The sequence below is a fragment of the Convolutriloba macropyga genome, chromosome 15 (assembly GCF_964194025.1).
Source record: "Convolutriloba macropyga chromosome 15, txConMacr16.3, whole genome shotgun sequence".
Taxonomy (NCBI): domain Eukaryota; kingdom Metazoa; phylum Xenacoelomorpha; order Acoela; family Convolutidae; genus Convolutriloba; species Convolutriloba macropyga.
The window spans coordinates 46992354-47053301 of record NC_134482.1 but is presented as its reverse complement, the minus strand read 5'-3'; the positions used below and the strand labels follow the sequence as shown (position 1 = coordinate 47053301).

Genomic DNA, 60948 nt, shown 5'->3' with positions numbered 1-60948 from the left:
GAGATTAAAGTTAAATGGGAAAAACGGCAGCAATTGACGCCATCTGAAACATCAATTATGATCTTACAACACTTCAATTTCTCGAATTCACAGAAAACAACCCATAATAAATGTCAGCTGATGTGATGCACAGTAATATCGAGGAAAAATACAAATTATCTTTGCAAAAAAAATGTTAAAAATGTAAATTGAATGAAATTAATGGCCTCTAGAACGGAAAAAGCAGAAACTTGGAGCCTTTCAGAGCATCCAATTAACGGTCAAGAGGAAAAAGAGACACAATGATGGAGAAGTTAAGCAGTCCAAGTAAATAAACAAAAAAACAAGATGTTTTCAGTCTCAATGTTTTCAGTCCTGAGTCACTTCAGCCTAATTTAAAAGCAACTAAAATAGAATAGACATCAAGATTCCAACTGACAAGGCGAATGGGTGGTGCGCGCAATTGGAGGAAATTGCAATTGAATTGATTGATTGATGACATTCTTCAATCAAATATGGCAGGCTCGAAACAATTTTTCCATTCAAGCAGAAATTAATACCGACATGGCAACACTCAATAGTTGCATTAATTGTTTTTGGTATTATAAAGCAGGAAAACACACTCCACACACGATAAAACTGAAAATGACAGAAGCATGCACACTTAAAGACTGAAAAACTCAGTATGGCTCAGATAATTTCCAACCGCTGAGGTAAAACTCTGAAAAAATCGAATCTCTTGTTCCTTCATGACTTGCATTGCTGTTGCGGCTTAAAAACTTATTCCTAGTCTTTATTTAAAAAAATAGCTGACTCAAAGCTTTGAAGAGAACCCGGAGAAGGAAGGCATATTTGAATTTTAAATACTAATGCCATAATTCTATTGTATAAACCCCCTCAATTTTGTATTTCTCCTGATTGAATTCTATTGAGAGAATTGGAGAGAGTAAAAAACAGTTGGATGAATACAAGGCTTTGAACCCGCATTTTACTCCAAAGGTACTAGGGGTAAAACAAAATAATAATATAGAAAGCACCACTTTGTAATAGTAAAGATCGCACAAATTGAAATAGTTCTCTCAAAAACACTTTTCATTCAAAGTCGAAAAGTCATCCACTGAACGCAAAGCATGATTAAAATACTACTATCGCTCAGAAAAGTTAGTTCACATAGCAATTTTACTCACTTTCACTATTGGGTCAAACGCCGCCTGAACAAATAGTACTTCGGATTAAAAAAAACCTCAAGAAAACCAATACTCCTCTTGGAGTCATAAAAAACCAAGAGCACCGCAATATGTCTCCGCTCAGCTCACAGCTTCGCAGCTACACAAAATCTGTTCGGCCAAAGTTCGTTCCATTTTTCCAGCCAGTTGGCAAAACTTCATAGATTTTAATAGTACAGAACCTTCTGTCAGTTACTTGATTAATCACTAAAGGAATGAAAAACAAACATATGTACACGTCGCTTTAAAATTTCATCAAATTGTCTTCAAATATTTAGTTGTTTCTATTGTATCCTCGACAAAACCATTATTTCGGACAAACTTCAGGGGAAAACGAATCATCGTCACGGTTGAATAAGGATAACACAGTTGTTCTCTTTATAAAGGAGAAATCCAGTCAAGGTCAGAAGTGATTCCCGGTCTCAAGGTTCACATTCCTCCATGTCCCGGAGGCCACCGTCCTGAAATAATAACAACACAATACATAAATTGTACCCACAAGTAATCCACAATGATGCGGCACTAGGATGTAAAATCCAGTCAGACATGAAAAGAAAGCACAATTGTAACGGTTTCTCTCTTTTCAAGCGCCTGGTAACTTACAACACTCATGTTTCTATTTATTCCAAAATATATTTTGGATACTTCGATTCCTGGTGCCAAATTCAAACACAACCGACTAGCGTCGGAGGAATTGCTCTATAACGACCGGCGAGAAGATTGTTTTTTGGTTGTTGCTAGTTAAAAGTTAGTGATCGGCAAGAATAGTTACCACTAACGGGGACTTAGAACACTCACGTTCACATTTTAAAATGCCGAAAGTCTGCAGTGCCAGAAGTTGCTATATACATAGCCAGGAGTTGACTTCCGCCATTTTAAAACGTTCGCATATCGTGTTTTAAGCATGGTTACATGACTCTACAGAAGTCACATCGAAATTCTGACTTAATATCTCGAACCACTTCGCGGTTCTCGATAAACGCCAGAAGTTCTCAGTGACTTCAAGCAGAGTCACGTAACCAATACTCAACCACCTCGAGGACTTTAGACCCCCCACGAGGACTAACATAAATACTACGAACTTCGTTTGCCAACAAATAAGCAATTAAGAATAGCGCTAAAAGACTAATAAAAAACTCACTAGAAATATTCCAAGTTCAGCAGCACATAACTACTTCAGCACAGAGAAGAGTTAAGCAAGTTTAATAAGTTTATTAACCTTTGATCTGAGGATGTGTCGATACGCTTCCTGGTGGAGCAGATCCGATTGTATGAACATTAGCGTGTTCTCGGTTAGGAAGGGAACTAAACACAAGTTACACAATCAAAACCTCCTTTCTACGGTCAAAATGTGTGAAAACATCTCAGTGATCTCATTAATAGTCCTTTCCATCTGCAAAATGAAACTTCATTCAATACTGCATAAAATTTAACAGAATGCATAAAAGTTCTTTCTTCCATTTCAGCTGTCTGTTATTTTTATTCAAATTAAAACTCTCTGAAAGTTTATTGAACTCTCAATCTCTGACTAGTAGAATTAAGCGTTAAGCAAAAGATAAACGAGTATACCATTATATATAAAACAGAAAAGTGGGCATAGAGCGTATAACTCCCCATTTCGCTTAATATATCACAATGGCGATATAATTTCCGGAGTGAGGGGTGTAAAGGCGGAAAAGTCCACATACAGCGCGAGAACACTACAATAGCTATAAATATTAACATAGCCGGCAGATTACCGGAATAGCTGCGAAAGAATAGACCTGCGTGTCATATATTAGAGATAGAAACAGAGACAGGTCTAAATTGAAAAAAAAATCGACGCCGCTCAAAAAGCTAAGTAAAAAACATTCAGCGATAAATTAATAAAACTTGTTAAAATTCATCTCACAGAAGCCTCTTATTAAGGACATTTACGGAACATATGAGTTCCTTTGACCTTAAAGAAATTCAAACTAAACTTAAGTTTTAAAGTGCAAACGTCATTTTATTGAGTGAGGTAAGTCACTTGTGATCAAAATCTAATCACGAAAAATACTTTTGCTAAAAGAGAGTGAGAATTGACGTCACGCGCGCAAACACGGTTAGTAAGAGGAAGAAGTCATTCAGAACATTTGACTTCAGCTTTGCTGTGTGAACAAATGTAAAATGAAAAAGAGCGCCAGAAGACGAAACAAAAACATAGAACACATCCTGACGTAAAATTCAAAGAATTTTCATTGACTAAACAAAAACTAGACCTAGAACGGACTAAAAGTGAACTTGGAAAACCATCTCTAAAAAATCAGATGAAAAAAACAGACAATCAATGTCAAAATGCGCATGTGAACAAAAAAAACTAGCGAGAAATAGATATTTGTTTAAAACAAAAAAACTAGGACTAGAATGAACTATCAATGGATATGGAAAACCATTTAGAAAAAAAAATCCGATCCAAAAAATCAAAAAACAGTAAAAATCAAAGTGAAATTGCCGCATGTGAACAAAAAACCACTAGCGAGAAAGCAAATTTTTGTTCAAACACCGTTCTCTCACTCTATTTTAAAGTTGGAGCAAAAAAATTTGACGCCGCAAAACCACTCGCTTTTTCGCTCCACTTCATTTTTCGGTGTGACCAAAATCACTACTCCAATTTGACTTCAAAAATCATGAAAATGTGTGAACAGATCTTAAAAAAAGACAGAGCCCCAATACAATTCTAATTCTGTGAATTGTAAAAAAACCAAGAGCACCGCAATATAGCTCCGCTCAGCTTACAGCTTCGCAGCTATAAAAAATGTCGGCTCTTCAGCGTTTTCGCCCTTAGTTTCAGAAGAGTGACTCCCAAGCAATTTTTTATTAATAAAGCAGGTCGGCTTCAACCGGTAAAGGAGGTGGGGTCGGTGAATAAAATGCTCCATCAACGGCGTTCACTCTACCATCCTTAAATAAATTCAAGTAGTTAAATAAAATGCAAGAATCTTTTCTCTACAACTTTTCAGAACATTTCACTTACTATTGAGCTGACAATGACTGTCTTGCGGACGAATGCTGGTGAAAAACTGCTGCTGCTGCAGCTGCGGTCGGATTCCCAACAACTCCGCCCGAATGATGTCTGGTTGCGAAGGGCGAGTTTGCAACAGCCGCGGCCAGTTGCTGTTCAACAGTTCCCTGTGAAGGTCCATGAAGGGCTGTTGGGTTACCTATAAAACTTGCTCCCTCTCATTGGATCAAAAATTTCGGAGAATAAAACTGTTGACTAAATCCTTTAGGATCTTTTCTGGTTGTGGCACTCGCTGTACTTTATGCGTCCGCACTCATAGAACAAGTGCCTCCGTTTTCCAGTACTTTGGTAGCCCTCAGTTACAGAACACGTGCCATTACATAATAACATCATTTTGTGATAACATAATGCGTGCGTGTTGTGTTTCCTTGACTTTAAACGAATTCAAATTAAATGTCAGTTTTAATGTGTAGAAGTCATTTTGATGATTTATGTATGATCAAAATCTGATCAAGCAAATGATCTAAAAGCTCTACCCAATTAAAGTAAGAAAAATTGTCCAGCTCTCAAATGCCGTTATGGGGGAAATAATCCATAAAATTTGACATTCAGGTTTGCTGTGTGAACAAATCTAAAACAATAAAAGAGCGTCAGACGAAACGTTATCTTTTCTCAAAAAAAACATAAACCGACTAATGTCGGGAGAATTGCTATTAAACGACAAGCCGGTTGAAAAACATTTTACCCCGCCGGTGTTCTAACCACTGACCCTCCGATCCATAACTAGATGCACTTCCAACTCGGCTATAAGTCCCTACTTTTTTATGCTGCAACCGCTTTTATATTAGCAACAAGCTTTAATTCGGAGTGAGAGCAATAGAGATCACTCAAAAATAAAAAACGAAAGCGTGAAAAAGTCACCTGAGAAGTCAAAGAACGTTCTAGAAGAGAAGCGCAAAAACGGTCAAGCGAAAAGTTTGCATAAAAAAAGACCAATACGTTAACAATAATTGATATGAACTTCGTTCAAGAGCAATTAATAATCACCATATTAGAGGAATATAGGACCATTGGTGTATCCCACAGAGAACAAACGTAGCCAGCAGATTGCCGGCACAGCTGCGAAAGAATAGACTTGCCTGTCGTATAATAGAGATAGAAACAGATACAGATCTAATTTTAAAAAAAAATGACACCGCTCAAAAAAGCTAGGTAAAAAACAATCAACGATAAATTTAAAAAGCTAACTATTACTGCTAATTTATTACGCAGAACTAATCTGCTAATTTATTACGCAGAAGCTTTTTATTAAGGACCTTTACTGCACATTTGAGTTCCTTTGACCTTAAACTAATTCAAATTGAACTTAAGTTTTAAAGTGCAAAAGTCATTTTTATTTAGAGTGAGGTAAGTCACGTATGATCAAAATCTAATCACGCAAATGACTTTCAAACCTATGCTAGAGAATGAGAAACGACGTCACGCGCGCAAACACGGTTAGTAAGAGGAAGAAGTCAATCAGAAAATTTGACTTCAGCTTTGCTGTGTGAACAAATGTAAAATGAAAAAGAGCGCCAGACGACAAAACAAAAACATAGCACAACACATCCTGACGTAAAATTCAAAGAATTTTCCTTGACTAAACAAAAACTACCTAGAACGGACTATGAGTGAACTTGGAAAACCATTTCTAAAAAAATCAAATTAAAAAAAACAGACAATCAATGTCAAAAGGCCGCATGTGAACAAAAACCACTAGCGAGAAATAGATATTTAGTTCAAACAAAAAACTAGGACCAGAATGAACTTTGAATGGATTTGGAAAACAATTCAGAAAAAAAATTCAATCCAAAAAATCAAAAAACAGTAAAAATCAAAGTGAAATTGCCGCATGTGAACAAAAACCAATAGCGAGAAAAGCGAATTTTTGTTCAAACACCGTTCTCTCATTCTACTTTAAAGATAGAGCAAAAAATTTCACGCCGCAAACCCACTCGATTTTTCACTCCACTTCCTCTTTCGGCGTGACCAAAATCACTACTCCAATTTGACTTCAAAAATCATGAAAATGTGTGAACAGATCTTAAAAACATAGCAGGACAATTCCTGAAATACAATTCAAAGAATTGAATGAAAAACTTAGAAGTACCTGACCAGCAGATCAATTAAACAATGCCAGCAAAAACACAAACAAAATCATCTCAAAAGATTAAGAAACTAAAACAATCAAACTAAACACACATATACTCCTTGCTAAAACTTTTACCCCAAAGGCAAATTTTGACCACTTTAAATATACCAATTTGAAAAAATGTATTCAACGCCAATTTTTGATTCTGAAATCGGTCCAGTTTTATATCTGCAAGATCTGAAAAAAATCATTGGCCCTTGAAGATCGATTAACTCGAATATGACCCAAAAATTTAAAATGAAATCACTCAAATTTTAAGGAAAAGTTGCTGAAAATAGTAATATTAATACCTTCAGAATCATTTCTGTATCTCTAGAGGCCATCCAGTTATCCAATTGCAAGCGTTACAAAAATCATTGGCTCAAAAATCGGCCAGCAAAAATTTTTAGAAAAAAGTAAAAATTTTAAAAAAAAGAAGTTCGTTCTTTTAAAATGTAAAACCATTCAACTGCCACTAGCAACTATTTAATAACATACTATCAAACCCTGAATGGGGTTACCTGGCTACTGAGCCTAGAAAAATTGAATGAGAGACAAATAATTTGAAAACTTCAAAAATTACAAAATTTATCAGAAAATTTCTGAAATTCGAAAGATTAAATTGTAAAAGAACAAATTCATTGAAACTAACAACCATGTAATAACGTTTTATAAGACCGTGAATTAAGTTTTCTGGCACGTGAGAATGCACAAATATCAAAAATTGACAAAAACTTTAGGAAACCTTAAAAAAATTGCAGATTTCATTTAAAAAATGCTAACATTCGGGACACTAAAATGTTGAAAACCAATCCACTGTTACAAGAAACTATGAAGTTACCTATTATCAACCCTTAAATTAGATTTCCTGGCCCCTGAAGCTGGAAAACTTTGAAAAAACTGCAAAAATTATTAAAATTTTGCGTGTTTGTGTTTGTAGTACCAAAACATATAGCTCATAAAAAGGTCATATCAAGTAATTTTGTCTCACAAAAGTCCTTCATCCACTTTCAAAAACTTCTACCTAAGGCTAATCAAACAAACAACTAAAAAAACAGAAAAAAACATGAAAAATTGCACCATTTTGAGCCCAAAACTCCTAAAAATGACTTTTTAACCTTAAATTAAGGCCATGCCAGCAGCTGCACCACCCTAAGCACTTGATGGACTACTAAAACTCACATTGGGCCTCTAACGGAACTTAATGCCGGCTGGGCTTACAGCTTCCCAGCTATAAAAACTTTATCGCAATCGGCCAATTTTCATAGTCGAAGGAAAACGCAACTGGGACTGACCTTAGCGAAGAGCATACCGGACAACTGACATTAACGAATATACATGATTGAATAACGAACAAAAAATTGACCTTGAAGGACAAGCGAGGGCTTGACTTGTTTGCAGCTAGCTGACGTAAAGAAGCTAGCCTCAGATCGGGAGGATAAAATCGCGGATGGACGCCGCTAAAATGGGGGCTATCAAATTCGTTCTACAAACCAAGAACTTTTGACTTCTGCAGCGGTCCACGGCAGCTGTGGCAAACCGAACATATTAAGATTATCAAACCTATATTAAGGAAGCCAAGACATTCGACGCCCCCAGCGAATTTCGCCAAAATATTTCCTTCGACGAAAACTCAAATCACTCCAGCGAGCAAAAAATTTAGAAGAGCAGGGTTTAGCAAAAACATGGCATACTGTAATGCAATCATTACAGACACAAAAATTCGTATTACTTCTTCAAACACCCTTCAAAAGCAGTCATACTAAAACCAATCAAGCAACTCACGTTCAAACGGAGAAAAAGCATATGTTAACTCAAAACATGAAACTGACGAAACTGATCTAGAAGATCTGACAGACAGCTCATTCTTTAGAGCACTGTTCTTTGATGGACTAGTAGCTGAAACAAACAAAAATTCTTCCAACAATCATTGATTTTGTCAACACCCATATTTTGAAGAACTGAATCAAGAACTTAGGCAACAAAAAACGTAGCTCCTAAATGATTTTCAAATTTCACATATTCCAGACGACTACCTATGATAACTGAATCAAACTATCTAAATTACAAAAAGTGGGCAAATAAAAATTAATATAGCCCCGGCAGATTGCCGGAATAGCTGCGAAAGAATAGACCTGCGTGCCATATAATAGAGATAGAAACAGATACAGATCTAAATTGAAAAAAAAATCGACGCCGCTCAAAAAACTAGGTAAAAAACATTCAGCAATAAATTAATGAAGCTTGTTAAAATCATTCCACAGAAGCCTCTTATTAGTGACCTTCACTGCACATATGAGTTCCTTTGACCTTAAACAAATTCAAATTAAACTAAGTTTTAAAAAGGAAAAGTCATTTTATTGAGTGAGGTAAGTCACGTATGATCAAAATCTAATCATGCAAATAACCTAAAAACTTTTGCAAAAGCGAGTGAGAAATGACGTCACGCGTGCAAATGCCGTTAGTGAGAGGAAGAAGTCATTCAGAAAATTTGCTGAAGATTTGCTCAGAAGATTTTTTTTAGCTTTGCTGTGCGAACAAATGTAAAACGAAAAAAGAGCGTCAGACGACGAAACAAAAAAAAACCAAGAGCACCGCAATATAGCTCCACTCAGCTTACAGCTTCGCAGCTATATAAAACACCATGCTGTCAACAAACAACAGGCGTTGAAAAACGGCAAAAATCTTTTGGCTCTTTAAAAAACTTCAAAACTATTCAGACGCAAACAAAAAGTTACCTATATTGTTATGTCGTTAAAACTTATCAGACTGTTACGGCAGACATATTGCACAAAAACAATGGAAAAATTCAACAGAGCTAAAAACTAAAACAACATACTTTTTTGAAAACAACAATAACCTCAAAACAGTTAAGAAGACAAACATAATTTTACGAGTATAGGTAAATGACTTCTTTTATTCAAAGAAGTTAAACGCCAATGAAAAAACTAAAAACTGTAGCCGTAATCACACACATGCAAAAAAAATGTCATTAGAAAAAACCATTCAATGACCTTTCTAATAAATATTTCATCTTTCCAATTTATCACATCAACTTTGTATTGTAGAACTTGTGAAAAAATTGACATTTCAAGAAAACTATTCACTACTCAAGAAAACTAAACACTAAATCGAAATATTCAAAAATGCGAAAAACATTGTAGAAAACATAAAAATTGAGCAAAAAATTCAAGATTTATAGACAATACTTCCGTTAATTCGCAAGTTTATTGTTAAAAGACATTAATGGGCACTAAAAATCATTCATGGTCACTCAATGATCAACTGTTTACAGTTGGACTAATTACTGTTGGTCTAACCACTTAATCAGATAATAGTTTCTCTTTAAACACTCAAACAAAAGAAAAGAGGCCGAATGCGCAAAAAAACTGAAATCGGTCAACTAGACATTGAAAGGTAATTGATAAATTTTACTGAAGTTGAAAACACCTTTTCTTAACGAGAAACATTTCAGCATTGACATCATTGAAAACAAGGAATCAATTACAAACTTATTCAGAAAACAAACAAAAATTCAGTACGGGTTTAAATCGTATCACAAAAGTTTGAGAAAGAATACTCACAATGACATCTTGACACCGCTAAACTTTGAATGATTCGAAATAACCGTCAAGACAAAAAAAAGGTCAAAATTTTAAAGACTGACAGGAACTCATCACCTTAAAAAACTGACCGATCTAGTAATTGTCACCTAAAATCAGTCTCAACAGTTCAAAACTATTCAATTAGCTCTGCCACCCAAAAAAAAAACACGTTGAAAAAGCATAATTTAATGATGTTCGTAAAATATGAACCAAATTATATTAAAAAAAATTGAACTAAACTTCAGTTCAGTCATTTCAGTTATTAATATCAGTCAACGCCCTTCTTAAGAATTCATGTCTCTTAAACTGTTTTGATGAATCTCATACTTTAAAACCGATGAGTAGTAAGGCCCTAGGAATAATACCCTCTGGGTTTTGCCGGTTTATCTCGTTTTTAAGGAAGAGGTCAAAATGGTCAGATGAAAAAAATCGGTCAAGCAAAAGGTCATTTGCGCAGAGGACCTCATTACTACTATAACTGGTACAAACTTTGTTTGAGAGCCACTAAAGACAACAACAGTCAACGAAATATAACAACAACTCTTATAAACTTAATAACAACTCATAAAAGTGGAGTAAAACATAGCCGGCAGATTGCCGCAAAATAGCCGCCGTTGACGAGCTTGATGTACATCGGGATTCTAGTGTTCTAATTTGGCGCGGATGGACTTGTGAAGCGATGGGGGAAGGGACGGGGGTTGAGGTGGGGTTGGGATGTGACCGAGAGAGGTCAAACTTTTAAGACTAAGACTCGGCCCTTCACACCCTGAAATTGTCTGCAAGTTTTGGTGAATCGCATACTTAGAGACTAGTAAAGCGTAAGACTGTAACAGACCTGATCGGCCACTTAATACCCTCCGAGCGCTACCTGTTATCCCGTTTTTGAGGACAAAAAGTCAAATGGGTCAGACGATAAATAGGCATAAAAATGACCACAGAACAAATACAATTGCCATATACGTCGTTTGAGAGCAATTAAAAAGCAGATTCTGACAACAACTCATTTCAGAAATTTGCGAGAAACGGAAAAGTGTCAAACATTCGAATGTGGAGCTAACCGAAAATTTGCAAAGCAATAACAAAAGGGCATCTTCATAATTTTGAAAGTTGAAAACGAAATGGAAAGTTGAAAAGAAATTAGAAAAGTAAGTCAACTCCACTATCTAGCATTGGAAGTTCAAATACAGCGGGCAAGTTGCCGGAAAATAGCCACCGTTGCCCCGCTTGACGCACATTGGGATTTAAACACTAAGAGAAAAATAAGAGATAGAAACTAACAGAATTTTTCTATGCGTCAAAGTGATCTTAATTGGTGTGTAAATTCTGCATATTCTGTTAGAATCTAATATTACACTTAAGCCAGCTTCTAAACTGAAGGCTATTAAGGATAATACTAATGCCAGCTACCAATCGCTTTAATGAACTTTGGTAACCTAACGCATAATGACTTAAAGACCAGGCTTTGTTTATCCCGCTACTTTTGATTTTGCTCTTTTGACCTTGACCGTATTCACTACATTACGTAGTCCAATACGTGAAACAATTTAAAATCCATTCAAATGAAACAGTGAGTGCAGTAAGTCAGAAGTCAAGCGTGAAAATCGTGACTAATGTAAAACGAAAAACGTGATCAAAAGGTAAAGCGAATTTAAAAGGAGAGCGCCTAAATAATAGCCGTTGAGAGGCTGACGGCGGCTATTAACAAAATACATAGTCTTCCTACTGTGAAAAATAATCAGTGAAGACAACTCGAAATATTGAAAGATTGTTAAAATCTAAACATTACAATTGCAAAGTGAAAAAATTTTCAATGAATTTCGAACACTTAACACTAAAAAATAAGTAAATTATTAATAGTACAAAAAAAGATCGTTGACAGTGCACAAACCTTAATCTAGTAAATCGAATCAAAATACAACAATTGAGAAAAATGGAAAGAACAAAATTTGATTAGAATGTGTACAATTTTTGCGAAACAAATGAGCCACATGGATGAAAAACCACTAAAATCGCTGAAGTACATGCTTGGATTTATCAAGAACACTTTTCGAAGGGGCGTAGGATAATAGGTGTAAATTTTTGTAGCCATTAGGCGAAAATTCTGAACAAAGGATTAGTGGAAGTTAGGCGAACACCAATTAAAACACTTAAAAAAGGTACTGCAATATTCGATTGGTAATATAAGGTAAAAATAGCTTAAAAACAATCAAAACATGACAAGTTTTCGAATTTTAAGAATTTTTACAATGTGATTTAACCTCCCAACTCCCCCAATGTTCTGTACGTTCTTTAAACAATCATTTCTAAACATTAAAGCTATTGATACGTAACTTTAACAATTCTCTATCTCTTCCTTGTTAGTTTCTTTGAACCAAAAAATTATGGCTGTTACGAAACCGAGTAAAGCTATGCAAAAACGTTCAAAAAATGATACAGTTGGCATGCACTTTTAAAGACTCTCTTGCATGTAAAGACGACTGTCAGGGACACCTGACAATTTAACAATGTCGAAAGGATTATGAAGTACCTCTTTTAAGTGTTTTAATTGCTACTGGCCTAATTTCCACAAAACTAATTCAGGATTTTCGCTACAAAAAATTTTGATCCCCGAATTGAGTTTTCACCTTATATCCAATTCCCCCTTTTCGAAGTCGAGAAGTCATTCATTCAACGCATCGCATGAACGAAAACTTCTCTCGCTCAGCAGAAATAAGTTCACATGGTAATTTTACCTACTTTCACTTTTACGTCAAACTAATAGTACTTCGCCGACGGAACAAATCGTTTTTCTGGCATACAAAAAACCTCAAGAAAACCAATACTCCTCTTCGAGTCGTAAAACACACCGTGATCACCGCAATTTAGCTACAATCAGCTAACAGGTTCGCAGCTATAATTAATACATACACTCAATAAGGTGTTAATGTTATCAATTATAGAGGGTCACAATCTGTAAGGCGCACGGGGGTGTTGCAATCAAAAGTAGTCATCAAAATACCTGCAGTGAATCTAGGCGCTCCTGACCCCTGAGGTGTGGTGTTGTGGAAGCCGTGTGGCAGTGCTGGGTTGTTAGGGGTCCCATAAGGTGCAGTGGGGTTGTGGTCGGAGTAGAGGTGGTTCCTCCCACTTGCACTGTGATTGACTCCCGGAAGGTTGAGTGATGCTACTGCATGTGCTACCGGTGACATACTAGCTCCTTTGAAAATAAACTGATCCAAAAAATGAAGCTATTAGTTTAGAAAAGCCTCAAAATAGAAAACAGGAGGTTCGGGTTAAGAGTTGACAGGTGCAAAAACCAGGGAGCTATGATTATAAAACACCAATAAACCCATTTGTTCACATAGAGCAAAAAACAGTACTTTTACTTATTAATATTTGCCAGTGCTACCGTGGTAAAGCGTAAAAAACCGGTTTTGTAGGCTTATTACCAGCCCGAAAAAAACTTGTACCGAAACTCCCTACTTAAGCTCCTTTTTCTTGACATACAGTTTGAAAACCTATTTCTACGACAAGGTTAAACACAAAATGGCACTGCTCTTAATTAATGTCGGCGAATCTATTTCACGTCCGCAAATCGTAGAGTCAAAACATATAAGATCCATATTTATATATTACCTCGCGGAGTTGTAGGTCGTGTAGCTGGACTGTACATTTTAACCAGTTGCGGAGACGGACTTCGACTTCTGGCTCGTTTTCTAATAGCCGCTGAACCCACATCCAAATGATGTCCACCCGAAACATGGTTGGGACCCTGTTGCATGTTGGCAGAATGGTGTATTGAGTGGGCATTGTTGTTGAGTTGGGGGAGGGATTGATGGTGGTGATGATGAAGGGTTGCACCTCCCGGGTAGCTCACACCTCCTCCACTGCCAGCTGTAGTTGCCCCCCGGTGGGTTCCGTTTGTAAGTCTGGTGGGTACATTGCCGTGAGACGATCCTGAAATAAGAGTCTTCCTCTCTCGTGTTGCTTTCAGTGACTTGTTTTGACCTTCAGATGATTAAGTGTTCCATCCCTCAGATTTATTTGCGGGTAAGGAACCTTATGCTAGACTGCCTGTTTTTGTTAAGTCAATTTTGGCCCTCTATATTTTGCGGAGATAAAAATGTCGTACCGTGGAACAACTCTTTGAAAATGAATCGATGGCTGAATAGAATTAAAATTTTTCATTTTTGAAGAAAAGTTGAGGCATAAAGCTTTCAAAAGTTTTCACAATTCCGACCGTTTCACACTTTAAGCAAAGATAAAGCGCGAAACGGTCTAAAACGTGACAAATTTTCAAAACTTCATCTTCGCTTATGTGCTTAAATAACCTTTAAAAAAGAATATAAAGAAACAAGTATCCCGTGAAATCCTTTATCTGAAAATCAAACTCTTAGAGTAAAACTAAATAGTCTGAAACAGAAGAAATGCATGAACAATTGCCTTTGATTTTGATACCATTTATCAAAAAATATTAGTAGACTTCTGTTCAAATCGGAATTGTTGTTTATTGTTTTCAATGTTCTCTGCACTAGTCTGACTAATTGTAGCTCTTATCCATTTCCAAAGAAGCATTAGCAAACGTTTTTAAGTGTTCAGCTACTAGGTTATGCATGTTATGACCCTGACGCAACTTTTTTCAAAAATCAATATTTGAGTTTTTCCCTTTATTGTTACCATTTTTGATTTCCTGATTCTTAGAACTATTTTGAAAGGTCTAAACGTGTTTCCAATGAGCCGGAATTGAATTTATTTAGGTATTTCAGTTCATAATAAGAGATTTATTATAACTCCGATACTAATTGTTCTTAGTTAAAGATGATTTTGGGCGGTAATTAGAGTTTTTGTTTTTTCATTGTTACATGATATTATTAACGAAACATCTGATCGACCTCCAACCAAAACAATAGTAAATTTATTTCAGGATTTTAGTTCATATTTAATACTTTTGGAGCTTCGACAACCTCTGCTTCAATAGAATTTTTCAGTTTTACCCAAATCTTAGTCAATGGAGCTATTTGTTTACGCATAATTGAAAAAAAAACGATTCAGTTCAGATCTAACGGTTTAAATCACTGACATAACTTCTCTCAGAAAAAAAAAACAACCGACTAACGTCGGAAGAATTTCTCTCGAACGACTAGTGGGAGCTCGAATCTATTGAAGCCTGCTTCAGTCGGGGGTGGGGGCGAGGGAGTAACTTAAATCACTAAGGGGGCTTCAAATAACAATGACATCATTAGAGGTTATGATATACCACTATAATCAATACAAAATTTAAATTTAAAAAACAAATACTCCAATTTCAGCGCACTTTTCATTTGACTTAGTAGTAAACTGCAGCCACTTGAATTCAGCTATTGACATTAAATTACGCAAAACGAAAAAATCAAGGGCTTAAAAGCCACTCGAAAAGTAAAAATTGTCAAGCAAAAATTTTGTATAAAAAAGACCAACGTTTACAATAAATGCTTCGAACTTCGTTCGAGAGCAATTATTAATTTTTGAATTTTGCCTGTGTTTACTGTTCCTTTTTGTCTTTTCATTATTTCTCAGAAATGACAGGTCTCATTGTACCTATATGCTCTCTTTTGATCAATAGCTTGACGTGGTTCCAGGCAAAATTATGTTGGTGTGTGCTATTTTTCCGTCCTGATTTTCAAAGACAATTAGAATTCCATTTTCGACATTTTTCTATTTACTGTTATCGGATTTAATGAATTTGATAATACCCATTTTCCTGAAAGAAGAGTAAAAAGTTATTTCTTTTTAGATTTCTTCTTCTGTCTGGTTCATTTTGAAATGTATTGAAATTCACGTTTTAACTACCAAGTATCGTTTCAATAATGAGCTTGGTAGCGTGGTCTTGGCTGGTTTCAATTCTTTGGACTGTAATTTACGACTTGTCCTGTTTGTTTTTTCTTCGTCCAAGAAAATTTTGATTCTATCTACTTTTGCCCACTTTCCTCAACATTTTGCGTGAAATCTTTGACATCTCTGCCTCTACCTCAATTTTTTCACTCGTAGCTCAACCTACTCAGTATGTAAAGAGCATAAGTACCAAAATGAATGGAGTCAATGTCCATAAAGGAAGCAAAAAAAAAATAGATGCACATTTTTTCCAGATAAAGTTGAACAATTTTGCCAGATAAAGTTACTATCTTCCTCTATACTCCTTATGCGACTTGTAAATTGAAGAATGCGAGTTGCAAAACTATCTGAATAATTAAAACAGAAAGCAAAATTAATGATAGAAGTATATAAGAATGACTAACCAGAATTGGCAGGCGATCGTGTTCGGTGATTCAGCGCGTGTCTAAAACAGTAGAACTTATTAGCCCTCTACGCTTCCAATATGAGCAGTGAACAAACTCCAAGGCTTTGGCGATCCTTCCGACATACTTCAATCACAGCATAAATGAAGATGATTAAGTAAAATTTCAAGATATTGAATGATGGAATACGACTTCTCTACTTCATTTTGTAATCATTTCATTAATTCATTACCTCAACTATACTTCATTTTGAGATCTCCATAATGGCAAATTTTTGAGATTGCCATAATGGCAAGATTGCCGGAAAATAGCCGCCGTTGATTCCCATAACTCTATTGGGATTGAAAGAAAAGAAAATATCAACAAAAATTGAATTTTGTATAAAAACATTTTTAAGTGCGATTTATTTTGACGTCATTTCGTAATTGAACATACTCCTGTCTCTCAGTGAGACGCTACAGGGTCTAGTATCAATACCAATAAGCATTATAAATAGTAACTAAAACTTATGAGAACAAAGTTCAAGTACCGGGCATCTAAAAATGGGCTTTATGGGTTTATCCCGTTTCTATTTCTGACTTTGATTTTTTATACTGACTCTATTTATTTTGAATTGCTTTGCTGAGCAGCTGCTGTTTAAAAGGACTTTGAGCAGAATGACAGAAGAATGAAACTCGCCTAGAGACGTCAGTCAAAAAGATTTCAGGCAAAATGTCGAAAAAGCAGCAAAATGGGTAAAGCGAAAAAGTTGGACGAAGTACAAAAACATAGCAGGACAAGTCCTGACGTACAATTCAATGAATTTTCACTGACTAAACAATAAACGACTTATAACAGACTATGAGTGAAATGGGAAAACCATTTAAAAAAAAATCAGATAAAAATTTAGAAAAAAAAACGGTGTCAAAATGCCGCATGTAAACAAAAAACAAATAGCGAGAAATGGAATTTTGGTTCAAACAAAAAATTAGGCCTAGAATGAGCTATTAATGAATTGGCAAAACCATTTAGAAAAAAATCCGATCCAAAAAATCGAAAAAACAGTAAAAATCAACGTGAAATCGCCGCATGTGAACAAAAAACCACTTGCGAGAAAGCGAAATTTTCTTCTCACTCTACTTTAAAATTAGAGCGAAAAATATCACGCCGCAAAACCACTCGCTTTTTCGCTCCATTTCCTGTTTCGGCGTGAACAAAATCACTACTCCAATTTGACTTCAAAAATTATGAAAATGTGTGAAAAACATAGCCGGAAGAATTCCGGAAACGACTCGAAGGATAAAATTGCCCATACTTTTGACTACACAACTAGAACCACTGTTGTGAACCCTGAACCTCTACAAACGCCACAAAAAAAATTAAGGAAGAATAGAAACGGCATTCAAAAACAAGTTGAATAAAAAACTAGAAAAACTGAGTTTTTTTAATAGTACAAGGAAACATAAAGCCGAGTAAAATTCCTTTCCAGTTAAGGCAAAGGAAAGCTCGAAAAACAATGGGCGAGTCATTATAGGCTAAGAAACTTGTCTAAGACTGAGAAAAAAGAAAAACAGCAAAAAAAAAGAAAAAAATGGTTTAAAAAATCTCTATTTTTCTGTCAATTTTCCGAAGAAAAGAATGATTTACACCAATAAAGTTTTGTCAACTGGTAGCTGAAAATTCCTTAAGTAATAAGCTTCCATTCAAATCCCACTTAAAGCATTAATACAAAAAAAACTGGCAAAAAATCATTAAATTTTGTCTAAAAATCAGCAAACTGATCAAAACCCTCCAAATTAGCATTAAACTCAGAATTAACTACCTGAAACCTTGAATTCCTATCAAAACAAGCCTAAAAATAATACAATATCATAATCAAACCTCATAACCATCAAAAGTTGCAAAAAACTTGCTTTTAAAAGCCGCAAGTGAACAAAAAATTTCGCTCGCTTAGAGAAATTTTTTTCACAAATCAATTTCTCGCTCTCTCAAAAACAGCGGTATGAACAAAAACCACTCTCTTTTTGCTCCGCTCTTAACTTTTGTTCAGACCCAAAATCACTCCAAATTTTTTCACGCGTTTCATTTCCCGCTTCAAAAATCACTCCAAAAAATTGATTAAAAAAAGGACTTCTCCGATAGTCCTCTTCGAGTCGTAAAAAAGACAGCGCCCCAATACAATTCAAATTCTTTGAATTGTAAAAAAATAGGAGCGCTATAATAGCCGGCTGAGAATATGAGGGCGGCTATTAAACAAACCGACAAATGTTGGAAGAATTGCTCTTGAACAACAGGCGAGGCAATTTAATTCCGGGTCTGTAGCCTAAATCAAATTTTCTTTATGGGTGCAAAAAACCTTGCATCCAACGGAATTTGATCCGGATCCATAGCCACCCGCACTTACCACTGCGCTATGAGTCACTAATTTTTGATATGCTGCAACAAATTTATATTATCAACAAGCTTATATTAGCAAGAAGCACAAAATGGTCAAGCGAAAAATTTACACAGAAAAAGACCTAAACGTTTACAATAAATGCCATGAACTTCGTTCAAGAGCAATTAAAAAGCCACTACCATAGATACTAAACATTTGATCACGAGAGGAAAACGAAAGCATCCAAAAATCTGGTTCAACTTACATTTGGTTATGGTGATCAATACCCCCACTGTTCCTATGCGAGGCCCCACCATGAATTTGGGTGGTGTTGTGATGGTGTTGATTACGGTGTGTTTGTTGATGGTTATAGTGGTGATGGTCCTGCCTCACAAGACCAGAATTCGAACCAGAGGAAGTCAATCGTCGCTGGAGTTCAGTGAACTCTTTCACTTTGCGTCTTTCTAGCTCAGCTTTCTGTTGTTGTAACTGGGCAATCTTAAACACATTTTTCAAATAATAATAATAAATTCCAGATTAAAGCATCTCTTTTAAAGCATCATATTTAACCAGGAAATTCTCATCAGTTCAAATCATGAACAAATCAAATTTCAATTTGGGTCACTTAAAAATGGAAACAGCGGTTGATATCATGGCAGAAAAACTTTGAAATTTCTCCAAAGGTCATGAATTGTTTCAGCTTGAGGAGCGGCAGGTCCACAAAATACTTATCGTTTGTAAACAAAAATGTTAGAGACGTCGGTAAAACTAAGAACGCTCAAAAAATTCAAATCAAAAAGCGAACTTTAGCAACACCAAAGTTCAAGTAATCTACAATTAAAATTATTTCGGACGTTTGAAACGATCAAAAATGAACATGTGCATTATATAGTGTGAAAATGAATGTTTTGAAAATTAAAACACTTACAATGACCAATTTTGTTCTTACACCACAAACTTTGGGACTGCAAAACAGTTGTAGAAGTGCTTTAAATGCACTCAAAAAAGTTCACGAATCTCGAATTTCTACTTTACAGAAAAATAAGGACAATGCAGAGCCCCCAAGTAAACTGTCTTCGTATAGGCTAGCTATCAGCCTTAATTAGAAGTGTTTTCTTCACCCCGTGAACAAAATTTTGTTCTCATTAGCAAAATGGAACAAAAAACTAACGCGTTGCCTAATATCAGGCGACAATAGCCATCACAGCATAAATTAAATACCATCATGAAGATGCGAAAAAGGGACAGTTCTTATATTTTTATTGGAGACTAAGTTGCTTTTCAATTCAGATCAATGAAACAAACCTCATCTGTCACGTTCTGTATATACTGTTTGTCCTCCTGTTGTTGTCTTTTGATCGCCTCTTCACGTCTCGCTTTTTCTTGGGCTTGTTCAGTTAGTATTTTCTCTGCTTCTGAAATACAAATCTTTCGGATTTAACCAGTTAACTACTGTCCGATCAACGTGATACATATTTCGGTTTTTCTCTTCTAAAATGTTTTGTGAGAAACCAGATACTCATTTCAGAAACCAAATAAGTGCTCCAAAAAAATCTCAAATCAGAACACTTTAAAGATTAAACTCTTGAGAACCTGACAGCATTAGGTCAAATTTGGTTCTTTTCCAAATAAAAATTCACCACAATTTTTGGAGCAAAATAATTGAGTTTTAGTTTTATAAAAAGAGAATTGAGTTTTAGTGGAAAACGACCTATTAGGACGTTCGCGCTGCAGTTCTCGTTATCTGTCAAAGCATTCAGCTCCAAATTTATTTATCCACCTTTTATGCTACTTTAAACGGGAGGACGTGGAGTTGGATCTGATTAGCAAGAAACGTCATATCAGACCCATACAACACACCGGTGAGATCCAACCTTCCCACTGCCCCCTCCCCGATCGCCTTTTTTGGGTGTTTCAAGTAGATGCCTGTTGTCCTTCTTTATCTGGCGCTGTGGAAGGATAACTAAAAAAAATAACAGAAACTTTTCTTTTATTTAACTATGACAAGGATCAGATACTACGGAAAGAAAAATTCCCCTTGTGATTTGAGCCAAGCTATGACTGCACCTTGCCACTCGTCAAGATCATCAATTTCAGACTCCATTGAGAGCACAGATATTTGCAACCGAACTACTGGTCTCACAGAGCAATTGGCACTCTTAAATACGGAAGATAACTTTTGATATTTCACTAGAGTCTTTGCTGTTCTTACGGATATTGCTAATAAATTTTGCAAAATTCAAGTGTTGGAGACTAGTGGCGATGAAACAAAGATCAGATACATAGGTTGGGCCCCTGAACAAGACTCTTGGATCAATTCCACGTACATTTCGGCTCACTATTACTTCCTGAACATATGAGCAGACTTAAAAGGATTTCTAAAGAGTTATCGGACTAAATTGACTACCTCTTAATCAACGCAGACAAATCAAATTGTGTCAACAGAACTCTCTTGATTCTGAACTCAACAAGCGCCTGTTTAATTGCTCAGCTACCAGAATTTAAAACATTGATCACAAGAGTTTCAATGTTCACCACGTTCAACTTGAAGTAAGACAAGAATGGTCTAAGGTACTCACAGATACAATCAATGATTGCCTCGATGATCCGGAAGCCGAAATGAACTGGAGCAAACTCTTTGCTATCTCCAAACGTATTCTAAGAATTAACAACAGAGGCGCGAAAAAACACAGAAGCTATAAGGACCACAAATTTTTAGATAGAAAAAAGCGCCGGTCCAACGGAGACTTTGAGGGGACTTTTATGTTGTGGCCGTGCAGCAAAACTTTTTCCATCAGAGGGTCTAGCACCAGCTGGGAAGGCAGCTTTCCATGCTTTAGAAAGTTACATCCAAAACAAAGCACAACTGAAACACACGGAAAACTTTTCCGAGGCTCATCAGTTTTCTGAGGAAAAATTCTACAGTAGAAGTCTTTTCCCAAGTACACAGCGGCAGGTCCATCAAAAAATTCGCCGAAAAAATGTTACAGGCAGTGCAATGCACGGCAACACATCAATCTGAAACTGTGGTGAAAGTACCTACAAAGTTGGTGAACATAGTCTGCAGAGGAGGTTTCGTGAGTTCATTGAGGGGACTTTCCAACGGAGACTTTGAGGGGAGTTTTATGTTGTGGCCGTGCAGCAAAACTTTTTGCATCAGAGGGTCTAGCATCAGCTGGGAAGGCAGCTTTCCATGCTTTAGAAAGTTACATCCAAAACAAAGCACAACTGAAACACACGGAAAACTTTTCCGAGGCTCATCAGTTTTCTGAGGAAAAGTTCTACAGTAGAAGTCTTTTCCCAAGTACACAGCGGCAGGTCCATCAAAAAATTCGCCGAAAAAATGTTACAGGCAGTGCAATGCACGGCAACACATCAATCTGAAACTGTGGTGAAAGTACCTATTAAGTTGGTGAACATAGTCTGCAGAGGAGGTTTCGTGAGTTCATTTCTCAAGCGCTCTGCTGTGCCTCACTAGCTTTGCTAAAGAAAGAAGTGGGCATCCATCCAATTGCAGTAGAGGAAGTGCTAAGAAGACTTACGGGTATATGCTTGGTCCCGGAAGCCAGCAAGGAAGCAGTAGATATCTTCCAAAAATTAAAACTCGGAGTCAGCGTTGGTGGCGGTGCAGAAGCAAATATTCACTCACAAAAGATTTGTATGAAAAATATTGAAAACGTCAATACCTCAGGCATTCTGCAGGAAGACTTCCCAAATGCTTTTCACTACGTACAACGCAGTCTTCTGAAACCGGTTAAGGAATACTTACCAGGAATAGCTTCGTCTACCAATTTTTGCTACTCACATCACAGTCCACACTTCTAAGACAAATATATTGCGCCTCGCGAATCAGGTAACTAGCAAGTAGACCCACTAGGCCCTTTGCTGTTTTCGTTTATGCTTTGGCCAGTAGTGGAAAAGATTCATTGATGGGCACCTAATTTGCATCAGCATACAAGGTATCTTGATGATGGGCTCATCGCAGGTTCTGAAGAAAAACTTAATGAAAAATTTTAAGCAATTATACACCAGAACGTGAACTTTTCGTCCGATCCGGCAAATGCAAACTTTGGTGCACCAGTAGAATTAAATAACATTGATGAAAGAGTAAAAAAAAACCGTCGCAGGATTAGAGGTGCTAGGAGCTGCCATCGATGAGCCCACAATATATTGCAAGTACTCTCATGAAACGGATAGACATGATTTTCGTTAATTTGGATAAACTTGACTACCTCAACCAAAGTTCTTTAGGTTCTCTTGTGACATTGTCTGGGGGCACCAAAAATGGTGCATTCGCTTCCTTGTAGCACACCGACAGAAAGTGTCCAAAAAACCTCCTAGAAGTTTGATGACAAGAAGTTCCCGAAAACATTATGGGTACCATTCTAAGTGATGACACATGGCTACCTCCGACAGACAGTGCCTACAAATTTATCAGGGTATGGCGTTCAGCAAAGTCTGTACAAGTTTAAATCTGCTTTTGGTAGCTCCTTAGTGTCACTTTACGAGCTCCTGTCATGTGTAACTACTCAGAGTCCCAACGACGACGATTTACGGGAAAACTAACCTAGCCTCAACTCCTTGGACTTGCCTGCCTTCTCACAGAAAAAAAATTATGAAGTGCTCGACAATAGAAAAACTTGAAGCACTAATTGAAAAGCAGACCTTATGGCATTTATGGTTGGACATTTATGGCAACCATACTGTTTCATGTCACGGGCGGGGCGCTGCACTAGCCAGGCATGAAAGAATTTGCGATAGAGTTGTAACAGCTTGATCGGTGGCAAACTTGGCCCCAATAGTAGAAAAGAAGAACCTTATACCAGCCAGCTAACGACCAGGCGAGATCTACGTTTCATCGTGGCAAGCAGGTAGGCCGACTTCCTTCGACCTTACTGTGACCTCATCACTGCAAACCACCTCAATTACAAATGTGGCTTTGAGCAGTTCCCTTATCTTGTGGTTTCACTCAAGGAGCGGGAAGACCGAAATCAACTATCAAACTTCAAGATCAGAATGGTCATGAGGCACATAGCTTAACATTGAAAACCGGATTGCGTGGGTTACAACTTCAAGTTGTTTCCAAAAGACAAAGTCATCTTTTGAAGATTTGAACTGATGACGACTTAACGATAAACATGATTCCACAAAGAGATGTTTAACTAAGGAGTTGATTGAGATTCGCACAAAATAAGCAAACTTCTTTCAGGAGTAAAAGTCTTATTCTCCTGGGAAAACGATTACCTTATCTTTTGCTATTCGAACAACTCAAATGCTAAAAACAACTACTATCAGTCTTCAATATAAATTGTTTTCAAACATGTTGGACAGATTTGATTTTTAGATGCAAAAATCCTAAAAAGTTTTCAGTATAAAACATAGTCGACTAGCGTCGGAAGAATTGCTCTCGAACAACTAGTGGGAGTTCTAATGAACTGCAGCCTGATTTAGTCGGGGTGGGTTAGTGTAGCCTGATTGGGACTAAGAAATTCACTAAGGGGCTTCAAATAACCTCATTAGAGGTTAATACATACCACTATTCCCATTTAAAGTGAAAAAAACGGCACCACTTTTGGCGCACTTTTCATTTGACTTTTAGTATTAAATTGCCGCCAATTGAGTTCAGCCGCTTGAAATAGTGATTGAGAGAGAATTTTAGATACGCAAAACGCAAAAAGTTAAGGGCAAAAAGTCACTCGAGAAGTCAAAAACGGCCAAGTAAACATTTTGCATAAAAAAGACACACATGTTTACAATAATTGCTTCTCTTTGAGAGAAAATAACCACTAACAAACAAATGTGAATCTACTTAAACAACTTAAACAATTTGAGTCGATAACAAATGATTCAACGAAACTTGCATCCATCTGAATCTTATTAACAATCCGTTAACTACATCAGAACCTGTAAGAGCTATGCGAATTTTCGCTGTCTTATGATAGCTTTGTAGTAATACAGTCTTTCCGTTCAAGACGAACAGATATTAAGTGTTGAATTGGTGTAAGTTTCTCCTAAAAAACGAGAAAAGGTCAGACGGTGTATCAAAGCGTGACTGCAATATTTTGCGTTGAGAGATTATTGGGGACGCGTTATAACAGGAGACACTCATAATACAGCGCATAACATGTTCGGTCCTGGTATTTTTCGGCTGTGATCACATGGGCCGCTAAGGCATGGCTAGATGCGGTTATTTTATGCTAGCTTGCAAAATCGCTTAATTTCGGCCAATGAGAATCCCGATTAATTTTCGGTCTATTGTCCCAATTTTTCTGTTTTTGATATATTGTCCGTTCACCTCCAGGTGTATACACCAGTATCGCAGCTCGGAAAGTTCGAAAGAACAACCCGGCAATATCAAATCACCATCAAATGATGACCATCAAATAGTGGGCTTCAAATAACCACATCAGAGGTTAACATATACCACTAATAAGATTTAAAGTAAAAAATGGCACCAGTTTCGGCGCACTTTCGATTTGACTATTAGTATTAAATTGCCGCCAATTGAGTTCAGCTGCTTGAAATTGTGACTGAGAGAGAATTTAAGATCACGCGAAACGCAAAAAGTTAAGGGCAAAAAGTCACCCGAGAAGTCAAAAACGGCCAAGTAAAAGTCACTCGTAAAGTCAAAAATTTTGCATAAAAAAGACACACACGTTTACAATAATTGCTATGAACTTCGTTCAAGAGCAATTAATAATTGCTACAATCTTCGTTTGAGAGCAACTAAACAAATTCCAATCGGTGGTAGTTAAAGTCCCTCCTCTAAATTGGTAGTCGGTTAACTCGGGTCCGGCGAGCCAAATCCTGTAATATAACTGGCAGATTGTCAGAAAAAAGCCGGAATAGCTTTGTAGATCAGCAGACAAGAAGATATCAAAATTAACAGCCGAAAAAAATTCATTTATTAAAAGCTGAGATGTCGTATTTAGATTATGAATCTGTATAACTTATTGCTGCGTCAATTAGGTGCTCTCAAATAACCTTCAATTAGGTTACAAACATTCATTGACCTCATCTGTTTGATTTATCAAAGTAAAGAAAAGTCAATTTCAAGAGTGGGAGTCATTTTCGAGAGTGAGGTAAGTCAAGTTTGACCAACAACCTATTCACGCAAATGAACAAAAAATTCGCTCTATTAAGCGTAAGAAATGCCGCCACACACGCAATTCAATTGAAATGGCATAAACGAATGCACCAAAAGCAGATTTAAAGTGGTTATGACATCAAATGGTCGTAACGAAAATCTTGACGAAATAAAAAACATAGCCGGAAGAACTCCGGAAGCGACCCGAAGCGTCAAAACTTCGCTAACAAAACCGTAATTGCAGCGGAAGCCACTACCTTTTGTATTAAACCATTAACTCACTACCTCTCTAGATCTGCTCGAAAAATTGGTGAAACCTAAACCACTGTTAACAAGAGAAACAAAATGCAGCAAAATTTTATATCATTGAAAACGTTTGGTAACGTTAAAAAATCCAAGATAATTAGAGTGGTCAATAACCTGATAGTCTGAAAAAGCTGGCAAAGTTATCAATTGCCCTCAAAAAATTCATGATTCTAATCTGAAAAAGATTGCGAAAGCAAACGGCAGATAATAATCTTAGAAACTAAGTTAAATCTTTTCAAAAAAGAAAGCTCAAATTTAGGAATCAGAAAATACCTATAATTACACTTCTAATCACTGCGATTAAGACAAAAAACAACACACACACTAACTGTTCCTTCCTTTTTGTACATAAGTCAGACAACATGATTTCACACTAAATCAAAAATAAAATTGATCATAGAATAGACATAAGCAGAAGAATATTCAAGGGCAAAAAATCGTTTAAATTAAAACCAAGGCCGGAAGAAAGCTGCAGTAAATAGTAATAAGTGGAAATTTTAGAAGAAGCTTGCTATCAAACTCTCAGTACTGCCTTTTGTTGAATGAAATCAATTGCACACCAAAGAAATGACGAAAACCTAAGAAAAAGCTGAAATCGTTCATTTTTTACAACTGAAAAAATCAATATAACGAAAACAAATGTTGCCAGGACAAAACTAGAATAATACTAACTAGAATATGAAGAATATCGGCACAATGTAACGAACACCGTAACAAAAAGACCTTGTAATTTTTGAAAATTAAAAATCAATTTAAAAAATTCAAAAAAACGAATACATTTCATTGTTCAGGATTCAAGACAGAGAAAAGATAACTAGTCATCCGATACAAAGATCTGTCCTTCTGAAGAGACCTAAAAATAGGAAAAAGCAGAATTCATAATTAAGAAACATTGAAACATTTTGCAAAAAAATGGCCAAAGAACTTTTAAGTTAAGACTGCATTTATGAAAAAGTTTTAGTTGTTTTCTTAACGCCAAAAAATGATTGAATTTTTATTGATACGAAACTAAAGTCCCTCATGTTGCTCAAGAAAAACTTTTTCTAGCAATTACACACAAAATACAAACGAAAAACTGACGAAAATCGGAAAAAACTACCAAAATCGGATTAGCATACGTACAGTTTTTTCGAACAAAATTACATCGAGGTAGAAAGAAGCGTTAAGTATAGGGATTACCAAAAAGAAATTGCCATATTAACTGATTTTTGACAAAAAGACGGTTAAAGGATCCAAAAAAGAAGAAATTAAAAGAAAAAAGCCAAAAAATAACTAAAAAAATCAAGAATTATGTGCCAATTTTCAAATTGAAACGCATTTTCAGGCTCTTCAAAACACTGTGGCATCAATTTCCGAGGTTGAAATTTCAATATAGTATCAAATAAAATTTATTTCTACAAGGAACCAAATTAAAACCAAAAATATTGGGCCACTTAGACGAAAAAAACGGCTAAAAACGGTTATCTATATGTGCAATTCAGTCAAAAACTACTTTTCAAAGTCAAAAAGTCATTCACTAAACTCAGCGCATGATCAAAAAAATCCTCTCGCTTAGCGAAGATCTGTTCACCAAGACAGCTTTTCTCACTTTCGCTACCAATACTCCTCTTCGAGTCGTAAAAACCACGAGAGGGCCAATAATAGCGCCAGCTATCGCTGTACTGCTATTAAGAAAACCAATAGAAGGCCCATAATAGCCCCAGCTATCGCTGTGCGGCTATTAAGAAAACCAAGAGACGGCCAATAATAGCCCCAGATATCGCTGTGCGGCTATTATTAAAGATAAAAATTCTGACAAGAGTCAAGTAACAAAGAGCATCGGATCCAGGGATTTGGAAAAATAAATTGGAATTTCAATAATTGGCAGTTAATTGATGGCAATTATTGATTGCCAACTCAAACTTGATTGCAATAATTGATTGGAACGACCCAATTAATTGCCCAATTATTGGAGAAATTTGAAACAGCATACTCCCACGTCTGAAACCTGGAACTAGAGAAAAAAATTCCAAAAATTCCAGCGGCAAAGTAATTTGAGATTTTGGGGTGAAATATTTTTCGTATTGAAAAAAATGAATGTCTGCAAGAGTATAACAATATGCGTACAATTTCGGGTACAGTCCAGACTAAAATTTAACAAAAAAATTTAGAGCACAATTATTGATAGAAGGTGAACATTAATTGATCAATAATTGCAATTATTGATTGTTACGTTCTGACAATTAAATTAATTGATTGTTACCTTTTTCTCTAGCCAATTAAGCGCAATTAATTTTTCCAAATGCAAGAACGGATCTTTTCATAAAGTACTGGGGGGATCAACGAAAAAGATCCAGAGCATCACATACAAAAAAAAGATTAAAATGTCATTTTAAATGTAAAACTTGAAAATGAATTAATTAATGGTATCTAATAAACTAAATTACTCAATATCGAAAATCTAGAAATACAAAACACAAAAAAAGAACATAGATATTTAGTGGCTCAACAGAACCGAATGTTACTTTAAGACAGTGATTCCTGTCTAGATGATCGGTTCCTTTCATAAAATTTAAAAATGCGGTGCGAGTAATGCGCGGCAATTATCCTTACAAAAGTTTATCACAAAAAGATGAGAGCTTATTGTAATTGTTTTTTCTCTAATATAAAAACTTTCGAAATATTTACCTCTATATTTTTTCTGTCTATTGAAATGAATAAAAGCTGAAACTCGTTTGAGAGTTTCAGGAGTTGTTTCTGCTTTCTTCACTGTATGTCCAGGTTGAATTGTTAGACTTGTAGGTGGTGTATACGCGCTTAGCATTTTCTGTAATCTGAAAGACACGTAGTCGTGGCAGGAATAGTTATCGATAACAACCTCTACAAATTTATGTGAGCGAACTAAATAATCGCTCCAAAAAACTAGAAAAAGAACACCTTATTCAATGGGTGCGGTTTCAGAACCAATATGTATATGGTCCAAACTTGTTGCCATCACTAGTAATCAGCTCAGTGGGTGCATATTATTTCCAACAACCAGCTATATTATCACTATGTCTCTCTACATCATGGCACCCGTTCAGTAACTGGTGGTTCATAACATTCTAAGCAATCGGAATAGCTAGGCCATCTATTGAAAACCCTTGATATTGTAAATTGTTGCTGTGACTTGATAGCTGTAGCAGGGAATTGGAATAACTGATTGCAATTAAATAGGCTAACAAAAACAAAAGCAATCAATTAATTGGCAGGATTCAAAATAATTGCGTTATATAAGGCAACGATAAACCTTATTGCCTTTAATTCAATCTTCTTCTTATAAACGTTATTTGCGAGTACATAACGGTATAGTATAATAAAGTCTGGTGTACTGTTGTGATCCTATGGACAAATAAGCTGAAAGGCTATATGTATTCGACGATGAGCTTCAATCATTTCACAATGACTGATCAAGCACTTGGCCCCCAACAAATGTTGGCGGCCAAGTGGTAATTTCTCAAAACTTCACGGTGTAATTTTGGAATGTTATACTGCAAAAAAATGCATTGACTTTTACCGATCAATTACTCGTTTCGTAAAAATCCCCACAATCAATTAATTGGTCGGCATAATTGCAATTAATTAAAGAACCAATCAAATATGTTTGATTGGTTAAGATGTTTGGGATCTTTTCCGTTTCTGCCCCCCAGTACGTTATGCTCCCCCCAGTGACAGAGCACGTGTCATTACATAGTAAATCATTATGTAAAAATATTGCACGTGCGTCTGGGGGTTGCAAATAATATGCACCTACTAAGCTGGGGGGGGGGGGGGGGCACAAACGGAAAAGATCAGATGTTTGATTGGTTGAAGATGTACTGCAGATGTTTCATTGGATGAAATTCGTGTTTCGAAACGTACAGAAAATGTTTGTAAAACGCTTTCTAAGTCCGGCTGGTTTGGCATGATGCAACGCATTGACGAACAGTGTGCCCGCACATGAAAACTCGCTTCAGTTTTGAGAGGAGGGTATAAAAAAACTGAGAAGAACAATAGTTAAACCTCGCTTACATAAAATCAACTATAAAATTCCTTTCGAGAAACGAAACTCCTCTACAATTACACTCTTGGAGTAATAAAAAAGGTTTAGACGAATCCTAAATAAAGCGACTATGGAGATTGTCAGACAGCGTCAATTTACTTTTCATCAGATTTTCCTCTGGATGCTCAAAAAACTAGAAAAACTGATATTTGAAAATATACGGCCAGAAGGGTTCCCTTATCTCTCCTCAATGGAACACGGCATTCACAGAAAATGATCAAGAGTTAGAGAACTCATTTAAAACCTAATTAAAATTTGCCCTAATTTCAAGTATCATTCTCGGATTAAAACCAACTAACATAGCCTGTATAATGATTTTCAAAAGATAAACCATGGGTTACTACTTGAATGTTACATACGTATGAAACACAGACAGCGGGCATCAATCTTCATTGCAGGTCTTCTCTTGGCAAGCAACAAACAATAGGATAAGAAAAATTACCTCTACTGATTTTTGTATTCACAGTAGAGTGCCCAAGAATTATTTACTGGGTCAATTCTTTTCGTCGTTTTTTATCAATTAAGTCTCCGACTGCATCTAATTGTTGTGATAAACTTATTAAATAGTTCCATATGAATGTATGCCCTCCGTTTTAACATCTGGTGTCCCACAAGGAAGTGTCCTTGGACCACTCCTGTTTATCTTGTAAAAGAAACCAATTTGTCAAATTAAAATTACTTCCAATACTAAAAACAAACGTTTTCGAACTTTACGTTCATCGTCAGGTTAAAACTGTTTTACAAATTGTTAAAAGATAAAATGAATATGTATTTACATTTGTCTGAGATGACAATTAAAACAATTCTAGGAAACATTCTAAAAAATTCAATCGAAAATTTTTCCTTATATACAATATTTAGCCTATTTACAACACATATTTACATCTGTTATCAATTTACTTAAAAACATTCCTATTCCGGATTTTTCGATTTTGTCCATGTTCTTGTATTTTTAGGGTTATTCCGAATTTGCCCTAACCATAAGTATCCCTCTTGTGGAGGTTTTGCAAATTTCGTTTTGTCATGCACAAAATGTTTTTTGCCCTATGCATTCTCATTTAGTCAAAATTATGATTTGAACTAATATTTTAGCGTGAGTTCCCTCCCCCTATATTCGTCGCGTGTGTTTAGTGCCGGCTTCGGCTTGCTGATATATATAGCTTCGATGATCATTAGTTTTTCTACTGACCGACAGGCGTCCAGAATTCTCCATTCAATGTCATTCGTGGCGCCACGACATTCAACTAGATGTTGACCCACCTGTGAATCCTTCTTTTGATGTTCTGTTATCCTTGTGGTAACATGCCGGCTTGTTTGCCCAACAAAGATGGATCCGCATCCATTACATTTAATTTCATATACCACGTGGAATTTCAGATCTCTATCAAAGGATGATTTCAGGGTGGGGAGGCACGATCTTAATTTTCGCGTTGTAAAAACTACTTGCAATTCGCATAGTTTCTTCAATTTGCTTGCGAAGTTTTGAGTGAGGTTGCCTCTGTATTGTAGAAAAATAGTTTGCTTATCATTAGATTTCGTGCCACACTACCAAGTCCTTCCTCTTGCTCAGATGACCCTTCTGAAGGAGATTTCTCGCGTTCTTGAACCAATTTCTGGAATTTCTGTCTTAATTGGTCTTTACCGCCACTTATTATTTTTTCTAGAGTCTGATTCACAATTTTTGAAGACCATTCCTCTGGATATTGATTTTTGGTCCATGTTCTTGTATTTTTAGGGTTATTCCGAATTTGCCCTAACCATAAGTATCCCTCTTGTGGAGGTTTTGCAAATTTCGTTTTGTCATGCACAAAATGTTTTTTGCCCTATGCATTCTCATTTAGTCAAAATTATGATTTGAACTAATATTTTAGCGTTTATCTTGTACATGAACGATCTTGTTGACCATGTGCAAAACTCCCATGTTTACTTATATGCGGACGACCTAAAGCTGCTAAGCGTTGATTGTTTCGAAGGTCTGCAATGTGACATCAATGGTCTTTATGAATGGTCACGCAAAAATCAACTTGAATTTCATCCAGAAAAGTGTAAAGCGATGAACTTTAAATGCAGCCAGTCTCCCATATTTCTAGAAGCGGAAATTCTTTTCACTAGAGAGATTATGGATTTGGGAATGCTAATTACTGAAGATCTCTGTTGGACAACACATGTTAAGACGAAACTTGCGAAATGTAATAAAATTTGTAATTTTTTTGAAAAGAAGCATACCGTTTCAGTTTCTATTCTCCGCAAGAAAACGTTGTACCAAACGATGATTCTATCTGTGCTACTTTACTGCTCCCAAGCTTGGTGTATTACAACTGGTATTTTGAAATTGTTAGAAAAGTTTCAGCGCAAAGTGTTGCGCTGGGTTATTAGGCCTGAGGATTACAACGAGACACTTTCAAAACTAAATTTGTATCCAATTTGCTATCAAATTGCACGAGCTGACCTTATTCTACTATGGAAAACTTGGCATGGAACAATGGAGAGTGACTTAAAGCTGCATGTCAATAATACGACACTCAGCTCCCGAGGATCAGTCAAAACTTTTTTTTGAACAACCGTTGAACAAAAAATTCAAAACTGACAACTGTTTTCTTAGTCGAACTATCCACTCCGCAAATTACTTAATTTCTATCAACGTCATTGACTTTAGGTCATCTTTCAATATTTTTTGTAAGAATTTAGAAAATTTTCTCATAGCCAAAACACTTTCTGTTAATTACTTTCGGCCATGTACATATTTTCTTAAATGTCGCTGTGTGGACTGCAGATATTAATTTGCTACTGTGCTTTGTTAATTTGTACTGTCATGTCTTTCTTTTACTATGTATTCCTTTTGTTGGAATTTAAGTCTTTTACTACTACTACTACTACTATGCTTGAACAATGGGATCAAGGAATCAAAGAGTTAACTCTACTAAGACATCAGTCAAATGCGGCCAATGCAAGAAAGGAGTCAAAGAGGATGACGGTTCTGCGATTGGGTCCGAAAAATGTCAACTTTGGTTTCATGGTACCTGTGCTCACCTCTCCGAGGAAGAAGTTAAATAGCTTGGAGCTAAACGCAATTGTGTGTGGCTTTGTGACTCGTGTGTCGAGCAGAATTACTATATCTTCACTTCTTCAAAAACAGAAGCTAAGTTGCATGACTTATTTGATTCCTTAAGTAACAAATTTACATCATCAATTGCAGAATTAATTCCTAAAGCTGTTAAAAAGTCTATTACTAGTCGTTTACACGATGACGTCAGCAAAGCTGTTAATGACACCTTAGCATCCTACGCTGACATTAGTTCAGGTCGCTCAAACGCTCAGAAAAAAACCTGATCTGCAGTTTATTATAAAAGGTGTTACTGAATCTGAAGACTCGTATATGAAGCAAATCGAGAAGGAATCGATGGAGGTCAGAAAAATAATATCGCATATGGGGTTAGCTTGTGACAAAAATGTGACAGCTGTTAGACGACTAGGCAAAAATTCAATCCCCTGAACTGCCATCATATACTTATCAGAACTTCCAATCCCCTTTTCCTTCAGAATTGCTTCGCCAGAAGTCAGTACCTGCAAAAGTTACTAAAACTTGTGTACAAAAAAGGTTTTTGTTATCCCATGAAAGACAGAAGGAGAAATATGTACTCGGGAAGAACTTCCATATGATTCATCAGAAAAGAAAAAATAAAGAAGACTTTCGGATAAAGAATTTGAAAGTTTATTATAAAGGGCGTGAAGTTGAAATGAGCAGTAAGTGACTAACACTAGCCAACTGCTTGCTTCTCAATTGTCAGACAATTTGCAGCTTGTCCAAACCTCAAGAATTGATTAGAATAATGACGCCATCATCAATTTCCTGAATATTTTCAACTGAAACATAGCTCTCTGAAAGCATTTTTGATTCAGAAGTATTACTAGGACCTCATTTCAACGTTTTGCCACGTTCCGATCGCAGCAAAAAGGAACACGGAGGTGTTCTCACTGCTGCTTCTAATTGCATCCAAACACAAGAAATTGATGTTAAATTACCACAATATATTTTCTCTGTTGCCCGTGGCCTTCTAGATAGCATACCGTCGTTTTTCATTTTGATAAACAAACCCCAAGTCGGATATCCATTTCACTTCGACATCGATTTGCTCACTGATTGCCTTAATCAATATCTAGCGAAAATCAAGTGTTTAGTCAGCAACTATTTGCCTACGACAACAGTTTATATTTATGTGCTCGGTGATTCTAATCTTCCCGGTATCAGTTGGGAAACACAGACATTGATTAATTCTCAGGAACTTAAGTCTGTAGATTTACTTGACGAACTTAATTTGAGTCAGTTTGTTAGCGGTCCCACTCACAACGGTCAGAACACGTTGGATCTTATCTTGACTAATGTGGATCATTTACCTCAATCTATTGGAACCCAACTTTTTTCCGACCATTATCCAAGTTTGTTTTCTTTTAACTTCGATCTAATTGATGCTAAATTTATGTCAGGTTTTTCACGCTCGTCATCAATGCGCGAGCTTTCAGCTTTTATCTTTCTGACTTGTTCAAATTTCTAACGTTCAACGATATCAAGACTTTGGACTATCCTGAGCGCTGGTATTTTTATCTGCAAGAAAATTTTAGTCAATGTGTTAAAATGAAAAGAGCCAAGGACGTAATGCGCCAATATTTTTCTCGTCCCATACAAAGCCTCTCCTGAATCAGAAAGAGACTAACCTCCGTAAGCTTTAAAAAAACTGGACAATTTTGCTCTCACTAAAACAAAGAGAACTTAATAAATCACTTAACGAGTCGATTGAACTGGACAAGCAAATTTTCATTGGAAAATTCAACCTTCCATGTTTTCTTCACTGTTTTAGGCTGCTGAGACAACTTGGCTTCAGTAAGTCTTTTCCTTCTGTAATGTCTTATAGCGGAGTGTCTCTGTCCTCTAGCTCTGAGATCGCAAACGGTTTTAATACTCTCTTTGGTTCCGTTTTTTCTCCCAAAATTAAAGATGATGTGCCAGCTTATTATGAGTTTTAACCAGAGTTGTGTATAGACAACGTGACGTTTTCAGAAACAGAGATAAGAACCTTATTATTGCGCTGTGATGGTTTGAGCTCTATTGGTGCTGATAACATTCCTTCAATCGTTCTTCGTCAGTGTGCGACTATTTTATCTCCAGCAGTTCAACTACTCTTTTACTGGGTTACCAAATATTGCACCTGACCTTCTTAATGGAAGATAACGTATATTACGCCCTTTCATAAAACGGGACCACTGAACTTGGTAGAAAACTATCGTCCAATAAGTATTTCGTGTAAACTTTCGTTGGTATTCGATCGCATTTTGTTTGATTTTTTTATCCAAAGGTGAAGTTTTTTATTGGCAAACAACAACATGGATTCATGAAATCAAGGAGCAGTGTAACTCAAATGACTGATTTATTAGAAATTGTTTATAAATCTCAAGACAATAGTTCTCCTGCCCTTTCAGTTTATTTTCACTTCAGGAAGGCCTTTGACACTGTTCCTCATCACTTTTTGCTGTCTGAACATCATGTTCGCGGCGTCTGTCCATGTTTTATGGAGTTTTTGGAGTCTTCTCTTTTTGATCGCTTACAGTGAGTCAACGTGAATGACACTTTCTCCCCTTTCTGGAATGTGACATCTGGTGTACCACAAGGCAGTGTCCTTGGACCAATTATTTTTCTGTTATTTATCAATGATATGCCAAAGGTAATCTCATATGGATCGTATTTTTGTACGCTGATGATTTGAAAGTTTTCACATGCTGCAAGTCACAATTTATACAACAAGACATTAACGCCTTGCAGCAGTGGCCAGTTTTAAATTGATTGAGCTTTCATCCGTCTAAATGTAAACATTTACCTTTCAATTTTTACCCTTCGCAAGTATTAAAACTAGGTGAGACAGCACTCGATTATATTACCAATATTGAAGATCTTGGCTACACCATATCGAGTAATTTCAGCTGGCAGCGTCACATTGATACAAAATTAGCTAAATGCAAAAAATTTTCTATTTCATGAAAAGAGCTAAGCAACGTAATGTGCCAATCTTTTTCTCCTCAATTACAAAGCATCTCTTGAATCAGAAAGAGACTAACCTCCGTAAGCTTTAAAAAAACTGGACACTTTTGCTCTCACTAAAACAAAGAGAACTTAATAAATCTCTTAACGAGTCGATTGAACTGGACAAGCAAATTTTCATTGGAAAATTCAACCTTCCATGTTTTTTTCACTGTTTTAGGCTGCAGAGACAACTTGGCTTCAGTAAGTCTTTTCCTTCTGTAATGTCTTATAGCGGAGTGTCTCTGTCCTCTAGCTCTGAGATCGCAAACGGTTTTAATACTCTCTTTGGTTCCGTTTTTTCTCCCAAAATTAAAGATGATGTGCCAGCTTATTATGAGTTTTAACCAGAGTTGTGTATAGACAACGTGACGTTTTCAGAAACAGAGATAAGAACCTTATTATTGCACTGTGATGGTTTGAGCTCTATTGGTGCTGATAACATTCCTTCAATCGTTCTTCGTCAGTGTGCGACTATTTTATCTCCAGCAGTTCAACTACTCTTTTACTGGGTTACCAAATATTGCACCTGACCTTCTTAATGGAAGATAACGTATATTACGCCCTTTCATAAAACGGGACCACTGAACTTGGTAGAAAACTATCGTCCAATAAGTGTTTCGTGTAAACTGTCGTTGGTATTCGATCGCATTTTGTTTGATTTTTTTATCCAAAGGTGAAGTTTTTTATTGGCAAACAACAACAAGGATTAATGAAATCAAGGAGCAGTGTAACTCAAATGACTGATTTATTAGATATTGTTTATAAATCTCAGGACAATAGTTCTCCTGCCCTTTCAGTTTATTTTCACATCAGGAAGGCCTTTGACACTGTTCCTCATCACTTTTTGCTGTCTGAACATCATGTTCGCGGCGTCTGTCCATGTTTTATGGTGTTTTTGGAGTCTTCTCTTTTTGATCGCTTACAGTGAGTCAACGTGAATGACACTTTCTCTCCTTTCTGCAATGTGACATCTGGTGTACCACAAGGCAGTGTCCTTGGACCAATTATTTTTCTGTTATTTATCAATGATATGCCAAAGGTAATCTCATATGGATCGTATTTTTGTACGCTGATGATTTGAAAGTTTCCACATGCTGCGAGTCACAATTTATACAACAAGACCTTAACGCCTTGCAGCAGTGGCCAGTTTTAAATTGATTGAGCTTTCATCCGTCTAAATGTAAACATTTACCTTTTAATTTTTACCCTTCGCAAGTATTAAAACTAGGTGAGACAGCACTCGATTATATTACCTATATTGAAGACCTTGGCTTCACCATATCGAGTAATTTTAGCTGGCAGCGTCACATTGATACAAAATTAGCTAAATGCAAAAAAATTTCTATTTTATAAGGCGAAACGTGCCTTTCACGATCTCAAAAAGGAGGTAAATTTTGTTGTATCAAAACCTCGTCTTCTCCATCCTTCTTTGCGGATGTTCTGTATGGCAGCCTGCCGTAACCTATATGCGCAAGCTGGAAAAATTTCAATCAATAGTTTTCAGATGGATTATTTCTGATCGCGTTTATGTTTTTGGACTTCAGAGACTTTTTTCTTACCAGTTTGCTATCAAATGATTCAGTCAGATATGGTGCTGCTTGGAAAAATGATCAATAAACAAGCTGAGGTTGAGAGTGAAATACAAAATAGTTTTTTCAACACAAGGTCATCGAGTCTTGGACTGTTTAGTGTGCCTAAAACGCAGAAGTTTTGCTCTGAAGATAAATTTTCTGACAGGGCCACCAGATGAGTAAAATAACTGATAAAACTAAAAGTTATTAAATTCGAAATGCCGCTGGGCATAATTCTTACTAAGTTACATATTTTCCTAATTGAAGAAACTTCTCATTTTAACATTGATATCACTTGTTCTTATTTTGTGAAATGTTTTTGTAAAAATTGTCGCTCCTAATTTCTCCTGATGCCTGGACTAAATGATCTCGTCACTCCTGTTTTGGAATTGAGTCTTTTACTACTACTACTACTACTACTGTTTCAACACTTTAATTCCAAATATGAAATAAAGGCACGGTTGACAACAAATACAAACAAAATAAGAAGAGTTATTTGTTTGGTTTTTCTGTGAAGTGCTGTACGACAAAATTGTTGAAGGCATTCTTTTACCCGGTTGCTGCTTTCTCCTGCAATCTGGAGAACGATACTTTGTTTCGTACACAGTCTCCTTCGATTTGACTCATCCACGTTTTCCGTTGCCCCCCAGGAGCGCGTCTAGCATGGACGTATTGATCGGGCGGGTCCCAATCGAAGGCACTGCGGGCTAATCTTCCTGGTTCCATTCTCTGGATGTGTCCGTACCATTTTATCCGTTTGAGCATGATCATCGTGGATAGTTGAAGCATTCGTGATCTTGACATAATTTCTTCGTTCGTTGCTTTCTCCAGATATGACACACGTAGAATTCTCCGAAGACAACCACAGTGGAAACTCTCAAGTTTTCTCTCCATTAATTTCGAAAGAGTCCAAGTCTCTGAGCTGTACAGCACGGCTGATAAAACGAGTGCGTTGTACAAATTGCACTTGAGGTGCACGCTGAGCTGCTTGCTCTTCCAGAGATTTTGGAAGTTAGCAAACCGTTGTCTACCTTCTGCAAGTTTGCAATTGACTTCCTGCAGGTCTCCATGCTTGAGGCTGACATATGATCCGAGATACTTGAACGCTTCTATGTTTTCAAACTCGTTTCCGAGAACATCTTGTACTTTGCAGGAAAACACGCGTGTGGCAACTGCTTTAGGTTTGCCACAGTATCTCGATTGGTGAACTTTTCGGCCATTGACTGTTTTGAACTTTTTTTCACACTTGTCACAGGTAAGGCTCGCCTCTAGTTGCTCGAACTTTGACTTGTCGACGACATTCTTTGACAAACCGGCTTTGCAGAATCTTGTTTGGTGCACTTTGCGTCCGGTAACTGTACTGAATTGCCGCTGACAATTCTGACATCTTAAATTCTGACTACTACTACTACTACTACTACTACTACTACTACTACTACTACTACTACTACTACTACTACTACTACTACTACTACTACTACTACTACTACTACTACTACTACTACTACTACTACTACTACTACTCCTACTACTACTACTACTACTACTACTAACATGTCAACACGACAACAATTTCGATCTTGTTAAAACAATCTCCGAAAAGCTCACAATTCACTTCGGAAGACATTGACAGTGATGCAAAAATAACTACATTTCCCTAAATTATAGAAAATGGGAGTTGTTTTTCCTTGGAGTCTCGCAGGTTATCAGTTTCAGAGACTACTTTGATAGATAGACATATAAATTGAATGAAATAGGTTGATTTCTTTCGGATATTTTCAGCTGGAAGAAAAAGACCAGAAATCGATCAAAACAGGAACTCAAAGTTCACTTCCACGTGAAGCAAAACTTATCAAGCACTACTCTGCTGAAAAAACTGTTTGCCAGCTTTGACCTTTTACAGAACAGAATATAGCATATTTCGAGGCATGGGTTTGACGTGTGAACAGCCATCTCAAAGTTCAGTTGTCAAATTGTCAGAGAGAAAAAGCGAGAATCCGGCTACTGGACCAGAGCATGTCAAATAGCAAGCGTCGATGTTTTTCTCAAATTTCATATCTTCTTTGATGATCAAAACAAATAGAACCCTCAGCAACCAGCAGTCTCTCAAGTCGAAGTTCTAGGGGAACTTTAACAGGCATCTTCATGGCAAATATAAACAAACCAGAAATACAAAATGAACAATTGAAGATAGCACTTGCCCGGATAAGGCAAAAAAACTAGCCATTATGTTAAAACTAGGTGCGAGAAGCCAATTAGCAATCCATATTCAGAAAAATTCACACCCTTCAGTGGTCTCTATAGTAGGAAGATAAGAACCAATACTAGCTATCTCAAGTTCTGGATAGCGCGGTAACCCAAGACAATCCAGAGGAGGATATATTCAATCCGGACGACAACCACAACAGCAACTGCAGCACAATTGCCAAAATTGTGGACAATCGTCGAAACAAGACCACAGTGCGAAAAGCAATGCGCTTGGACAGATAAGCAGTCGCTGCAAAAAACCAATTCATTTTGAAAAATTTTCTAGTCTAACCTGAACAGGTACATCTCAAGCAACATCAACGAATTCACAGAAGATGAGCAGACACAAATAGAAGAAAGAATAAACATAGTAATTCTAAACACCAACGTGAACGAATCACACGAGGACTCGAACAATGACTATAGAGTCAAGCCCATCTCCCCCACAGAGGACGCCTACTCAACTACATATTAAAATTGGTAACACCAAATTTTGGGTAATGGCGGATTCTGCACGGAAGGTAAGAACATAAACATGATATAAAATTTGGAAGGTAAAAATCAAAATCAAGAAATAGAAAAACGTTTCACTGTCTCATATCACGCATAGGGCAGCCAGAAAACCAAACGGTCAAATCCAAGCTCAAAAACAATGTCAGACCCTTTCATCAACGAGGATGAAGAATACCCATCCAATTACAATAACCGTTTAAAGAGTAATTGAAAAACTAACAAGGAAAAGCAAAATAACAAAAACTGCATATCATCAACTGTAAGAACGGGTCCGAAGAGAAGAACAACTATCAAGCAAGCTCTGCAGTCCAGGGTAATCAACAAAACCGGACACAAGAACAAATATCAAATGAACAACATCGATGTTTCTTGATAGCAAGGCAAAATCAAAGTCAAAATCGTCTCATGGTGAAGAAGTACTTTTCTCAACCATCGACCTATGATCCACGTACAACCAATTGACCCTACATGAATCAACAAGAAATGCAATTTCAACTTAATAGATGATCAAGCCAGCAAAAATAACCAATTTGTAACAGGCTTTGACGGACTAACATGTATGCCTGTCGAATTTTAAAAGACAACCGACAAAACACTAATGGGTCTCAGAGACACATTCAGCTTCCTAGGTGACATAATCATAGTGTTAAGAGGGGTATTTCAAAATCTCACAGAAAAAGTAATAAAATGGTCAAAAAAACGCGACAAAGACCTCGCAATAAACCTTGAAAAATGTCATTTTGAGTAAATACAAGTCGAATGGCTGGGTTACGAAATCAACCAACAAGGTATCAAAGCACTAATCAGTAAGACGGGAGCAACTAAACTCGTTCTTAGGTAGCGTCTACTACCTAACCAAGTGCTTACCCAACCACGCAACACAATGTAAAGAATTCAGCGGCCTTCTGAAAAGGGACAACAATTGCACCTGGAACCCAACCATCAGGCAGCATTTGAAAACTAAAACAACACAAGAAGCTACACTACAATTGTACAATAAAAAACAACAGTTCGTATGGATGCATCACGATCATTACTAGGAGCAGTACTTGACCAGGAAACAAGTAAAGGTTGGGAAACCATACCATACGCATTACGTTTTTTTTAGACAACGATGAAGAAAAATATCGAACTAATTGGTGTAATCTCGACCAAAAACACTTCAAACATTGATTTTACGGTCAATTCTTTGCAATATAAGCAGACAATTTGGCGCTGAGATCCATCCTAAAAGAAAGAGCAGAAAAGCCCACCGCAGCCAGTTAAAACACTTGTGCGACAGAATAATCCCCTTCCATTTCTAAAATGAATACATGGATGGATCAAAATCGAGACCTGCAGACTAAATCTCACGTTACCCCCGCATATACGACCAAGAATTTGTTGTAGCAGAAGTGGACGCTATAATAAAAAAGATAAATGGAATCCATCAAGGTGATCAAGGTGGAAGATCACGCAAAAGAGACCCACTGGAGCCCTCAAATGATTAAAAAACTACAAAATCTTGTTCCTGAAATCAAACTTGTGGCAGCTCTTGTGGCAGCCGGCGGAAAAGACCTCTGCAATGGTGGAACGGTTCCAAAAGACAGAAAGCAATCGCGCCATATCAAAGAATGATACTGACTACACTCCAAACTGAACACAATTACAGCCTACGCAGCGAATGCAACAACACAAGACTAAGCAACCGTGTGATGAATGATGACGTAAGAGCACCAATAACCACAGAGCTAACAACAGCACAATTATTTGCCAAGCTGAACATCCAATACACACTCACTATTAAAACGTTACAACCTTTGTTTAAACAAAATGAGCTCACAGCTTAACAACACACAAAAAAATGCTCCAGTTACGCAAACAAAAAGCAATTTCTTTTACTGCTTTCCTGAGCCCGAATCAAAAAGACACACCAAAATGAGATCAAGAGCTAGACAGGACAATTAGAGCCATCTTTAGCTTGAAACTATTTGCAGTAATGACAAATGGAGATTCTGTTTTACAAGAGATTTGGAACTTTGTTCTTCAAAAGGACAAAGATGGTAGGCGGTCAGCAATCAAATGAATGCACCTACAACAAACTCAATGTATACAATGAGTAACTTCGGCTAGACAACAAATTTACAATTCCACACACTCACACTATGAAGGAGGTATTCATCGAAGTACTACACGCGACACACCCAGTTTCATGTGGGCATGACCAAACTAGTCCACTGGTTGTGGTCCCCCTCATATATAGAGACCTCATCAAAAATTCCAAAAAAGGCCGCCCTGTACCGAGTTCGGTAACAACGATCAGGATACCAAAAACAAAAAGGTTCCCAATCAAATCGTGCGTCGGACAAAATGAAGAAAAAAAATTGTTTTTGGTGGCTCACTATAAGACGCTAGGACAGAGAAGTGTACTTCCTTGCATGCATTGACCATTTTTTGAAGTTTCCCTCCCTTAAGCTATATAATAACTCAAATGCAATTTACATCGAACGCTTTTTATATAAGTACATCTCAATCCAAGATGTAACGAGGACAATACGCATGGATCATGCTCGATGCAAAGCTAGAGATAAAGTCAAAAAATTTTGCAACAGAAATAACGTTCAAAAAATTTTGGCCCACCGCGCACGATCATCGATTAACTGAACTCGTCAAAAGAATAAAACAAACTGTCAAAACTGTCAATCGCCATGATTAAGATTGCTCGGCACTCAGATTAATTAATAACAAATTACGTTGTTAGAAATAATGAAACGTGCCGTTCTATTGAACTCCTAATTTCTCTTGTTGCGTTTTTCAAAGAAAAAGTAAGAGAAAATTGAATTGAATGGATCTTATTAGTTCTTTTTTCTTTTCAGAAAGTTTTTTTCAGCTCTTTGATACAGCGATAAGATCAAAATGAAAAATACTCGAAACTTTGTTTTCGATACAACATGTTAGTTGCATGATTCTTTTTACTGCCAATAGCCAGCTTTTTCAATTGGTGAGCTTGTAGCCTGAAAAGATATTAGCTCGACTTTAACTAGGAAGCTCGGCCGTGTGATTATAGTCAATATTGCAACCCCCACTAGACTTTTAAAGTCTTTTGATAAGTCCAGGCCTAGGCCTGGGTGCTGGCTGGTTTGCACAGACATACTTGCAAGTCCCCCCAATTCATGCCCTTCTACTCTCAGGATAGCGATAGTTTTGTAATCGAAGGCTTGTAAGGTGTCAATTCACAAAGCCGAATGTTGTCCCAAAGTGGGATGGTTCCGTTGATGCTCGAAAATTGATTACTGGCAAGTTTGCCAACCATGCGTGAAATTAAGTCCACTACAATTATTTATATCATAAATCATGAGAAATGTTGGGTTGTTTTCAAGGGGCGATTTAAGTGACGGCAGATAAATAATTGAGCAGTTCTCGCAAATTGAAAATCAGATTAACCGAAACTTATGATCTTTCTAGTTTGCCCTTAAATTGAAGGCTGATTTTTCCTCCGTATTGTAGAAATATGTATTTTTTGTTTTCCGGGACTTATATTTTCTAAGATCCGTTTAATATTATAAGAAATCCTTTTGTCTCTTTGTTCCTTCAATGCGCTTGTCCCACTTTTTTCCCAAATTTTCACTACACAATTTGACCTATAATCCTCCTGATACTGATTTCAGACCAGACTTCTTCCCTTTTCGTTAAGGCCTCGTCTTTTGTCAGTCACTAGTACCTCTAGCCCATACAGACCCTCTATGATGCTTTTTGTGCTCCATTGTTGTGCAGTTTTGATTTAGGATATCGCCAGTTTTAAAGTCTTATAAGCCATTTTAAGGCAAATTTGGCGTGAGTTGTGAAAATTTTTTTATCTTCAAAACGTTAAGGTTCGGAACGCCAAAAAACAACTGATTGAAAAACATGTTACCTTGCGCGCTAAGTGGAGGAGAATTATAAACAGCCACTAAAATTCAAAAGAAAAGAAAAAAGTTAATAAAAAGGCATTGAAATTTGAAGACCCGAAATTTAAAGATCAGCTTAGAAACTTTTCGTGATTCAAGTGGTTTTAATTGTCTCCTCTAACAGCATTGAAAATAGGTTTGCTAGAAAGCAGACCCAAGCTTTACAGCCAGTTAATCCAGCTAAAATTTGATTGAAATCATTACGGAATATATTGATTGTAATGGTGACATATTTCAGTTGCCTAGATAGGATGTGAATTTAAAATATCTATCGATGTGATGCAATCCGTAATGTAATGATTTCAACCAATTGATAGCTGGATTAACTGCCTAGATTGGCTGGCCTTAGCAAAACCATTTTTCACTGCTGCTAGAGTAGAAAATTGTAAGCGCTAGGCTTCTGAAAGTTTTCAAAATTGATCCTCATAATTGCGGGCCACTGTCATTTGCGCAGGAACATATCTCAAAGCTATAATCACTTGAGCACTGTGAAAAAAATAAATTTTTCATGAAGTGAAATCATATATTCACTAGGACTCACTTCCAATTTTTGACTTCAGTTTGGTGTTGACGTTACAAAATTGGCTTCTATAATTTTTGTCAAACAACGAGGTGAAAAATTCAAATAGATCATAGAAACTTCATCCCGGTATTGAAAACAGTTAGTGAATTAGCTCATCACTTTGCGTAACTTTGCCATATTTTGTTGAAATAGATCGAAATTCATTATAGTTTGAAACAATGCCAAAGATTAAAGATAAATTTTTGTCGCAGCATATGATGAAATTTTTTTCTTAGCATAGACTGTTTTATCTCTACTGTACTGCCAAATTTCAGAGTGCTTTAACGGCAAAAAATGAACTTAACATCGATCAAAGAAAATTGAGAACATGACATGCGAATAAACCCTTCTTTCGAAAAAGTGACCTGTTGAATCGGTCCGGCTAGTAAAATCTTATGTGCTGATACAAAATCAGACTATTGTCAAATTTTTTTCCTGTATAAAAGATTTGATCAGGAGTAAACGTTTACCCATATTTTTTAAAATATTTGCTATAGGCGATAATTGTTTTTAACACGAAAAACTAAAAGAAAAGATGTTTCCAGCTAGCATTACGGAGTGATATCAACCAAACGTTTTATTATTATATCTTAGGGGCTCCAAACGATTTGTATCTGAGCTCAACAATCGAATCAATTGAGAGCAATTTAAAGTTGATCTGAAGAAAAATAGCTTTGTTTGGTCTACGTAAAGACTACACGCCAGAAATTTGGTCTATTGGTTGAATTGTCAAGACTGACAAGAGCGACAACGGGGCGTCAGGTAGCTTTGGAAATCCAAGAAGCACCGATTCAGTACATCGGACGGCAGTCAAACTCAGAAAAGACTTCGAAACTGAAGCAGCCGCGCAGGGCGCATGATTACTCATTTTGACAATTGATCAAAAGTGAAGTAAAAATTGAAACTCAATCGCAAATTATATGTTAATTCCTCGGCAACAAAATTCTAATCAGATGCTCATAATTGATAGTAAAATTAATCAAATTTAGTTCTTCAATTTTGCATTTGTTTTTTATGGTCGATTTTAAAATGTTCTATAGAAGTTCTTTCTAGATAAACTTTCACTTTTTGTTGTTTTTTCTAAATCATGCATATTCTATGGTTCATAAACTTGATACCATTGTCTTATTAGAGCTCATTTTTAGTTTGAAAATTCAATATCACATTTTTTTGTTTTATATAGGATGCTCTATGTTGCTTGCTGTTTAAGAATTTTTTTTGTGAGCGTAAAATCCACGACAGTTTGGTCCGTTTCAAACAAAAAAAATCACGAGAAAATGATAAATGTTTTTGATGTCTCTTCATCATATTAAGGATAATACAAGTTTTGTTTAAGTTGAGTTACGATATAATAGCCAACTGTAGAACGGAACCATCAACTATATTGATCAATTTTTACTTGCTGATAGTTGATAATTTCGTACATAATATACGATAAGTTGTTTTCAGTGGTTGAGTTTAGTTCAAGTAGGCATAGTACAAATAAATTGAAAAAATTTTTAGACCTATTTCAGAATTGAACATCTAGAATTAGTTCTAACAATTTGCCTACTACATGCCGTACAGTCCAACAAAAAGAAATGGAAAGAGCCAGCCGAACCAAAACTGATAACTGTCAATTATGACGTACGAGAAAATAAGACATTCTGAAAGAAATTCAAAGTTTATTCAATTTGCATTTTGAGCCAACTAAGCGATATAAAAAACAAATGTTACTCTGTCCTCAACAAAAACATTAGTAAGTTTGATCAGCACATTTTGTTATATCATAAAGGGCAAATAATAGTCATTAGACCACAAAAATAACCAGAGCAGAGGGTAAGGATCCAATTTAGGTGTCATTGAATGTTCTCAGTGCCCCTTAAAACCGTCAACGGTTTTTTTTGCTATAGAACTTTTGAAATTATTGATTGATAAATCATCCAGAGTGTTTACAAAAAGTTCTGATGATTTGGAAGAAAAGATTTTTAGAATTTTCTCTTAAAATTGTTATGGAAAAAATTATAAGGTTTTTAATTTTGGTTGTCATATACGGATATTTTTCAATCACAATGTCTGATTTTATAAATGCTTGATTGTCGTGACAAAGGCAAATTAGTGGAATTTATTTTCACATGTTTCTCAAAATTGACGTTAGTTCTTAAAACAAAATATTCGTTTTCGTATGGAACTAACAACGTTTATGATGAAAATTTTGAATTGTTAAATAATCTAGAGCAAATCGAAGTTATGAACTAATGCAGAACCTTTTAGAAAAAACAGGCCGAATGAATGTTATCGATTATAAGCAGTTTGATCACGTTCAAAAAGAGGGCAAACAATAAAGTGGAAATCGTAAAACTTAATTTAGCTCCCCAAAAAACTAAAAAACTGAATTTGCATAGGATCTATTTTCGTTTCTTAGAAATACAATTTTTATAATGTTTCAGCAATATTTTTCATTTGACCATTCAGTCCAAAATGCAGTAGTTCCCCAGTCTTCATTCAATAGATATCTGCATGACATACAGCTTTTGTTACTATATTCGGTAATAGTACAATTCTAAATGTTTTTGGCTGTCTACTTAAGCTTGAAAAAAAAACAAAATTAAAAACATTGAATGAGCAAAAATTTTCTTAAAACTGGTTTTATGTTTTCTGCTCATTGCGTATTTGTATTACGTCTTCAGCTCATTCCGTAATCCCTTCAAATTTTCAGCGCATTGCGTTCTATTTTTAAGCTTGGTACTGGTTTCAAGCTTTCAGCCCGTTGCCTATTCGTTTTTAAGTTTTCAGCTCAATTTATACTCTTTATAAGCTTTCAGCTTGTTTGTGCACTCGCTTTAATTTTTCAACTTACTGCGTACTCGTTTTTGGTTTCAGCTCGTTGCGTACTCTTTTTAAGCTTTCAGCTCACTGCGTGATTGTTTTAAGCTTTCCACTGATGGCGTACTTGTTTTAATTTTTCAGCTCATTGTGTTGTTGTTTTATGTTTTCAACTCATAGCGTACTCTTTTTAAATCTTCAGCTCATTCCGTATCCCTTTTAAATTTTCACATCAATGCGTAATCTTTTCGTTGTTTCAACTTGTTGCGTACTGGTTTTATGCTTTCCGCTCATGGCGTACTCGTTTTAAATTTTGAGCTCATTGTGTACTCTATTTATGGTTTGAATTCATTGCGTACTCTCTTTAAATTTTAAGCTCGTTGCGTACTGCTTTTTAAGCTTTTCACTCATGGCGTACAAAAACATTAGTAAGTCTGATCAGCACATTTTCTTATATCATAAAGGGCAAAAAATAGTCATTAGACTACAAAACTAACCAGAGCAGAGGGTAAGGATCCAATTTAGAGGTCATTGAATGTTCTGAGTGCCCCTTAAAACCGTCAACCGTTTTTTTTGCTATACAACTTTTGAAATTATTGATTGATAAATCATCCGGAGTGTTTACAAAAAGTTCTGATGATTTAGAAGAATAGATTTTCAGAATTTTCTGTTAAAATTGTTACTGGAAAAATTATAAGGTTTTTGATTTTGGATGTCATATACGGATATTTTTCAATCACGATGTCTGATTTTATAAATGCTTGATTGTCGTGACAAAGGCAAATAAGTGGAATTTATTTTTACATGTTTCTCAAAATTGACGTTAGTTCTTAAAATAAAATATTTGTTTCCGTATGGAAGTAACAACGTTACGACGAAAATTTTGAATTGTTAATTAATCTAGAGCATATCGAAGTTATGAAATAATTTAGAACCTTTAGAAAAACAGGCCGAATCAATGTTATCAATTATAAGCAGTTTGATCACGTTCAAAAGAAAGGTAACCAATAAAGTGGAAATCGTAAAATTTAATCTAGCTCCCCAAAAACTAAAAAATGAATTTGCATAGGATCTCTTTTTGTTTCTTAAAAATAAATTTTTTATAATGTTTCAGCAACATTTTTCAATTGACCATTCAATCCAAAATGCAGTAGTTCCCCAGTCTTCATTCAAAAGGTAGCTGCATAATATACAGCTTCTGTTAATATATTTGGTAATAGTGCAATTCTAATTGGTTTTGGGCCGTCTACTTTAGCGTGAAAAAAAAATTAAAAATATTGAATGAGGAAAAGTTTCCTAAAATTGGTTTTATGTTCTCAGCTCATTGCGTACTCGTATTATGTCTTCAGCTCATTCCGTAATCCCTTCAAATTTTCAGCGCATTGCGTTCTATTTTTAAGCTTGGTACTGGTTTCAAGCTTTCATCCCGTTGCATATTCGTTTTCAAGTTTTCAGCTCAATTTATACTCTTTATAAGCTTTCAGCTTGTTGTGCACTCGCTTTAATTTTTCAACTTACTGCGTACTCGTTTTTGGTTTCAGCTCATGGCGTACTTGTTTTAAGTTTTCAGCTCATGGCGTACTTGTTTTAAGTTTTCAGCTCATTGTGTTGTTGTTTTATGTTTTCAACTCATAGCGTACTCGTTTTGAATCTTCAGTTCATTCCGTATCACTTTTAAATTTTCACATCATTGCGGACTCTTTTCATTGTTTCAGCTTGTTGCGTACTGGTTTTATGCTTTCCGCTCATTGCGTACGTGTTTTATTTTTTCAGCGCATTGGGTACTCCTTTTCATGGTTTCGCGTCGTTGCGTAATTATTCTAAATTTTCAGAATATTGTTTTTTAAGCTTCCATCCCATTGCGTACTCGTTTTAAGTTTTCATCTCGTTGCGTTTTTTTTTTATTAATTTTCTGCTCATTGCGTACCTTTTTAATGGTTTCAGCTCGTTGCATACTCATTTTGAGCTTTCAGCTCATTGCGTTCTCATTATAAGTTTTCAGATTGTTTAGTACTTCTTTTTTAATGTTTTTACTCATTTTGAGATATTGAGATTTTGTTTTAGTTAAGGAATTAATTTGCATTTATTTTCTTAAGCTATTTGCGTATTCTAGTGAACTCCTCAGACCTCGTCGAAAGTGGAAAGACGTAGTGGAGAACTTTTTTGAGCGCAAAGGTGCTATCTCTTTGCAATTAACTCCTTGTTGGGAGCCCTTTTTTGAAGCCAGCCGGTGTCATTTTTAAAAAAAATCACAACAGAAACCTCTTCTTGAAAACAATTTCTGGCATATCGGTAATTATATTGACTAGGCTTAAAAAGTGCGGTGATGGTCAGATTTTAACTCGTTGATGATAAGAATTTGTCCAGACAGTAGTCAGCCATGACCAGTTTTAGTTCGTTAATGACCAGACTTATCACAGAGCTTTATTCATTTGTCTAAGGATAAAAGCACATCTCAGCCTAAGAACATTACTGTATCTGCTAACATTCAGCCAGCATCAGTACTGAACATTTTCATCAGCTTTGATCACTGATTCAGAACATTTTTATCAACTTTCTGTACTGATTCCGAACATTTTTTTAATCAAATTTCAGTACTGATTCAGAACATTTTTATCAACTTTCAGTACTGATTCAGAACATTTTTTAATCAAATTTTAGTACTGATTCAGAACATTTTTTAATCAAATTTTAGTACTGATTCAGAACATTTTTTAATCAAATTTTAGTACTGATTCAGAACATTTTTATCAACTTTCAGTACTGATTCAGAACATTTTTTAATCAAATTTTAGTACTGATTCAGAACATTTTTTAATCAAATTTTAGTACTGATTCAGAACATTTTTTAATCAAATTTTAGTACTGATTCAGAACATTTTTTAATCAAATTTTAGTACTGATTCAGAACATTATTCTCAATTTCTGTACTGATTCAGAAAAATTTCAGTACGAATTTTCAGTTTCTCTAATGGTTCTTCGAATTCAGAAACGATGTTGATTAACCATTTAAATATTTAAACCAGTTTTTTTCAGGTAAATTTACTTCAAAAGCATTGTACTACTTAGTATGCATTGTAAATAATAGTTCTGGTTATTAGAAATGATTGAATATACTTGTTGTCTATAAATCATCAACAAGGAGGCTCGTTAATGTGCGTTCGCACATGATGTTCCGACCCGAGCTCATCTACATTTTTGACTTAATTGTCAACCAAATGAACAGATAAAAACAGATAATTGAAATAAAAAAATCGTTACAAAACCTAACTACTTATTGAATTACATAATGCCGTGCCCCATTACAACACTCACGAGTTCTGCATTAAAAAGACTATGAGAAAAAAAACAAACATAAAAAGAAGCAAAAACAAGAATTTCAAGGCAAAAACTCAATATCTAAACTTAAAAGCACCCAGTAACACGGTCAAAATGCAATCAGATAAAACCTTAACTTCACAACGTTATTATTTCCTAACTATACAGCAGATGAAAACTTTCCATAATGAGACTAGGTAACAAGTCGACAAAGAGAAGAAATAACAAGGCAAAGTTCAAAAATCGATCAACATTTTTTAAACCAGGTAATTTCAAAAGTCTCAAAAAATCCTTAGCTTATAATAAAATCATTAGCTATTATCTGAATATTATGTATTTTTATTTCAGTTTTTATTTATACTAATTCAGCTAAAATTAAACTGATTAAACTAAAAGTTCATTTGGACCACATTTGAAAATTATTTGGATCTGTTATTACGCGATTGTGCTAAAGGAAGAGAAAAAGAAACAAATACGTCACTCACATAACTTTTTATTAAAACGCATATTGTCCTACAAAAAAAAAACAGTTACGTCACAATACCAATAAGCACGTTAACTTCAAAAATACCAGGAATTGTATGGGACCTCTTGGTGATCCCATACATATTGTCCTACAAAAAAAACAGTTACGTCACAATACCAATAAGCACGTTAACTTCTAAAATACCAGGAATTGTATGGGACCTCTTGGTGATAATAAATTACAAGTTGACGAAAAGAACAACAAAAGATAAAAAAATAGATAAACTTCTGAAAAAGAATAATATCAAGAACTTTATGACTATTCGCTATAAACTGACTGCTTTGAGTAACACAATTCAGTTAGTGTTTAATTACAAGCTTATGAGATAAGCCAGCATTTTACGGCTACATAAACAATAAAGAACAGGCAAAAACAGCAAATTAAAAAAAATTGAGTGTCGAGTGAAAGTGTCGAGTGAAAAGCCATTAAAAAACTGGACGTTTAAGTAAAAAACTTTCCAATATCAATTTATTCTTCAGCAGCAAGGAAATTCTTCTTTTCTAACAATATGACATCAAAAAATCAACAAATACGAACAAATACATTAAAACCAGGAAACTTTTGAGAAAACCCGTAGTATCAACGCCATAGAATTCAATAGATTTCAACGGAAGCAAATAAACATGCTAGACTATGCCTCGATGCAACGACAACGATGTTTGTCATCCAAAAAGACATTACAACAAATCACAGACTATGAAAAGGACAACAAATACAGTCAAAATCCACAATTTCAAGAGAGAAGTGCGAGAAGAAAGTGTCGGAGCCAATTAAACCATAAGTCTTTCTCTGAAAACATTATCTATGATCCACTATCACTATTCTCTAAACTAACGGGAGCTAACAATATTAAGATAATGTATTAAGATTTCAAAAGGAACCAGGATTACGAAAAAAATATATACAAATTTTTAAAAAATTATGAAAACTCGTGCATGGAAATCATAAAACCAATAGATTGAAGATACAAACGCTAACTAAACAAATTTTGGCTGGAGTAGAAAAGAAAAGAGACCTGATAATACTGAGACTGACTTACAATTCAAGAAAATAAGTTTACGATTGTTAAATGTAAAAAATTTTTGAAAAAGTAATTTTAAAGTCTTGACAGCCATTAAACTCAATAGCTTTTAATGGATGTCAATAAATACGCTCAGTTACGCCTTGATGGGAGGAGAAAGATGTTTGTCAAGCATACCTAATCAATAAGACATCCCAATAAGTCTTACGACTATGAAAACAACAATATATATATATGCAAAAACCGAAAAATCAGTAGAAAAGTGCGAGAGGAAAGTGCCGAAGCCAATTACACAATACGCTTTCCCTGAAATCTTTATCTATGATCCAATGAACGTCTTCCTAAGCCATTTGGAGCTATCAATATTAAGATGATGTGATAAAAATTCAAAAAGAACCAATGATACGAAAATGACCAATAGTTACAAGATAATACTGCTAACCAGATTAATTTAGGTTGCATTAGGAAGGAAGGGGGTACGGTAAATACTGAGAAAGTCTTAACAGCCATTAGTTGTCCATTTAATGCACTAGATAGGTTCACTTAATGCTCCTTACAAAACCTATTGCACTTTTAGTCATGAGTCTATGCCATAGGACTCCAAAAACTTTGCAAAACCTAAAAATGAAAGTCAAAATTTCAATTAAAATTACGAAAACTCAGAGTCGAAGCAAAACATGAAAACATTTTCTTGAAAACGAATTTTTTACGAATTTTCCTTGAAATCTTGTGGCATTGAAGTCATATAACAAAAAATTAGAAAATAAAACCCCTAACAAAGTTAATGTTGATTGCAATAGAAAGAAAAGAGATCCTTTCATTACTGAGACTGACTTAGAATTCTCGAAAATAAGTTTATGATTGATTAATGTTAAAAAAGTTTCTCGAAAAATCCTTTTTAAAGTCTTAACAGCCATTTGCACTTTTAATCAACAAGACTATGCCATAGGACTTCAAAAATTTAGTTAACCTCAAAAAGAAAATCAAAATTTCATTAAAAATTACAAAAATTTAGAGTCGAATCCAAAAAAACATAAGCGATTCCTTGAAAACGAAACTTTTGTTCATTGGGGATCATTTGACTGTAAATGACATTTGTCATTAACTGAACCTCGATATGAGAAGTGACTAGTCTCAGAGTGACTAAAAAAACAAAAAAGATAGGAAAAGTTTTCTAAAAAAACAGCACTTGAATTGAATTCGATTTTTTTTGATATTAAACTTCGTTATCAGACCAGAACTAGCCTTTTTATCGTCTTTCGTTTATTAGTAATACCATATTCTTGCATATTGTAGCCTGAAATATAATTTTGAATTAAATTTTTTTAAAGAAAAGTTCTAAATTTACACTAAAATTACACTAAAAGTGAACAAAATCATGGAAATATCGCGTGTTCACACAAAACTTTAAACCTCAATAACTCCTCAAAAATTACGGAAATTCAAAAAATTCTTTTTAATTTCGAATTCTACGCTGGACGAGCTTTTTAATGATACCACTTACATTTCTCTACGATGAATATATCGATCGGCCAAAATTGACTGAACAAAAAAAACCCATTTGAGTATATAGTTCCTCCCCCACAAGTGGGGTCGGCACAATTAGCAAATGGCGTATTCAACAGTTTTTGCATCTCGGGTTAAAATCCATCGTTGCCGATCACAGAGCGTAATAGTCATCTGAAACAAAACAATTGTTAAAATATGTATATTTATAAACAGATAGACAATACCAGTACTTTACTGAAAAGCAAGCTCAGTTTTTAGTCAGAGGGAAATTCAGAGCCTTATCAATACTGATTCAGTTCTGATCAATACTGATTCAGATATCTGTTTCTGATCACATATTTCACTAAAATCTTCTGATTCAGAGTGTGGTACACGATTTGTAACAATCAACAATGAACAAAATAAAAAAATTTTATTTTGTTATCAGACCTTCAAAAAGCTTCAGATAAGATAACCGTCAAGAATTATAAGAGTCCAGAGATTCTTTTTGTTCTTTCTTTTTTTTGCTAAAAGTCATTTATTGATTTGCTGCAATTTTCTAGATTGCTTGCATCATTTAAATATTCTGCCTCTTTAAAAAATATTTTCCAAATACGAGTTTAGTGTCAATATTTTTGATATTACTCTAGTAGTTAACTGCTTTCTCTGTCATCTATTTCCATGGCTTCATCATATCGGTGACCGGACAATAGATCGAAAGGACAACAGATCGAAAACAGAAAATTTGGGACAATAGATCGAAAATTAATCTGTTCTTATTGGTTGAAATTAAGCATTATTTGCGAGCTGCAATATAATTACCACATTTTGGCTATGCCTCGCGAGCCATGGCCATGCCTTAGCGGCCCGTGGGACTTGATATGAATCTATCACAACCGAACAAAATATTAGAACAGAACGTTATATGCTGTATAATAAATGAGCGCTCAAATCTGATTGGCCAGTACTCAACTTGAATAATTTAATTTTCGATCTGTTGTCCCAATTTCGCTTTCGATCTGTTGTCTTTCGATCTATTGTCCTAGCACCCATCATAACATACAGAATAGCTTCATTTTTTGCGAACAATTGGCCAATATTGTTAATTCTGCGATTTTTTAAAAATTTTTTGATATGCAGTCAATTGAATGCTGTTGATGAAATCAACGGAAAGCTATTGAGACAAATTATAGCAAGTGTTATTTCGAGTTACTATTATTAAGGATTGTCAAAAACATCATTTGGTGTTAGACGCAATCAAATGAAGGTACTAAAAATTTTAGTTGATATTTACTGACTCTGTTTACGCGATTATCCATGTCAATATTATTGATAACGTCCAGCATTAATGTATGGAATTCAGGAAATTATTAAAAAAAATTCTGTTTTTTTTCTATTTTGATCACTCTCAAATTTTCTGTTCAAATTGTCGAACAATTTTGTTGTTCACAAATTTTGGACCTTAGTTCAATTTTTTTGTCTTTTCTAAAATAGCTTAATTCAAGCAATTAAAATCAATGGTTTTTTTGGAGAAACGAAAGTGTTTAGTACCTGTTTAAAACGTAAAAACAAAGTCGGTTAAAATTGGCCCAAAATGCTCTCAAGTAATGGCGAAGGAATCAAACATTTCTGTCCACTGTTCCGACAAGGGTTTTTCGGTTTTTGGAGAGGTCAGTTATTTCCGAGAACGTAATCGAAATGTTATTAAGACTTGATACAGATACTAGGTAGATTTAGAAAGAAAAAATTGGAAAAATATCGTGCCGAAAAACCATTATTTTACGAGCCATGCTGGAAACTGAACAAATGGGTTCAACTATCTCATTCCTTCAACGAAAGATGTATTTTGATAACAACAAAACTTTAGAAATCTTGAAAATGAAGGTTCATTCAAAAAAATCGAATCTATGAAATAAATATTTTTCTTTAATAACAGTTAGAACCAAAATTTATCCTAGAGCAATTAAAAACTTACATTATATTTTTTGTCTATAGAGCTTAGCAGTCTCAAATTCTCTGTGCTAGATCTCTGTCTCGAAACCTTGAAACCAACAAAATGGTTGATAACACGTTCAGAAGAAACCAGAATGTTTTTGGTTGAGCAACTTTTCACTGAATTGTTACATATATTTCCTGGTCTGTTTCCTAATTAGTCCTAGATGTGTTTCTACCCAACAATTTTGGTGAAAATGGCATCAAAAAATTTCAAATTTCTGGCCTCAGCTTCGACCAAGAAATTGCAATTTAATTAATTGTATTTCATTTTGTTTTTGTACGTTTCCTTTAAATTAGGTACTATTGACTGGTTTGGGGGACATATCCAGTATTATATTTCAAATCGAGAACTAACAATTTTTTTTACAACAGTTTCTTAACAGTAGTTAATTCTGTTAAATTATGGGCAAAATGGGGCCAGATAATTATGTGCAAACGCACTTTACCCAGCTTTCTTGTTATTTTAAATGTTTATTTCATTAAAGTGGCTCGGTAATGTGCAATGGCACATAAGGTTCCGACCCCGCTCATCCATGAGGAACAGATAGAAAACCCCACAAATTCAAGTTTTTTTTAAAAAAAAAATTGGTGTATCACACGAAGATAGCCTCCTGTGCAAAAAAATCAGTGGAGTAAAAAATGATGCATTAGATTGATGAGATATGCCCATATTAAGAAAGTGAGTCTCGAACAGCAAAATCATACAACAAAATTTAATCACATCAAAAAATTTGTGCGTTTCACAAAAAACAAACTTAATAACAAAGTCAAATTACACTCAAAATTTAAAAAATAGCTTGTAAATCACCAGAAAAGATATGGTACCAGTCCATAATAAGGCTTGGTATTAAACAATAGAGAGCAAAACGGTAAACCTGAAAAATTCGCCAATTTTTTTTAAACAATTAATTTCAAAGTACTAAAAAGCATCAGAAATCAACTAAAATATCCCATAGGTTTATGACTACCAGTTTTTTTTAGAGACGGGAAATGAGAAATGTTGGTATTCAATTTTTTTGCAGTTACAAAAAGAACAACAAACAGACAACAAAAAAAAGTCAGTTAAATTATGCCAGAAAGCTTTTTCAAAGCCGTAAAGCCAGACTTTGGCCCTCAAATATTGTTCAATTGCACTTTTTCAGAACACCGATAATGTATTTTGTCACGTTTCATTATTGAAACCAGGTAACAAGTAGACGAAAAACTAAAAAGACAAAAATTAAGAAACTGTTTTTTTTCGAAAAAAATTATTTCTAAAGACATGAAAGCCATCAATTACAAAATGAAATAACTAAGTAGGTTCGTTTACCCTTCGAAAAGAAGCCCTCGAGACCTGAAATTGTCCAGAATATATCTTACGTCTACAAAAAGAAAGCAAAATATCAAAAATTAATTTACTTTGTTTGTGAAAAGCCCGTGTCGAAGCCAGTAAAGACATAACGAATTCTTTAAAAAACATTAGCTTGTGACAACCCCTATGATACCTTCCTATTACAACAATATTGTCATATTTGGCCTGTAATTAACGAGACTAGGTAACAAACAGAAAAGGAAAAGGAACAAAATTGCGAAGTTTAAAAGTGTTTTCTTTTTTTTTATTTTGAAAAACAATTGTTTTAAAAGTCATGAAAGCGATCATTGATCTTTTAATATCAGAATACTGGCCCGTCTATTTTTCCATGAAAAGCAATGAAAGCGGGTCATTATACAAGAATTTTCAAACGACTAAAAAGACAAAGTAAAAACAACAGTTAAAGACAAAATTAAAAAGTTCATTTAAATTCTTCGAGAAAATAATGTCGAAGCCGTTAAAACCAGAGTTTATACCCTTAAGGATTTTAATATTTAATTTGTAACGCCAGGTATGTGATATATGAACTTTCAATAACGTGATAGTGTGATAAAACTAGAAAACGTGAAAAATGGGCAAATACCATGAAAACAAAAAAGCAAATACCTAAATATCTAGTAGTATCAAAGCCAGAAAACCATAACTTAAAGTGTAAAGCCGCAGGAAAAAATTGAATTGTTTTCAGTAGAAAGAGGAAGCTTTCTTTCATTGCTGACGCTAAGCTAGAAGTTGACCAATGAGAACGTTTAAGAGAAAAATGGAGGCTAAGTTCAAAAAGCCATCATTTATTTAAAAATCAGTTAATTTCAAAAGTCGATTCGACCATTAGCTTTCAATTAATAAACTAGATACTAATATTTGGAGTTAACTGGGAAGCGAATTTGACCTATCATTAATGAGCTTTGATTTGAAATGTTCTGTTATTTAATTAATATATAAAAAAGATCGAATTTTTTGTAAAAAAAAGACCGACTGATTACAATCAGAACTTTTTTTCGAATGTAAGAGGTCAAGATTGGTCCACAACTAGCTCTGCTAATGCTTTTTGTCCATTAAGAACACTTAATTTTTCAAATTTTATAGAGATAGATGCATTGTTAGTGAAAAATTGAAAATGAATGCTACGTTTTTGATTACGGAGCACTCGCAACGGAAGCTGAAGTAGAAATAGCCCCCTTTTGAGTCTACAAAGATTGTGTTTGTGTTGTATGGTTGTGTACTTCTTGCAAAGTTGATCAAAGTGTACTAAAGAAACTTCTTTCGTGCTGTTTTTGATGAAAAAGCCTTAATTTTGAAAAATTTAGCCAAAATTTTTGACAAACAAATTCGATAAAAATCCGACAATTCTTTTTTTGTCTTTAAAAAAATCAACAACACTTTCTGAAAAAAAATTGTTAGAGAATTTTTAGTCAAAAATTCCGGAAAATGTGAATAAAATCAACGGAATTCACTCTATTTTCTCAAAAAGTTTAGAGCTCGATAACTCCCTGTAAAAACGAAAATACAAGAAATCTTTTTATATGGAAAAAATCCATTTTCTACGCTGGACAAGCTACCTAATGATACCTCTACGATGAATATATCGATCGGCCAAAATTGTCTGAACAAAAAAAAACCCATTTGAGTATATAGTTCCCCCCCCCCCCCCCCTCAATAGGGGTCGGAACAATGAGGGGTCTATATATTTTAAACCCACCCACTAAGCTACTAAGCTTGAGGGGGGGTATTATGGGCAAGGCTCTCCTTGTACTCATTTCGTTTCCTGTTATCTGGTCACTAGTAATATTTTTATGTTGAGTCAAAGCATTCCCACTTGAAAGGAAAAATTTAGTATAATGAAAACCAGGCTCACCAAATAGACAAATCCAGACGCCCTGTGAAGATTGTTTGAAAAAGCCAACAAATATGTTTTTTTTGTTTTCCTTAAACAGGTGAGGGCAAACCTCAAAGCTTAAGGTTAAAGAGTACGAGTTAAAACAGACTCAATTTTCAAACTTGAAAATTATTTTTTCAGATATTTGAAAACAGGCTTTAAAAGTCAGTCACATTGAAAATATCTATCCCAATAATACTGGCAGGTTCACCAAAGAAGTTCTAACATGAGTATTGTTGAATTAATTTGTAATAATGAAATATTGAAAAAATAGAAAGAAGTGCAAATATATAGTCTGTCCCATAAGGTTGAAATAAGCGATTGTTCGAAAAACGCCAAAAACTTGCAATTGAGCATCAATGTGATCATTTGATTGTCAACGTTTTCTCCATTAAGTTTTCTTTCATCATTTTTTCTACCTGTTTTAAATTTGAAGTTTGACCTTTGAACTCTAATTTGCCGCTTTCGAAACGTTCGCTTCTTTCAACTTTATGGGACACGCTATAATGTATAGCGTGTCCCATAAAGTTGAAATAAGCGAACGTTTCAAAAGCCACAGGTTAGAGTTCAAAGTTCAATTCAAAAACATGTAGAAAAAAATTGATAAATGATAGCTTAATGAAAAAAAAAACGTTGGCATTCAAATGGCCACATAGATGCTCAATTGCACGTTTTTGGCGCTTTTCGAACGTTCGCTTATTTCAACTTTATGGGACAGACTATAGCTGTATGAGCACAACAAACATTAACACTCTACGATGATTCGATAGTCAAAAGCTACGAACAAACATTTTAGAGCTGTAAAAAATTCATGATTCTAAGATCAATGTTGAGCCATTATAGCAGCCTCCAACTGTTATATAAAACCTATTAAAATTTTCAAATTACACTACGTCAGTCGTGTAAAGGTTAAATTGCGAGATTGGAGATTGTTCGTTCACCTCCTTAGTGTCATTGTTGATGGTGGTGCAACATTAACAACCCGACCCGGGTTGACCATCATAGAGCTCTCTTAGATACCATATCCAAGACCATGAAAAAAAATGAAAGTACACTGAAACTACTACGTCTTTTGGGTCGTAGTACGAGGCTCTTGACGCATAATTTCATTTGGAGGAATAATTTTTTTTCTATGGTTTCTTAGAAACCAAATGTAAGGTCATAGACTTGAATGGCCCGTATAAGACCACAAACGCAAAAAATTTGCACACACTTTACTTTTTTTGGTTGGAATTACTTTTTTTTCGCTGAAAAGGGGGCTTCGCGGAGTGCAAAACGTATCGAGGGCACCTTGCTAAAGTTTAAGATTTGAATGGTTTCTTAGATACAACCAACTTTTCAAAACCGAAAGTTGCAGAACGTGTCAGTCTATATGCGTTTGGTTCAAAATAAAAATATGAAGGTCAAATTCTGCAAAACCAACGTAAGATTATACCACATAGATTAAGCCAACATTTACAGAAATAAAAACGCATTCCACCAGATTTAGTAGTAGCTCTTTCAAACACCTGTCCAACAACTTCAATAACAAGGATTAATGATAAATGTTGAACTCAATAAAAGGACTTTGGCAACCATTCGGAGTCAAAGATCACGTCTTTTAATGGTTAAAAGTCGCAAATGGTTTTATGTAGTCTTAGCATAAATACTTAG

At 35.4% G+C, this 60948-nt stretch overlaps 1 protein-coding gene across 1 annotated transcript; it reads right to left on the bottom strand.

The window, feature by feature from the left end:
• Positions 1-1312: 1312 nt before the first annotated feature.
• LOC142354768 (uncharacterized) lies at positions 1313-28799 on the bottom strand. Its single transcript, XM_075407152.1, has 9 exons — positions 28634-28799; positions 19879-19988; positions 18839-19071; positions 16218-16258; positions 13579-13899; positions 12962-13159; positions 4201-4387; positions 2425-2510; positions 1313-1666 (listed from the first exon to the last, which is right to left on the bottom strand). Exons 1-9 carry the CDS (start codon positions 28767-28769, stop codon positions 1635-1637), a joined length of 1344 nt encoding a protein of 447 aa, XP_075263267.1. The 5' UTR covers positions 28770-28799; the 3' UTR covers positions 1313-1634.
• Positions 28800-60948: the final 32149 nt, after the last annotated feature.

What these genes read in the sequence shown, in the direction of transcription:
- LOC142354768 (XM_075407152.1), bottom strand. Translation starts at nt 28,769, where the DNA reads ATGCTAAGCGCGTATACACCACCTACAAGTCTAACAATTCAACCTGGA. An exon ending in ACGATCGCCTGCCAATTCTG is followed by an intron (nt 13,900 to 16,217) that starts GTTAGTCATTCT and finishes CTCTTATTTCAG; the next exon opens with GATCGTCTCACGGCAATGTA. An exon ending in CAGTCATTGTCAGCTCAATA is followed by an intron (nt 2,511 to 4,200) that starts GTAAGTGAAATG and finishes ACTTGTGTTTAG; the next exon opens with TTCCCTTCCTAACCGAGAAC.